Source organism: Prosopis cineraria, unplaced genomic scaffold (assembly GCF_029017545.1).
Source record: "Prosopis cineraria cultivar Desert tree isolate PC_DT_omini unplaced genomic scaffold, ASM2901754v1 PC7, whole genome shotgun sequence".
Lineage (NCBI taxonomy): Eukaryota > Viridiplantae > Streptophyta > Magnoliopsida > Fabales > Fabaceae > Prosopis > Prosopis cineraria.
Window position 1 is genome coordinate 39,139,201 of NW_026555338.1, and position 64,647 is coordinate 39,203,847.

General features: G+C 33.4%; 3 protein-coding genes across 6 annotated transcripts; 1 reads left to right on the forward strand and 2 right to left on the reverse strand.

The window, feature by feature from the left end:
* Window positions 1-736: 736 nt before the first annotated feature.
* LOC129315989 (la-related protein 6B-like) lies at window positions 737-26,075 on the reverse strand. 3 transcript variants are annotated; one of them, XM_054960201.1, is made up of 10 exons: window positions 25,075-26,052; window positions 24,455-24,536; window positions 24,090-24,184; window positions 23,935-24,006; window positions 23,695-23,774; window positions 23,477-23,576; window positions 9,486-9,533; window positions 9,315-9,383; window positions 8,218-8,364; window positions 737-1,328 (listed from the first exon to the last, which is right to left on the reverse strand). In XM_054960201.1, exons 1-10 carry the CDS (start codon window positions 25,579-25,581, stop codon window positions 1,077-1,079), a joined length of 1,452 nt encoding a protein of 483 aa, XP_054816176.1. In that variant the 5' UTR covers window positions 25,582-26,052; the 3' UTR covers window positions 737-1,076. The 3 variants fall into 3 exon arrangements, with proteins under 3 accessions (XP_054816176.1, XP_054816178.1, XP_054816177.1); XM_054960203.1 differs by lacking the exon at window positions 8,218-8,364 and having other exon boundaries at window positions 25,075-26,075; XM_054960202.1 differs by lacking the exon at window positions 9,486-9,533 and having other exon boundaries at window positions 25,075-26,062.
* A 618-nt stretch (window positions 26,076-26,693) lies between these two features.
* On the forward strand, window positions 26,694-27,735 carry LOC129315990 (uncharacterized). The gene is made up of 2 exons (XM_054960204.1): window positions 26,694-26,821; window positions 27,438-27,735. Exons 1-2 carry the CDS (start codon window positions 26,746-26,748, stop codon window positions 27,698-27,700), a joined length of 339 nt encoding a protein of 112 aa, XP_054816179.1. The 5' UTR covers window positions 26,694-26,745; the 3' UTR covers window positions 27,701-27,735.
* Window positions 27,736-49,623: 21,888 nt separating this feature from the next.
* Window positions 49,624-60,860, reverse strand: LOC129314937 (acetolactate synthase small subunit 1, chloroplastic-like). 2 transcript variants are annotated; one of them, XM_054958416.1, is made up of 12 exons: window positions 60,512-60,860; window positions 59,425-59,638; window positions 58,862-58,945; window positions 58,675-58,743; window positions 57,785-57,868; window positions 57,523-57,675; window positions 56,234-56,320; window positions 54,117-54,221; window positions 53,882-54,004; window positions 52,152-52,304; window positions 50,687-50,752; window positions 49,624-50,232 (listed from the first exon to the last, which is right to left on the reverse strand). In XM_054958416.1, exons 1-12 carry the CDS (start codon window positions 60,760-60,762, stop codon window positions 50,149-50,151), a joined length of 1,473 nt encoding a protein of 490 aa, XP_054814391.1. In that variant the 5' UTR covers window positions 60,763-60,860; the 3' UTR covers window positions 49,624-50,148. The 2 variants fall into 2 exon arrangements, with proteins under 2 accessions (XP_054814391.1, XP_054814392.1); XM_054958417.1 differs by having other exon boundaries at window positions 60,542-60,859.
* Window positions 60,861-64,647: the final 3,787 nt, after the last annotated feature.

A 64,647-nucleotide genomic window follows, 5' to 3' on the forward strand; every position in this document is an offset into this window, starting at 1 on the left:
TTAAAATATAAATAAACAAAAAAGCTTAAATGGACTAGCCCTCAACTCTACAAGTCTATCTCTTTTAAACCCTTAGCCAATTAAAAATAATCTTATAAGCTCGTTTTATGTTTTGAAGATCTAAATTTTAAGTCTAACCCTAACAATTATCGAGCTCAAAAGGATCGGTTCTACAAGTTTAGCTTGTTTCTCCGACTATAAAAACTGTGGCCCCTTTTTTTTATATTATATTGTTTTATTTATTTTATTCTTATTTCTTTGTTTTATTTCATTTATATGTTTGTTTGTTTGTTTTATTTTTTAAAAATTTTGAAATTATCCCCAAGTTAAATCTAGTTAACATCACCCGGTTAATTTATTTATTTTCAAATGTTCTCCTTAATTTCTATTCATTCTTATTAACTCTTGGTCTTTGAACTTGCTTTTAATCCATTCCTCAGTTAAGTGCATTCATCTACGTGTCCCTCTTCCAATCCACCGTGTCAAATGAGTTCTCTTCTTCCTTGCTCATGTCTCGTTGCTTCGTGGGTACCAAGCATATCAACCAGCGTTATCCAAATCCGTTAAAACGGAGTAACATTGCACCGATTAAAAAACCTTGCAAGGGACATCACCCTTTTGCTTAGTTTAAGATGACAGATGCCCCTCGCGCAATACTTTATGAACAAAATATACACGTATACCCTTAACTATATAACGTCTCTCATATTGCTTTGGAGCCATGTATCGACCGTAGTTCCGAGACAAGAATTCGATCACGTCTTTCATATAAAATGACCTAAAATGACAGGACAAGAATAATAACAATTCATTATCACAAAAGTCTTGAACAAAAAAATTACCCTGGTAGCTCCATTGTTTATGCTCCCTTTAATCCCTTTCTTCTACTCTCTTATGCTATAATCCGCTCCCACACGTTTTTTTTTTTAATACACTATATATATATATATATATATATGAGCAAAATAACTGCTTTGCTCCAGAGACGGCAATGCTAACTATTCCCCACTGCAAGATTGACACTCTAATTCACAATAACATCAACCCACTACCAGCCTGAATCTAATCCCACGGCATTACACTATATCAACAGCTACTGGCTTGCCTCGACCCATTGAAAATCCTTTCGTGCCATCTGGCATACGAGGTCCAGGAGGTTGCTTGGCCACAACTTGCTCGACAGGAATCACATTATTTGAAGGTGGGGTTCCTATGTGATTGGTGCGACTAAACAACTGGTGACAATGAGATCGGCTTCGTCCCTTGCCCCGTCCCCTGCTACGACCCTTCCTCTGGCCACTCTCCCTGTCAAAATTATGCTCTTCCCCCTGCCAAATAAAAGACACTTCAGATACAGCCGAAAAAAGGTCATGTCCTACAAAAATGGATGCCTCAAGCAAAAGCATCGAACAAATCGCACAATTTTTAACCAAGTTGCTTTAAATAATCTCATTAAAACGAAATTTTAGTGCGTTTGATTGACTCATGCGATCATCTTACGATGAATTTGGGATCGCTAGCTTTCTTTTTCAACCAAAAAAAAAAAAAATGAAGTGCCCCTGCATTAACTACACTTGAAATCACAGACAAATCTCCAAATTTAATCTGCAAGAAAGTAGGGATCACTTCACATTTGCTGAACACTATCTAGAAAATTACCAGTGCTACAAAGAGATCACCAGTCTAGCATTACTGTTACCAACAGTAAAAATATAAAAATCAGTGCTTTGTCAAATTACCCAAAAGGAGCATTCATAAAATAAACATCATTTCACAATAAGGACATTCTTGTAACTATGCCGTGTTGCGAAATGCAAACATTAGTTTTTTCACTTTTAAGTTTTTGCCCAGGAATCAATTCTGACGCCCCTCTGACCAATTGAAAACAACAATCTTCCTAACTTTGAAAACCGAGAATTAACAAAAAAGCACAAGACTGCCAAAGGGTGCTGTTATGCAATTGTAATATTGAAAGAATAGTTACTGTTAGGTAGTTATAGAGTTGATTAAGGGAAATTGCTGTTGGCAATGATTAAAAAACTGGACCAAACTAGATAGTCAGACCGTCAACCGGTACGGATTTCAACTCGGCCAACATGAAAAAACCGTTTGAGGGTTTGGGCCGCTTTGGACAGGCGGTCGAACTAGGAACCGGATCCAATTTTCAAAAACCAAACCACTTAAAAAAGCACCATTTTCTCTTTTTTTAAATTTTTTTAACAAAATGATCAATTTTTTTTAACCATTTGATGTCATATTATATCAGTGGCTTATAAGTCATGATAAACTTAAAATATTTAGTTTTATTTTTAAGTTAAATAGCAATTTCACATTTATTTTTTATATTTAAATTATTATATACAAATAAAAAATTTTTAATTTAATTATTACGTTATCAGTTTGATCATTTGGTCCAACCAACTCGATTGGCCATGCTAACCATGAATTGCTAGCCTTTTCGGTTTAATATCCGATTCAGTTTTGAAAACATTGGTTGTTGGGTAGTTAGAGGGATAAGAAGTCTATAAATACTAAGAGATAGCTTGTAAATCCCTCATGCTATGTTGAATTTGGGAGAAAATAATATTTCTATTGATACAAAATGAAGATACATAATGACTATACTTACAAGGGGAATAAATACTAATAATTGCTAATAATACCCACGAAACACTAATAAAGGCTATACAATAAGAGGCAATAAAAATTAAATATTCCCACACTTCCCCTCAAGTTAGGTCATAGATGCTAATTATGTCCAACTTCCTTATGCAATTCTCAAAAGCAAGCCCAAGTAACCCTTTAGTCAAAACACTAGTTGCTAGCAACTTTGTTGGCATATACGTCAAACATAGAATTCCTTCTTCCACTTTTTCTCTGATAAAGCATCGATCTATCTCTACACATTTGGACTTGTCATGTTGCACTAGATTTAAGGCCATGCTTATGATAGCCTTATTATCAAAGCAAAGTTTCAATGGTGAGTTTGTTTCAACTTGTATTTCATTTAAGACTTATCTCAACCATAATTCCTCTATTATTCCTTGAGCCAAAGCTCTCAACTCAGATTTTGCTTTTTGACACGACGCTTTGCTTTTGACTTCTCCATGTAACTAAATTTCGCCACACAAATGAACAATAGCCAGAGGTTGCCCTTTAATCTCTATATGTTCCACCGTAACTTACATTAGTGTAAACTTCACTAGATCTATTCACATGTTTTCTGAAGAACAACCCTCTACCAAGAGTACCTTATAGATATCTCAAAATCCTATAAACTGCCTCCATATGGCTCTCTATTGGGTTGCTCGTATATTAACTAGTTACACTCATAGCAAATGCCATATCCGATCTTTATGGAAAAATATATTAGTTTTCCAACAAGTTTTTGATATCGTTCCTTGTCAGCTGCTTCTTCCTTTTCTTTGGTTTCCTCCTCTTCTTCATTGCCTTCCTCATCCAATTTTTCTTCCCCCAACGGATCTGTTCCTTTTTCCCTCTTTTTCTTAGGCTGCTTCTTCAATTTCTTGATCTCAATAGGGGTTTCAATAAGGTCTATAACCCAACATATCTGTCTCCTTCAAAAGATCCGGGATATATGTTTGCTAAGGAACATAAATTCCTCTTCGTGACTAAGCAACTTCTATCCCAAGGAAGTATTTTAGTTTCCCGAGATCTTTGACTTCATACTCCTTGCCCAAGCCAACCTTTATCTCCTCAAGATTATCTCTGGTAAGCATTATATCATCGACATAGACAATAAGGATGCAGTTCTTGCTTCCCTTAACTTTAACAAACAGTATATGATCTAACGGGGCTTGCCTATAACCTCCGAACTTTAGGACTTTTGAGAACCGATCAAACCAAGCTCTTAATCACTATTTCAAAAGATATATAGACTTTTTCAGTTTATAGACTTGAGTTTCTCTACCTTTATTAAACCCAAAAGGTTGAGTCACAAAGCCTTCTTCCTTTAACTCTCCATTTAGAAATGGATTTTTTATATAAAGCTGGTGAAACCACTCAAGATTAGCTATTACAGATAACAAAACTCTGATAGTATTCAATTTTGCCACTGGAGCAAATCTTTCTTCATAGTCCAGGCTATATGTTCGAGTAAATATTCTTGCCACCAAGCGTGCTTTTAACTTGCCAAGAGTTCCATCAGCCTTGTATTTTAGGGTGAACACCCACTTGCAACCCACTATACTCTTTCCTTTAGGTAGCTGAATAAGTTCCCAGTTCCCATCTTTTTTCTAGGGCCCTCATTTCTTCCATGACAACATTCCGCCATTCAAGGATGCTTAGAGCTTCTTGTACAGTCTTAGGTACCTTCACCTTATCAGGATTAGCAATAAAGGACGGATATTGAAGAGAAAGTGCATTGTATGAAACAAACCTCTCTATTGGATGAAAAGTACATGAATGACTTTGCTTCCTCAAAGCAATAAGAAGATCAAAATTAATAGATTCACTTACTTGTTCTATATCATCCATCTTTAGTGTTTCAAAAGTTGCCCCAAATTCCATGTCTCCATAAGTTTCTGCTTTAGGATCTACATCTAGTTCTGACTCTCTTGGTGTTTCAGGTACAAGTTGATCACTATCTTTCAATTTTTTTTCAGAGTGTAAACAAGCAATTCTCCCTTTCATGGATTTTCTGCATCCCTTCCTCTTTCAAGTTGTAACATAAGAGAAGATAGTAGTGCACGTAGAATTGGTGGAGGTGACGGCAGTGCTAGCTCAATTGGTGTAAACCATAATTCAAGGAGCACTAGTTCTCGGTTAGGTGCTTGATCCCAAGTCTAAGATTGACTTATGGTCTCCCCTTGAATTGAAGGATTGGGAGAGAATGAAGTATCTTTATGAAAGGTGACATCAAGGCTGACAAATGTGTGTTGTGAGACAAGGTCAAAGCATTTGTATCCTTTCTAAATAGCAGAATAGCCAAGGAAAATGCATTTCATAATGCGAGGTTCAAGTTTGGTGCTTTAGAGGTTATGGACACCGGTTGTGCAACCAAACACATGAAGTAGAACTTAAGTTTCAATATGGGATGTTAAGCAAACACTCTGCAGTTTGTGGAGAGGAGTTTCAAAGGATAAGACTTGACTGGGCATATGGTTGATTAAGTAGGTTGCAATCAAAATAGCATCCCCCTAATAAAATTTGGACACATTGCAAGTAAACGTAAGTGCTCTAGCAACATCAAGTATATGGCAATTTTTTCTTTCAGCACCCCCATTTTGTTGGGGTGTATGGGCACAAAAACTAGTACGGACAACACCATGCAATTAAAGGAAAGTACTCAAAGATTGGTTAAAATACTCAGTACCATTATCTATATATAAGACTTGGATGGTGGTGTTGAACTGAATTTTGATCATGTTGAAGAAATTGATGAATGTGGATGCAGTCTTAGACTTGTTTCTTAAAAGGTAGACCTAACAGACACGAGTATGATCATCAATGAAGGAAATGAACCATGTTGTTTTAGTACAGTGGGGAGTACAAAAAAGTCCCCACAAGTCACTATGAATGGCTGTGAAAGGTTTGGTAAGTGTGTATGTAGCTCTAAAAAAAGAAGTTCTATGATGTTTAGCAATTTCACACACTTCACAATGAATGTCATTAATATTCAAGTTTAGGCAAAGGGTTGGAAACAATTGTTCAAGGTAATTAAAATTAAGGTGACCCATCCTCTCATGCCACAACATAAAAGCATTCACTTTAGAGGTAGATATAGAGTTATCGACAATCATTGAGTTACCACTCAAGTGGAAATCTCAAAATAGTAAAGCCCCATACTCCTTAGCACTTCCAATTGTCGTTCTAGATGATAGGTCCTAAAATACACAACGGGATAGGAAAATTTTAACATAACAATTTTACTACATCATCAATCAACTAATCGAAAGCAAATTGCAATCAAGTTTAGACATATGGAGTATAAATTCCAACATTATAGAATCTAAAATTCGAATACTCCCTTTTCCAGCTATAGGTGCTAAAGAACCATCTGCAATCTTCACTTTAACATTCCCAACACACGAAATGTAAGTGGTAAACAATTGATGACAATTGGTCATATGATCACGTGCTCCTGACTCAAACGATCCATACAGTGGAATCTTCGGATGTTTTTTGCTGCTAAGACTTGAGCTTCACTTCTAGTTATGCATGGAGACAATATTAGGAGGACCCATATTAGTACTCCCCCAATTATAAAAATATTCTCATAACAAAGAGAAGTCAGAAACCACAGCCCCACACATAAAGATGATGTGAACAAACAATTGTAGAACCAAGCAAAGAGCTCGTAACAGAGAAACATTAGAAAAAGACTCCTTAGACTTGGCGAATGTCAAAATCATGCCAGAAATGCTACGCCATCAATAGAGGAAGGCATTGCTGTCAACTTGGATCCCTCACGCACCACCACATGTCGCCGTATACTCCCTAACAATGAACAGAGCTTTGGTGCTGTGACTCACACATGCTGCCAATGGCAACGATGTTTTGGGTTGGGCTGATCAAAGGCTGCCAGAGGTCCTATTGTGGGCGATGAGATCTAGATCACCCTCCTTGTTGAGACTCACTCATCCTCGCACTACTTCTCTGGGTCCAACGTTAACGCTCAAACCCTAATTCTTTTGTTTTTTTTTGGCACATTCTCCCACTCAAAGCTCTGATACCATGTGGAATTTGGGAGAAAATAACATTTCTATTGATACAAAACGAAAATACATACTGACTATAAATACAAAAAGGGGAATAAACACTAATAATTGCTAATAATGCCTAATAAATACTAATAAAGGCTATACAATAAGAGGCAATAAACATTAAATATCCCCACATGCTATGATATCAATAAGATTACCCACACACTAAGTGAATTTCTCTCACCTCTTTATTTCATTCTCTCAGTCTCTCTGAAACTCTCTTCTATATGTTCTTCCTCTATTTCTTCCCATTTCTCTCTCTCTCTCTCTATATATATATATATATCAGAATTATACTAATATAATAGTTGTTTATGTACCTCCTTCATAGCCTCCCAGTCCTCCCGCACGGAAGCTATCTCTTCTTTCAAGATTGATAGTGTTTCATGCAATACAACAACAACAACAACAACAAGCCTTTATCCCACTAGGTGGGATCGGCTACATGGATTGCAAGACGCCATTGTGCTCTATCATTTATCAAGCTTTTAGGAATATTATTAATTAAGAGATCGCGTTCAACAACTTCCAAGAGTGTTCTCTTAGGTCTTCCTCCACCTCTCTTAATCGGACTCAAAGTTATATGTTCCACTCTTCTCACTGGTACCTCCCTTGGTCTTCTTTGTACATGCCCAAACCATCTCAACCGATTTTCTACCATTTTTTCCTTAATAGGTGCCACCCTCACTTTTTCGCGTACGTGCTCATTTCAAATTTTATCTTTACGTGTATGTCCGCACATCCATCGTAACATTCTCATCTCTGCTACTCCAACTTTATGCTCTTGCTGTCCCGTTAGAGCTCAATATTCACTACTATATAACATTGCCGGTCTGATAGCAGTGCGATAAAACTTTCCTTTAAGTTTATTAGGCACCCTCACTGTTTCATGCAATACAACACTTCTTTCTTCTAACTGTCAAGCAATACTCTAAATTGCTCTAAATCAAAACCCATCCTCTTTAGTCTCTTGAAGGATGGCTTTGATACTAATGTTATAGAATTTAGATTGGAAGAGAGATAAAGAGGGAGGAAATAGAGAAACAAAACAAAGACATAAAGAGAACATATTCAAATATGTAATTCTCATTGGAAATCTAAGTCTGAAATTACATACTCTATTGCCCCTTATTTATAGGCATTATTATCATATGATTATTTATCCTAATCAATCCAAATCCTACTAATATAATAATAATAATAATAATAATAATAATAGATATCAAATCCCATCCAAATCATCATCGTATCTACATCTATTTAAGCAATCTTAAATCTATTTAAATCCTAATTAAATCTTAATTATTTTCTTATTTATCATAATCATATAACAGGTGCTCCTTTTTTTAGCCTGGTACTGATGTCATTCAGGATTCTCAATTATTTTACGATGAATACAGAATTTTTGTTACCATCATCTGCTTTTCAACAACTCATTTGAACCTCTTTATATATTGCACAAAATAAGATATCAATATATTCAAGAACTTACTGCAGGTTCATGCAGTTTAGAATCCGCCAAGTAAGAGTCTTCTAATAGTTTCTCATTAGCCTCTTGCTCAGGCACAGAAGTATAATCCTGCTCACATTCCACTTCAACTTCAAGCCCCTTCTTTCCACGCACTTGTGCAGGTTTTGACTTGATTGAAAAAAAAAACCAAAAACAAAAACACAAAAGAGCATATAAATAGAATAACAACAAAAATTACATTACAAGTCTATATATATATATTTTTGGTTGGCATCAAGAGAAAGGAAAAGCATGCAGCGGCCCGGGGAATCCCTAGAAAAACACTATCAAGACTCCTGCAACGCAACTGGAAGATCTGACTCTGCTGAAATTATTCATTTGAAAAACCAGCGCTATCTCATGAGGGACATTTGGTATGAAGACTAAATTTCATTACAAGAATCAAATCACTGGAATCAGTATATAAATATTCAGTCACTGACAAAGTTACAATATTTCTGGGAATCTTGAACGCTTCTTCCAAAATATCATCCACAAACTAACTATTTTCATTATATTTTTCTTTACATTCTATGCACCAAATGCTTTGTTTTATATGATAAACCAAGGTGTCAAAATCAAACACAAAATTATAAGATCCTACCATATACTGTGTTATCAAATCACGCTTTTTTTTTTTTTTTTCAAAGAATCAGATCACACATGTTGATACTAGTAGTAAGCATTGAAAGTCTAAGTTATACCTTACAAAGATTAAAATATTAAATCACTTCATTAATGTAATAAAGTCTGGATTGTAGTCAAATCCTATTGGGCTTGGTACTAAACACTACAAAATGGGGGATTCTCATTTTCTCGCATTAGATTGCAATAATACTAGGGAGATATTTCCTCCCTCATTTGCTCAGTTTCAAAATAATAGGATATGTATTTGTAGACACAAGGCCATTAAATAATAACACTGAACTATGACTTCTTAATGTCACAATGTATGAATGAATATTGCAACAAGTGGACTGCCACCAGTTTCATCTTCAACTAAAAGCCAAATTTGATTAGTGGTAAAAAAATCTGCAAACAGGAATAAAAATAGAGCAAAAAAAAAAAAAGTGACATACCATGCATCTAAGCATTAGACGAACCCGAAGGCCACTCCGCCAATTCCTCTCATCATTAAGCTCAGCAACCTGCCAATTATTATCATTCTTTTTACATATGTGGTTATATTTGGCAACTTAAGTCAAATATGCTGAAACAATTAGCCAGTCCACCAAAGTATGAGTACTTACTGCTCTCTCAGCAAGCTCGACAGATTCATATTCAACAAATGCATGCAACTGGCACAGAATAGCTGTATTAGATTCATTCAATTATCCTCTCTTCAGTAATAATCTAAAAGGGAAGGGGAGAAGGAGGGAAAACAATTATCGATTGCTATAGTTTCATCAAGTTTTGCCTTTACTTTCTGTAGTTTTCAGTCCCGATAGTTTAACAAGATTAAGTGACGTTTGTTACTCAGATTCCTATAGTTTCAGTGTTGTCAATCCCAAAAAAAAAAAAACACTACAAGGACTAGAAACAAAATCCAATAAAACTATAAGGACCAATGTGTTGTACCATATAATGATCTTGACAAAGGTAGAAGAGAGAGAGAAGAGATAGAGAATGAGGGACAAGAGTAGGATAGAGAGGAGAGAAGAATTGAGAGGCATAAGAGAAACAGAGGAAAGGAAACTGAATAGTACACAATCTTATTAAAAACAAGTCTCACACACAATAGGAATCAAGTATTTATAAGCTTAATCCTCTTCCTAATGGCTATATCCTTATAACTAATAAACCTAATTGCTGTCGTTACTATGAAATCATAACAATACCCCCTTCAAAAAGATCCTTGCCCTCAAGGATCATTTACAAAAAATTAAGGAGACTTCTGCTAAAATTGACGCAAAGCCATCCAAGATACTTCCTCTTCTGGCAATTGTTTCCATATAACCAAGATTTCAACAATGATTTTCCCCCTTCTGCGACCAATCTGCTTTCGCATAATGCTTTTAGGCTCCGCAACTGATGGTATTTTTGGCCAATCAAGTGAGGGATGACTTAGATTCACTTTAGGATCAGGACACAACTTTAATAAAGACACATGGAAAGTAGGATGTCTTTTGGATTCTGGTGGCAGCTCAAGCTTGTATACAACCGCCCCTAAAAATGCTCTAAGTTGCTTTATAGTCTTTGGTTCATGCCATTCAGCAACAGCTTGAATCTTCTTTGGGTCTATTCTGACCTTTCCATCACTGATTAGATGACCCAAATATTCAACTTCAATTGCTGCAGATGGGCACTTGCACTTCTTGACATAATACTGATATTTTCTCAAAATAGAGAAGACTTGCTTAAGGTGCTCCAAATGGTCATAAAGGTTAGCGCTATAAATCAAAATGTCATCAAAAAACACTAAAACAAACCTTCTCATATAAGGGCAAAAAATGCTGTCCATAGCTCCTTAGAAAATTGTTGGTGCATTAGTCAAACCAAATGGCATAACTAACCACTCATAATACCCACTGTGAGTCTTGAAAGTAATTTTTAGGACATCTTGAGGCACCATTCTAGTTTGATGATTATCAGCCCTCAAATCCAATTTTGTTAACCATTTTGCAACACTTAACTTGTCAAAGAGATCTTCTGCCAAGGGAATAGGATATTGATTCTTCACAATTTTTTTATTTAATTCCCTATAATCTATACACATCCTCTAATGCCATCTTTCTTCTTAACTTAAACAATAAGAGCTGAAAATGGGCTTGAACTCTCTTGAATCACTCTACTTTGCAGCAACTCTCCCGCCTACCCTTCAATAACATCTTTTTGAGCTGACAGATATCTATATGGCTTCAAATTAATGGGATTAGTGCCTTCTTGGAGGACAATGGGGTGGTCATGACCTTCCCGAAATGGTGGCAGCCTTCTTGGTGCGTCAAAAAGGTTCAAGAATGCTTGTAAAGTACCAGAAATCGCTTCTGGGACTTCTGAACAGACCTGTACAGAAAAACATTCGACCTTCTCTTGTCCTTTGGTCATAGAAAGACTTGATCTTCATGCAAATCCTTAATTTCCAAGTTCTTTGGTTGTACCATTCGTAGTGTTAGGTGGCGTAGCTTGAAGCTTGCATAATTTTCCTTCAAGCCAAAAGAACATAGTCAATGACTCATAATCCTAAAAGGCAATTTTATTTTAGGCACTAATGCTCTAAGTTGCTTTATACTTTTTTAGACATTTAAGCCATAACACTAAATCATAAGTATGAAATTCAAGAATTCTAAAGTCAACAGTAAATTAGAGACCCTGCATTCTCCATTTAAAATTTTTCTAGATACCATAAACTTTCAATTTCTTCCCCCTGCTACTTCAACCCAAGACTAGTTTGTTCCCTCTGGCTTTCACCCCAACTTCTTGGCAATATCATAGTCCAAGAAATCAGGTGTACTGCTGTTGTCAATGAGTATTTGAAGCTGTCTCTTGCCATAATGTCCTGTAACTTGCAGGGAAGATGCTCCATCAATGGCATGAAGAGAAATATTGGGTTTGTCATCCTCTTCCTCTTCTTCAATAATTTCCTCGAAAGGAGTATCTTCTTCTTGAGTGTCTTAAATTTCAATAAAATGGAGTTGTAACTTCTAGCACTGAGAGCATCTATGATCTCTAGAGAATTTTTCATGGCAACAAAAACATAAGATTTTGCTTTGATGCTCTGCCTCTTCCTCTGTAGAGAGAATGTTAATGGAAGTGCTAATATTTTATGGTATAAAAGAAGATTTCTTAGAAGATAAAGATGTAGACTTCCTTATGTGTGGGACACACTACCTATCAAGGCATTCTTATATGAAGTCCACGTGTTTTGGTGAAAGGGTTGTGTGGCAGAAGATGTAGGTGTCAAGTGTCCACTGGTCTTGCTCTAGGATTTTTTCCTGAGTTGTCTGTTAATAGTGATTTCTTGCATCCTTGCAACACTTCAAGCTTCCCTCATGGTATGAGGTTTAAACAAACACACAAGACCCTCATATTTGTCACATAACCTAGAAAGATATACATCCACAAGGTACTCTTCTGCCAATCAAAGCTTACAGGAGATGGAACTCACTCATTATAATCAGCCAATAACCCACAATGTTCTAGTCGCACCAAGTCACTCATAGGGGTCTCATGTGTTGGGCGAAGCTATCTTTAATCTCTTTGATATATTCTTCCCATTTCGATCATGCCCCATCCCAATATTTTTCATAACTAAGTGCCATTGAAATGCCTTTAAGTCAAGATGCATGCTTACAATCTTGACCTTAGAGTCTTCTGGATTTCATCGAGCTCAAAATAATGTCCACTTTTCAAAAGCCACCCTAGAGCATTTTCTCGAGTGAATTTCGGGAGCTCTATTTTTGTAAACAACATGGGCTTCTTGTATTCTCATCAGTGCCTATTCCGTCACTTGCAATCTTCGTGTTCATCATTACGATCATGATGGTGGCCATTTTGAGCGTGGTCGTCGAGCCCATTATTGAATTAAAGGAGAGAAAGAGATTAGAAAATGTAGTTAGCATGCTTTTACTGATCTATCAATTTCCATATATATAGGGAATATACAAGACAGAGTAACAAATACTTACACCAAACAACTACTAATAAATACTTACACCTAACAACTACTCTTCTTAACTCTAATAAATACAAAGAATAAATCTAATTCTTAACACTTCCCTCAAGCTAGTGTGTATAGATCATACGCACCAAGCTTGTTACAAATGTACTTTATTCAAGGTCCTCAAAGAGCTTTGATTAGTATGCCTGCTAGTTAATCATTGGAGCTAACAAACTTCATAGCAAGACATCCGGATTGAACCTTCTCTCGCACAAAATGACAATCTATCTCGATATGTTTAGTTCTCTCATGAAACACTGGATTTAAGGCTATATGCATTACAGCCTAATTGTCACAGATCAAGTCCATTCTAGTGACATTCCCATATTTTAATCCCTGAAGAAGCTGTTTTAACCAAATAAATTCACATGTAGTTAAGGCCATGGCACGATATTCAACTTCAGCACTAGACCTAGAGACAACATATTGTTTCTTACTCTTCTAGGAAATCAGATTTCCACCAATAAACACATAATACCTTGAAGTAGAGCGTTAATCAATCAGGCATCTAGCCCAGTCCGTATCACTATACCCAACAATTTGAGTATCATCTTGAGAATCATCCTTATCACTAAAACCATAGCCAATTATTTGAGAATTCCCCATGTCTTCATATAAGAGTCCTTGACTGAGGGATCCCTTGAAGTACCTAAGAATCCGAACTGTAGCTTCCTAATGGCTATCAGATGGAGATTCCTAGAACTAGCTTACCACACTTACAGGGAAAGAGATATCAGGATGAGTGAGAGTGATGTAATTGAGTTTTCCAACCAGTCTCCGATATCTTTTTGGGTTTGCAAGAGGCTCCCCTTGTCCCGATAGAAGTTTGACATTTGAATCCATAAGAGTATCAACTAGTCAACAATCCAGCATCCCTATCTCTTTCAAATATCAAGAGCATACTTCCATTGTGATATAGCAACTCCAGCTGATGATTGAGCTACCTTAATGCCCTAAAAATACTTGAGCTTACCCAAATCCTTTGTTGTATCAAATCCTTTATTAGAGATCCTATCCTGATCATTACCTATAATAACAATGCCATCCACATAAACAACCAAATATATGTATTACCCAAATGGTGAGTGATGATAGAACACAATGATCTGTAGTACTGTGAATCATTCCATACTCTTCTAGAACAATGCTGAATCTACTAAACCAAGCTCAAGGAGATTGTTTTAGTCCATAAAGGGATTTACGTAGTCTACAGACCTTCCCAGACTCCCCCCGAGTAACAAAACCAAGAGGTTGCTCCATATACACTTCTTCCTCTAAGTCACCACAGAGAAAAGCATTTTTTTATATCAAGCTAATAAAGAGTCTAATGATTGATAGCTGCAATGGCCAAGAGTAAGCGAACAAATGCAATTTTAGCAATTGGCTAAAAAGTGTCATCTTAATCGAGACCCAAGACATGGGCATAGCCCTTGGCAACTAACGGGCTTTCAACCAATCAATAGAACCATCAGGAGCAAACTTGATGGTAAACACCCATTAGCATCCAACCAATGACTTTCCAGGAGGTAGAGCGACTAGACCTAGGTATGATTAGTATGAAGAGCAGCCATCTCATCAAGCATTGCCTGTCGCCACCCAAGATGGGCAAGTGCCTCGCTGACATTCCTAGGAACGGTAACAGAATTCAAAGAAGACACAAAAGCAATATATGATAGAAATAACAGGTGATAGCTCAAAAAATTATAACTAGGATGGGGATTACGAGTAGAACGAGTACCCTTATGAAGAGCAATGGGGGCATTATCAGAAGGATGCTGGATCTAAGCAAGAGCCAGTACTAGAGTAGGGGGCAAGTCCACAAGAATATCACTAGGGTTTGCCAAGGACGAAGGATGAGAGCGACGGTGGTATGTTTGAATAATGGGTGGTTTATCGATGGTCGGTGGATCAAGGTAAGGAAGAGGAAGGACCTTAGATACAGATTGTTCAAACTTGGAGGAGAGAAAATAAGGAGAGGACTCAAAGAAAGTGACATCAGCTGTTGTAATATACGTTTTTGTAATAGGAGAAAAGCAACGATAACCTTTTTGAACTCAAGAGTACCCAAGAAAAACACATTTAATGGCTTTAGCGGCAAGTTGGTCTTTGCCAGGAATCAAATCATGGACAAAGCAAGTACACCCAAAAACACAAGGAAGAAGTAAATAAAGAGGTGTAGAAGGAAACAAAATAGAGTAGGGAATTTCATTTTGTAAAACAGAAGAAGGGATGCAATTAATCAAATAATAAGCGGTGAGAACGGCATTGCCCCAAAAACAATGTGGCATTTTAAAGTGAAGAAAAAGAGTGCGGACAATTTCAATAATATGCCAGTTTTTTCTTTCGGCCACACCATTTTATTGAGGTGTGTATGCAAATGAAGACTGATGCAAAATACCCTGAGAAGATAAATAATGGACAAACAGGACAGAGAAGTACTCCTTTGCATTATCACTTCGTAATATAGAAATGGAAGTACCAAACTGATTTTTAATTTCAATACAAAAGGATTGAAACACAAAGTACTTCTGAACAATTCTTTAATAAATATAACCAAGTGCAACAAGAATAATCATCAATAAAGGTTACAAAGTATTGAAAACCAAGATTGCTTGTCACACGACTAGGACCCCAAACATTAGAGTGAACAAGTTTAAAAGGAGCATCAGCTCATTTATTGATACAATTAGGAAACAAAGACCGAGTTTGTTTTCCAAGTTAACACGACTCACAATCAAGAGACTGTAAAGTTGAAAGAGAGGGAACCATCTTCTGAAGTTTAAAAAGACTAGAGTGGCCAAGACGACTGTGAACAAGATTTGGTGAGATCAGTGCAAGTGGCTAGTAATATAGTAGATGGAAAATAGTAAAGTCCTTGGGACTAACGCTCGACGCCAATCGTCCGACCTATAGTCTAGTCCTGCAAAATGACAGAGACATCACTAAAGATAATCAAACAAGAGAGAGCACGAGTAAGTTGCCTAATAGAAACAAGATGGTAAGGACACCCAGGAACATAAAGGACAGATTGCAAATTAATAGAAGGAGAAATGGAAGCTTGGTCAATTCCTTAAACTGCAACAGAAGAACCACTAGCCGTATTAATAGCAAGAAGAGAGACTGAATTTATACAACAACAATAACAACAAGCCTTTATCCCACTAGGTGGGGTCGGCTACGTGGATTGTAAAACGCCATTGTGCTCTATCATTTATCAAGCTTTTAGGAATATTATTAATTAAGAGATCGTCTTCAATAACTTCCGAGAGTGTTCTCTTAGACCTTCCTCTACCCTTCTTAATCGAACTCAAAGTTATATGTTCCACTCTTCTCACTGGTGCCTCCTTTGGTCTTCTTTGTACATGCCCAAACCATCTCAACCGATTTTCTATCATTTTTTTCTCAATAGGTGCTACCCTCACTTTTTCGCGTACGAGCTCATTTCGAATTTTATCTTTACGTGTATGTCCGCACATCCATCGTAACATTCTCATCTCTGCTACTCCAACTTTATGCTCTTGTCCCGTTAGAGCCCAGCATTCACTACTATATAACATTGTCGGTCTGATAGCAGTGCGATAAAACTTTCCTTTAAGTTTATTAGGCACTTTACGATCGCAAATAACTCCTTTAGCTTTTCTCCAATTAAACCACCCAGCTTGAATCCTATGTGAAATAAAGTGAGATAAAAGATTTTTATTACCAATCATATGAGAAGAAGCACCTAAGTCAATAACCTATGGTCCAAGAGAAGAATGAGCAAGACAAGAAACAGAGTTAGCAGTCTAGGCAATAGAGGCAACATGAGATGATTGGTTGTTGGCCAAGAAATGGAGATACTCTTCATAGTCAACTCCTCTCAAGGTAATGGAATTAGATGGCTGCTCAATAGGAGTGGAGGATGCATGCGAGTGTCAGAAGTCTAAACAACATTAGCAACCTGAGAAGGTCGCCCATGAAGATCGCAGCAGCGGTCTCAAGTATGTCCCAACTTGTTACAGTAAGTACATTGAGGGCATTTTCAAGGACCACTACGCCCTCCTCTACCACAAGTAAAGTTCTAAGAAATCAAAACAGAAGCAGTGGCAGTAGATTCAAAAGGAGCCACGGTATTAAGAGGGACTCAAACAAGACGAGCAAGGACATCATCTAGAGCAGGAAGTAATGACACACCAAGAATTTGGTCCCGAAGATGATTGAGACTAGGACGAAGATTGTATAAAGTAAGAACCATGAATAGTTTGTCCCACTCTTTTTCCTAGACTTCAAAAGTAGTAGGCATTAAAGAGCGAAATTCCAGTCGAAGAGACTCAATTGCGGCTAACATAAGCAATATCATCCATGTCCTCCTATTTCAAACTAACAAGAGAGGTAATCACATCGTAATAGCAACAAATATCATTGCTGTATAAAGTGGCAGTCTTACTCCAAACATCAAAGCAAGTCTCAAGAGACTGATATAAAGGAGGTAACTTGGGATCAATGGAATTCCATAGCAAGGCGCACAATTAAGCATCAATTTTAATCCATGTAGGTTGCTAAGCTTCAGGAATATTAGCCACCCGCTTGGTCAAGTGATCCAAATAGCCTCGTCCCTAAAACTAGAGACGAATTGAAGCAGCCCAAGATTTGTAATTTGAAGGCCCATGTAACTTCTCAGTGATAATAACAAGGGTATCACTGAAAATAGAGGAAATGGCCCTAGTCTTGGATTTTGAAATAGACAATATAAAAGAAACAACCCCGAGATCAGAAGGAGAGGGCTTCAGCAAGCACAACAAAGCAGATGGCAGCAAGAAACGACATCAAACGTGCCTTCACGAGCCGAGAAGACGAAGCTATACAATGAAACAAAGGAGGCATGTGAGAGCGCATGCAAAGGAGGATGGCGACAAAACTCCAAGGATTGATCAGTTGACAACCTCTAGACACAGTGGTGGCGCGCGTGTAATGAATGGAGGTCAAACGGCAATAGGTCAGTTAATAAAAACGCACAGATGAACAGTGATGCGCAGTGAACAAAAATTCTAAAAAAGGAAAAAGAGATGGGTTGGAATGAAGCACAACCCTATGAATTCAGAACCATATTGTAAGTATTTATTAGTGAAACGCATGTATGCTGTCAAGGAGAACCAACATAAATGTTTCAACTGAAACAAGCCTTGAAAGACCTAAGGCAAGGAGATAAATCAGTCATTCAGTTTTATAGTGCCCTTATGCGAATCTAGTAGCAAACAAATCTCTATGAAGTCTATCAATGGACCAGTCATGCTAATGCAACACTCTACCATCAAATTGTAGATCGAGAATGCACATATGAATTTCTCTTAGGGTTGAATGACAAATTTGAAGATATACGAAGGAGAATCATGGCACAAAAACCTTAACCTTCCCTTGAAGATGCTATCAAAACCATCAATAAACCTTAATTCTTACTCTACTCTTAGTACTAACTCAGAATCTTCTACTATGATAGCTAAGGATAAACGCTCTTCACTTTGGTGTGATCACTACAACAAGAGTGGTCACACTAAGGATAAATGCTGGAAACTTCATGGGAAACTGCCCAACATCAACAACAACAACAAGCCTTTATCCCACTAGGTGGGATCGGCTACATGGATTGCAAGACGCCATTGTGCTCTATCATTTATCAAACTTTTAGGAATATTATTAATTAAGAGATCGCGTTCAATAACTTCCGAGAGTGTTCTCTTAGGCCTTCCTCTACCTCTCTTAATCGGACTCAAAGTTATATGTTCCACTCTTCTCACTGGTGCCTCCCTTGGTCTTCTTTGTACATGTCCAAAACATCTCAACCAATTTTCTACCATTTTTTCCTCAATAAGCAAAAAGGCAAAGGTGAAGCTCGAGGACTATATATTAGTCCTACATCTGAAAAACAGCCATTAAGCCAAGAGGAAATCACAATACTCAAGAGACTTTTAGAAAAACAAGAAGTTACTCCTCAATCCAGTGAGAATTCTAACCCATCCGTTACCTTGGCACAAACAGGTATGTCTCTCATAGCTGCACTTAGCACCCACACAACATCCAAGAGCATATGGATAGTCGACTCTAGTGCCGCTCACCATATTACTGGTTTTAAGGAATTATTCAATGAGTTTAAAACTGAATCTACATATCCTCATGTCAAAGTTGCTAATGGGATGTATGCCAAGGTTGATGGGGCTGGAACTGTGATAATTTCACAAGATATTAAACTAGAAAATGCATTATATATGCCTGAAATTGAATGCAATTTGGTCTTTGTGAAACAAATTTCTGAGGAGCTTGTTGGTAGTGCTTCATTCTTTAACACTCCTTGTATTTTTCAGGATTTGACTTTGGAGAGGATGATTGGCAATGCTAAAGAATGGATGGTCTCTACTACTTGAGAGGAAAAGGAGAGAGAAATAAAGTAGCAGATGCTGTTGCCTGCTCTACTTCATCAAATAATGAGTTGATATTGTGGCATTATAGGTTAGGCCGCCCAAGTCTCAATTATATGAAATTGTTATTTTTAGATTTATTTAATAAAATAACTCCCTCCTCTTTCCACTGTGATTTTTGCTACTTTGCCAAACAAGTCAGAAACCAATATCTGCCTCATCCTTATAAACCATCCCAACCTTTTGCACTGATACACAGTGACATTTGGGGACCTTCTAGAATTTCAACTACAAATAATGCTAGATGGTTTATCACTTTGATTGATGATCATACTCACCTAACTTAGGTATTTTTGATGAAAAAAAATAAGAAGCACTTGATATTTTTCAATGCTTTCATGTTTTTGTACAAAATCAATTTAAATCTTCAATTCAAATATTGAGAAGTGATAATGGCCGTGAGTACACTAGTACAGCCTTTCAAAAATACTTGTTTGAAAAAGGGATTCATCATCAAACCTCTTGTGTTAACACTCCACAACAAAACAGTATAGTTGAAAGGAAAAACAGACACCTTTTAGAAGTTTCAAGGGCTTTAATGCTTACCAATAATGTTCCAAAAATGTTTTGGGGTGAAGCTATCTTAAATGCAGCATATTTAATAAATCAAATGCTCTCAAGAATTTTAAAATTTAAAACCCCTGTGCAAAGTTTTCAATAATTTTTTCAAAACTCTCACCTACTGCTAAACATGCCTCGGAATTTTTGGCTGCACTGTTTTTGTGTATGATGAGCATAAAGGAAAATTGGACCCAAGAGCTATCAAATGCATTTTTTTTTAGGGTATGCAGCCTCTCAACAGGGTTACAAGTGTTATTCATCTTCCACTCATAAATTTTATATCACTATGAATGCTCAGTTTTGTGAAGATCAACCATTTTTTCAAAAATTACCCATTCAGGGGGAGAGTAAGACCAATAATGAATGGTTAATTTGTTCTAAAAATAGTAATTCTGATAAATTTGCATCTGGCAGCCCCAGTATTGAATCTAGTAGGTCCCAAATGCCACCTGAACCCCTCTTGACCTTGCACCAATTACGACGACACCTCCTCTTCCTAGCATATCAAATGACCCTCAATCACCTCAAATTGTACCCTCTGAACCTAATATCACCTCATCTGAACCTAGTATAGAGGAAGATATTCTGGAAAATTCTGGTAATACAGAAAAAGAAAATCTGAACAATTCTAGTACTAATGAGACAAGGGTGGGACAACCTAGTATGCAAGAGAAAGAACCTTACATCAGGCGAAATAAGGGCACTATATTGGAGGATCAATCACAATCTAGGCGAAACAAAGGCACTAAACAGCATGTGAGTGAAGGTACCAAGAATTTGAATCGAAGGCAAGTTCTGAAGACTTATGTTGGCCAATTGCCTTAAGGAAAGGCAAACGAACATGCACTCAGCATCCTATTTGTAAGTATGCTTCTTATAAGAAACTCTCATCTTATGAAATCCTTTGTGGCTAACGTGACCAATGAGAAAATACAAGAAGCCTTTGAGGAAGCAAAAGAAGATCCTGAATGGACAGCAGCAATACAAGAGGAGTTGCAAGCATTAAGAAAGAATCAAACCTTGAGTGTTACCAATCTACCCAAAGGGAAAACTACTATGGGTTTTAAGTGGGTGTTCATCATCAAATACAATCCTGATGGGACTGTCAACAAGTACAAAGCAAGACTCGTAGCCAAAGGATACACCCAAACTCAAGGCATAGATTACCAAGGGACATTTGCTCCAGTTGCCAAGTTCAATGCCATCAAGGTTCTTTTATCACAAGCTGCAAACCTTGACTAGCCATTACTATAACTAGATGTGAAAAATGCATTCTTAAATAGTGACCTAGAGGAGGAAGTTTACATGGAATTACCACCTGGGCTAAAGGGAAGTAGAAGACCTAGATAGGTTTGTAAATTGCAAAAATCTTTGTATAGCCTAAAACAATCCCCTCGAGCTTGGTTTGGACATTTTACACGAGCAGTCAAACAATATGGTTATACCCAGTGTCAATCAGATTATACTTTGTTTGTGAAACATAACTGTGATAAAGTTGCTATCCTGATTGTGTACGTAGATGATATTGTACTGATAGGAAACGACTTAGAAGAGATTGAAAAATTGAAGGCAAATCTAGCTAAGGAATTTGAAGTTGAAGACCTTGGAAACCTAAGATACTTCTTGGGTCTAGAAGCAGCAAGATCAAAAAAGGAGATCAGCGTCTCATAAAGGAAATATACACTTGATTTATTGATGGAAACAAGTTGTTAGGGTCAAAGCCTATGGATATACCTATGGAGACCAACTACAAAAAGAACTTGAGAAGAAAGAAAGGAAAAGAAGGATCACCCGTAGACAAAAGGAGGTACCAGAGACTAGTGGGAAAACTCATCTATTTATCCCACACGAGGCCACACATCAGTTTTGCAATTGGTGTGGTCAATCAATTCTCAAATGACCCACATAAAGAGCAAATGGAAGCAGCTTTCAGGATTCTAAGATACTTAAAGAAGACTCCTGGAAAAGGACTGTTCTTTCAAAAAGGAAACAAGAAGAATGGGGAAGTCTACACTGATGCAGATTGGGGTGGCTCTATAGTTAACAGACGCTCTACTACTGGATATTGTACCTTTGTTTAGGGCAATCTTGTGACTTGGAGGAGCAAGAAGCAACTAGTGGTCTCAAGAAGCTCAACAAAATCAAAGTACAGATCTCTAGCTTTGGGCATATGTGAAGGAATGTGGATCATGAGACTCCTAAAGGAGCTACACATTGAAATAAAGGGACCTTACAAGGTATGATGTGATAACATGTCAGCAATAAACATTGCACATAATCTGGTACATCACGATAGAACCAAACATGTGGAGATCAATCGCCATTTTATAACTGAGAAAGTTGAAACAAAAGTGATTGACTTGGCATATATACCTTTGAAAGATCAAATTGCCGACATCATGACCAAGCCACTTGCGAGAAAATGTTTTGAAAAACTAAGTGACAAGTTGGGAATGATTAATATCTATTCGCCAACTTGAGGGGGAGTGTTGGAATACAACATCTTAGGCCCATTAGGTTAAGCCCAAACATGTTAGGGTTTAAGAATAATTAGGGTTGAAGAAGCACAAGTCTGCCATCTTAGACTCTTAGTTCTTTCCTGTTATATCTCATTAATTAGATAAGATTCTAATTGATCTTGTAAATATCTCTTTGATTTTACCTTGATTCTAGGGATTAACCGAAAGTGCTGTGTGGTTAAACCTAGATAAATACCCTTGTTGTGAATAGAATGACCATCTTTTTGCCCAAATTCTTCAGAACTATATCCTTATAACTAATAAAACTAATTGCTGCCATTACCATAAAATCATAACACAAAGATTATGTTTTCTCATAAAAGAATGCTATCATTTAAATGTCTAATAAGTATATGTGCATTTCTGACATTATAAATTATAAATTTCTAGTAATTCCAAGCGTCAAGTGAGTATATGGTTCACAAAAGTACTGATAGAAAGAACAATACGTCATGGAAGAGGGTGAAAAACTAATATTAGGACTAGGAAAAAGGGGACGTGTTTAAATTGATAAGGCCAAAACAGTAAAGCAGCCCTAACTTCTGACAGATGCAAAGCCAAGCTCATAGGACCAAGACAGAAAAACATCAATTAACATCTCCATGGGTGAATTCTGAATCATAAGCAAGATGATCTATATCTTAGAATGGAGCCACTTACATCACCACTCAATGGCACAAAAAAAAAAAAAGGTGTGAATCTATGAAATAGCATGAAGTCATTGCGTGGAACTCAGACAAGAAAATCAACAAAACCATTGACTATCACAGAGTTCTATTAAATTATTCACACCTGCAGAGTTCTATTTAATTGTTCAGACTATTAGCAGATCTTGAGGTTCATGTTTTAAGGCCTGCACATCAAACAACAACAACAACAACAAGCCATATCCCACTAGGTGGGGTAGGCTACATGGCTAACACATCAAAAAACAATAAAACAAACAAACAACTTTAACTCCTTCAAACATCAAGTAACCGATAGGGCATGTATTGACACCTATGTATGCCTCGTCTATGAACCAATAATATGTGTTTTCATATTATATTTACCTTGTTAGATAGAGGAATGCCATCAACTTTTGCCAGTCTTGATGCAGAAGAAGCTCCACCATTTGAGGATTGAGGTGGGCAAGTGCGAATGGTATTCACGCTGCCAATTAAGACAAATGGTAACTAGAATTCAAGGTTTTGAACCTTTCACTACAAATGTCCAATTCAAAAAAAGGGGTCCACTTAAAAGTAAACTCAAATACAAGCTACACCAGTACCTCCCCACAACAGAGAAAACCTTGACAAGATTCTGGTGGCAATGATCCTCAGGTAAGTTCTCAGCTACAACAATGCGGCACTACAAAAAAGAAGGGAAATTATTAGATGAAGAATAAAGGAGAAAAAGTGGAACTATAAGCTACCATTACTGATAACAATAATACACCACAAGTGAAACATTAGTAAGAAAAACACCCAATAAACACGTCAAAGGAAATCAGAAAAGAGTGGAAAATCACCTGCAACTCTTCTATATCAGACTCAGTCAAGGGATGCAGGCGTTTGACTTTCTTTCCATCTTCACTAACTACCTAGAGAGTTAGGATACAATCTGCATTAAAACAATATCGATAGACTTATGAAATTCATAAAGTAAGAAAGTGAAGAAACTTACAAGCTTCGATGAGTTCCTCAAAACAGTTGCAAGCTGGGAGTGACTACTTATAAGAGCCTTAATTTTCTTGAATGATGCAACAACAGATATAGGCACTACAACATTTTGGAAAAGCATTAGAGAGAATACAAAATAGCAGACCTCAGAAACACTAAATCCAACACTAAACAAGAATCAAGACATTATATTGTTGAACTTGATGACCTTCAGAGTTCAAGACCAAAATCTCATCATACCATTCCCTCCCCTGAAATGTGGAAAAAAGGTAGTGCAGGACGTAGCATGAAATAGTCATCCCCTAGGTTAGTTGGTTACATGAGGAGAAAGTCAGAAAACCAATAAAATTATAAAAGAAATCATCTTACCATAACCTTCAGGATCTTTGTTGATGAACCTCATCAAATGATCAGTTGTAGCCAAGTTTAAATCACTGAAATAATACTCTACCTACAAATGAAAATAATATATCAACATGAGAAAAAATGTACCGGAGCTATGATGCTTAAATTGAAGAAAAGCATGTTATACATAACTTTGCTTTCACAAATATATATATATATATATGCATGCTTATTGATCATTCTCAATTTCCTTTCCTGAAATAATACATATGCAGAAGCACCAATGTCCTAAAATTCCTCGCCCAATCCATCTCTTGAATTATGCTTAGACATCCAGAAAAGTGAAGTTCTTATACAAAGAATGTAATGGCAACTAGCAAGTGTCTTTTCCCTCTTCCATATTTTCATTCATACAGCAAAACTGCGCCACCCCCCCCCCCCAAAAAAAAGGGCAAGGGCACAAAACTTCCATTAAGCAGCGCTGGTTTAAAGAGACAGTTGGATAATATGTCAGGTATTAGCATTTTTATGGTTATAGGGTATGTGTAGAAAGCATAGGCTCAGGAGCAATCCCAAAGAAGATTGATTCAAGGATAACTATCCAGTATAGATGCGAAAAGTTGAAAGATAAAAACGGAAGTCACCTGATTCAAAATCTTCTGACTAGCTTCCTCAGACAGTTTATTCTTTGAGAGAGTATGATCTGGCTCAACTTGGGACTTCTGAACTGACTGCAAGCCAGAGTCTTGGTCCCCCGATCCCCCTCCACCGGTGGTAACATAGTAATGATGCTGATGAGGATGATAATGAACCGGATGCTGATGGGAAATGTGGTGGTGGTGACTCTGACCAGGGACGACGTGAGTGCCCACTGGCACATGAGGTCGAATCGGTATATGGAAGGGTGAAGTTGGAGGCGGTGGATAAACATGTACCATACCCGGGGGCGGGGGAGGAGGTGGTGGTGGTGGAACAACGAGCCTAGGTCCTTGTCGATCGGACCGTGAAGTGGGTCGAGTAGGCACAAATTCACGTGCCTGCGCGTTGAGTCGGCTAAAAGAAATGCTTCTGGAAAAAGGCGGATCTGGCTGGGATTGAACAGTGCAAGATGACGGCGCATCTCGGGTTTCTGAGACTGACTCTTGAGCCATTACAACGAGATGTTGGAACTAAATGTACGACAAAGAAGCTTCTGAGCTGGTTAGGGATCGGAGTTCTGACTAATGTGAGAAGCGTCGGGGGAATATCAGTGCGACCGAGTGGGATTCAAGTTCAACATCAGATCCGATGGAGAAGAACTCTCAGACTCTCTGCGGAATCCGTTCTCTTAAATATATGCGATGGAATCATCAATCATCAATCATCAATATATCAATATCAATATATATTTATAAATCTCGTACAAAGCCGTTGGTTAAAATCTCTTTCATTTTATTGATTAATTAATTTTGATTAAATTTTAATTCTCCACACCTATTGGTTCATCATTTCACGGGAGCACTTCATTCGTCTTAGTTTCTCCATTAATCTCTGCATCTCTTCCCAATGTAACTTCACATCTCTCAAAACTCTCCAATCTTCGTCTTCAAGAAATAATGGGTCTCTCCTGACGGCTCAATTCAAAGCAAGAAACAAAGCGAGAAAGAGACAGCAAATATATCTTTCTTCTTCTTCGCGCGGCAGAACCATAGCAAGAGCTAGCTCTCTCCTGAACATTTATTTATTTCCGTCTCAATTTTAACTTTTTCATGATAGTCTTTATTTCCTTCGCATTTTACAATAACTTTTCTATTTCTTTCTTTTTATTAGGTTATTTTCTTTATTCTTGTATTTCATATTTGTTCTCCTTGCAAGATCTTGCCATTGCTTTCTCCTTTGTTCAGTCATTCTAACGAAAAAGTGCACTTCTTCCAACATGGTATTAAACTTGAGAATAATAGAAGAGGGTGTGTAGAAATTAACATAGGTTTGTAGAAATCTAGACGAGTAGAGAAGAAGAGGGTGCAACGCTCCTTCGCAACCATCCCGAATGACAATAGATATCTCAACTCTGACCTACTGTCGCAGGTAATCTATTTTTCTTTGCCTTCCCTTTTTTTGGATCTATGTTCCCCATTTTCGAACCTGGCTATTTCCTTGTGAATGTGAAATGTTGTTGTAATTTCAATTCTTCCTCATGTTTAATTATGACTTTATGATGATTTTATGTTATCAAAAGATAATTTTGATAAATTATAATTAGGTTTGTATTTTTTAATTAAATGTGGATTCAGACCTCATAATTTTGCTACTGGATAACTAATTTTGAGGAGAGAATGCTTATTTTTCAAGAGGAGGGTGATGATGAAAAGAAGGAGGATGAAGATGAGGAAGAACACAAGCAGAAAGAAGGTATTTTATAGATTGTAAGGATCTTTATTGTGGTTCTAGGTACCACTGATCTTGTAAGATGCCTGATAACAACTTTGTAGAACGTTGAATCTCAATTATTGTCATCCTTCTTTCTTTGGTGGAATGGTAAAAATTGTAATTTTGACATTTAAATGCATGGTTTTTCTTTTGTAACATTGGCAATTGTTTCAATTTTAAACCTTTGTTCCTAATCATACTTATCTTCCTTTTTTTTTAAGAGATAGAGTATTATGACACAAAGATTTAAGAATGATAAGGTGAATTGTTGTTTATAGATAGATCTATTCAATTAATGACAAGGTGAAGTGTTTTTTCGTTTTGTTTGATTTTAGATTTAAGAATGATAGGGTGGAGTGTTGTTTTTAGATTTGATTATAGCACGAAGATTTAAGATTGGCAGGGAATCTTAACCTACTTTCGAGGATCTAAACTGCAAAACTATTTCATGTCCATCCTTGAGGATGTTTTGAAGCTAATTATTTTAAAGTCTATGTTTTGTAGCACTTAATGCACATATCTGAATTGAAAAGATGTGAAGATAGAGAGTATTTGAATTTAAGCATCAACCATAATTACCATTTGTCTCCTGTTACAGGTAATTTATTGACGGATGTTTTTGAATGGCATAGAATTCCTTACCATAATCTAATTGTAACGTTCGATGATACAAGTCTTGATAGAAATTGGCCAAGATTCCATCCAAGAAATGCTAAAATTGCTTGCAAGGATAAAGAAGCTACGAGGTTTGTTTTAGAATCTAACGCTGTGAAGCCACTTGCTAGCTCTATTCTAGATTTTTTAGACACTAGAAGGACCGAGGATGTGTATATCCCTCGCTGCTTGATCATTAAAGAATAATACACTTGGCAGCACTGTTATGTGTGAAATCTAGAGAAGCCAGAATTACATGTACTAATATGGCAACAATTTTGGCATATTTTAGTCTGCAAGTTCTCTTTCTCTTTTATTTGTTGAGTATTAAATATGTATATCTTGTAAAATTAATTTGAGCCATGAATTAGCCCAATATTAAAGGATGGAATCTTATGTTATTACTTGAGAATATATTAGTTTCTTACTTTTTTAGTGCTGACACAGGAGAATTTTTAAAGGTGTTTTGCGATTTTTGAGTCTTGGTATTCTATTTTGTTTTGTTTTGATAGAATGCCAATGGAATGGGCTTCAGTATATAAGAAAGTTTGTTGTACCTCTTAACGAGCATATTTGTTTTTACTTTACTGGATGACAGAACTTTATCTTGCATTCCACTACCACAAAATGAAATAAAAATGTATCAATTTATAAAATTTTTTCATATTGTTATTATTACTTACAATTTTTTTATATCAAACCTTAGTAATTTATAAAGATTAATTCTCTCATTTTTAAATTATTAAATATATAATTATATACAATTTCAATGAAAAAACATTTGTTATAATTTTTTTGACAATACGCTATAAACATGAAATTAAATTAAGAAATATAATTATGTTGTATATATTTCAAATATCAAAAAAGTATATAATTCACATTTTATGTATAATTTTTTTCAAAAAAAATGCAAGGATACTTATTCAAAAGTTTTCACGCCTTAATCATGTATGATAGAATCATAAAAAAATTGATCTTTTCAAACTCTATTTGTAATTTACTATAGACTCCAGAAACAAAGATAAAATATGTATAAACGAGATGTTTAAGAAGAAAGAAAATGATTGAATTAAAGAATTTTTAAAAATTTAGCAATCTTATGTGTTGATATTAATAGTATTTAAGGCATTTGTTTCAAATTTTTTAAATCCAATCCGTGCAACGCACAAAAAACTATCTAGTTATTGGTCTAGCCCCCGTGTGTGGGGATATTTTTTTAATCAGTAATAGACGACTTTATTGGACAAAAAACAATTAGGTGTATAACACTTGAACAATTTTTATTAATTCCATCTAAAATAATAAATTCAAACCCATAACCTTAGATCCAAAAATTATCATCTAATAATTTCAAATCTTACTCTAAATTTGTGTAGAAACAATAAAGAGGAGCAGGGAAAACATACATAGGGAAAATCAAGCTCAAAACACATTTAAGATGCTTTCAAGTTAATGTCATAATAGAGAATAGTCTCCTTCCGTCGCTCTCTTGATTTCTCTCTTTCTATTTTACAGCTGGAACACGAGCTGTAAATTTTAAAAATTTGGCCGCATGTTATGACACAAGCATCATCCATGCCAAAATTTTGCTCTTCTTCTTAGGCCCAATTGGCCTAAAAAACTTTCAAACCCGATCCAAATATCAAAACCAAACTTAATAGGCCCACTAATCATTATTAACCATCCTCAAATTAATAAACACCTAAATTTACTAAATTAACCTTCATAAATTTAATTAACTAAAAATTAAGATTTGAAGTGTTATAGATTGTGTCTCAAGCAAAATCATTTTTAATAAAAGAATACATGTACACACGTAAAAAAAAATTGCGTGAATCTATAAAGATTGGATCTTTAATTTTTGGGAGAATTTCATTAAAGGATCATGATGTGACATTATTATAAATGAGACCCAAATAAATATGAAATTTCATTGCAAGAATTTAAACTTGAACTAAAATTAAAATGTAAGGAAAAATAGCTTAAATAACCTTTTTGAATTAAAATCTTCACGTTAATTTCATGACATTACTTGATAAATTATTAACTCAATTAACGTATGTGTTAAATGCGTAATGTGACTTGTTAATTTTCTATAATTATTTGTTAAAATATTTACTTTACACGTTAAAATTAGTTTTTGGAAATTGAGACGAGGCTTCGAAGTTTGTACGGTAAGACTTTGATTATTTTGGTTATTGACCTTAGCAACGATTCATTTATGGTCAAATACATTGCTCAAGCCTAGGAGTGTAGAGATGCTGCGAATTCCATCAATTTAGAACATTATTTGCGGGTTGACGCTATTCCATTTTAGCTGTCTTGTTTTCGTTGTTTGATATGCTTCCTTTATTTGCAAATAGTCAACACTGTCCCATCTCACCTGCTTCAGAATTGTTTGAGTCTAAGAGGATCAGAGTGTTCTCCAACTAGGCTGAAACACTTTATAATACCTCAAATATTCTCCATAAAAATCATCCAACTGTAAACATTACGGAAGAGATCTAAGAAGACACAAAATTGAGTGCTTTTATATGGCTATGCTACCAAAGAAACTAATTGCTGACAAAAACTGCTCACCATATATTTCATGAAGTGACCATTACAGACCAATGAACTTATGTAGCAAGATCTGACTGGGGACATGTTAACTCCTAGGAGTTAACCTTTGTTTTTTTCCTCTCCCGCTGTATACTAAGGCTTTGCCTTCCTCTTTACTAAAAAAACAAGGAATTGTTTGCGTCAGACAACTTTACATTTCTGTTTCGTGACATTCTTTGGAACTTCAATGAAACTCTGGTTTTCCTCTGCTTTTTGGACCCTTATATTAGAGAAGATATGAACAGAGATGAAGAAGTGCGAACAGTCAGCTCACTTTCTGTCAAGAACAGCATCTACCTTTTGGATAGTGTTAAGAAAATAAATTAAATGAAAGAGAAGATATAAAAGTAATACATTTGAAGGATCTGAATCCTCTCCTCATCCTGTCCTCTCATTTTCTTCTTATCTCATCTTGCCCTTGGATTAAAAATTGAATAATTGAGGCTTAATATTTCAAAAAACTATTATTATAAGTATTATGATATCACATAAATAGATAAATTATATTTATGTTGTCAAAATTTGATATAAATAGTTTATATTGTAGTAAGGAAAAATAAAAAATAATTTATGAAATACTTTAATAATAGTCTACATTTATGAACTATTTACATTTTATTTAACACTTTAAATGTATTTATAAAAAGGGATAATGACAATAAAATACTACTGAAATTTGCATATATCAGTATCATGAAATGTTCTAATTATTTTGAAGTCCCTTGAGACTTATTTGGAATTAATTTTTTCATAAAATGACAAAATTGCCTTTCTCATCTCTCTATTATACTCTTCATTTCTTGACGTTTTATTGCCTGTTTGAGAAAATCCTTCACAAGTTGCAGCCTCAAAGAATCAAAGATTCAAGAATTTTATGATGTTAGAAGACACAATTGCCAAATCCATCTTCATTCAATACTTTTTTTTGGATATTATAAAATATTTATGAGTATTTAAAAAAAGTTACCCTAAATGAATAATATCAATTACTGTTTATATCAATTTATGTTGTAACATATCTATCAAACCCCATTATTACATGAAATTATTTTTTAATTATGTTTAATGTGTTTTTATTGTCCAATTTTTGATAAATTTGCTTATAAATGGCAATATTTGCCACAGGTTTTGGATGAACCTTTGAACTTTAAAGTTTTCTCTCATCTTCTATCATACTATTTTATATAGAATTAAGGGTTATTTTTATTCCTGAACATATAATCCTAAACTTAATTTAGGGTCAGTTTTATCCCTCAATTTCAAAATTTTGCTTCCTCGATGCCCCTAGCTTTAATTATCCATTAGCGGGGTCCATATGAATTATTTAATAATAAAATATAATAGTAGGACCTACTTTATTTTTTATTATATTTTTTTAGGTTAAGGGTCGAAAATGCCCTCAATTAAGCAAAAATGGTCAAAGTCGCCCTTAAAATAAAGAAAGAGTCGTTTATATCCTTCAATTGTTAAGATTTTTTATTCCATCACCCTACCATCTATTCTATCAATTTTCATCATAAGTAAGCCCACATTTGAATTTTTTTAATATTTTTAGTGGGTCCCATCATTTTTAATATGTTTTATAATTTTAAAAAAAATCCCTTTCTCCTCTCTCCCCCCCTTTTATTCCCGATCTCATTCTCATATTGAAGCAAGTGAAATAGTGACGGTAGAGCACCCGACATGCCAATTGTAGTCTTGTTATCATCATGAATGGCTAGGCTGATAAGTGCATCAGAAGCATGTTCCTATGATGTTTGGTAGAGTTCTGGCACCATTCAGTAATGGCGAATTTGAGGGCAAGGTTAGAAATTATGGTAGAAAAATTAGGCTTATAGCCATCGAAGAGTTGTGGCGTGAAGTTTAAATTTTTACAAAATTGAACAAACATTTGCTTGAAGGTGTGGCTCGAGGAGACCTACTAAAAATATAAAAAAAATGGTGTGACCCATTAAAACTATTAAAAAAATTAAATGTAGGCCCTATTAATGGTAAAATTTGATGAAATAAATGGCAAGATGATGGAATAAAGAATCTTAGCAATTGAAGAATATAAATGACTCTTTCTTGATTTTAGGGGCAATCCTAGCCCTTTTTGCTTAATTGAAGGGCATTTTAGACCCTCAATCGTATAAAAAAAATAGTGGGACCCACTAAAAATATTAAAAAAATAAATATGAATTCCACTAATGGTGAAATTTGATAGAATAGACGTTAGGGTAATGGAATCAAAAATCTTAATGGTTGAAGGACATAAATGCCTTTTTTTTTTTACTTTAGGGGCAATCTTGACCTTTTTTGTTTAGTCAAGGGATATTTTAGACCCTTAACCCTTCTATCTATGAAGGTGCTTGGATTTTTGTTGTTTTGTGTCCATGTTTATTTTGCAAGAAGAGTTTATTTAATCCTATGAAGCTACCGCACAATTAACTCGATATGACAAAATTGTTCCTAAAAATAGTGTTTTTAAGCATGACTCATGCTATGATATTACTTGCTATGGCCAACAATCTTAAGAGCTAGTGTCACCCTATATATTCATCTTTCTCCTCCACTTATTTAATAAAAGAAACATGTTCATTTTGCAAGAAAAAGTCTGTTTAATTTTATGACACTGTCGTATGATTAACCTGATGTGATGGAATAGCTCTTAAAAATAGTATTTTTTAGTATGATTCATATTATAATTCTACTTGTTATTGTCAATAATCTTAAAAGCTAGTGTCATCCTATATATTCATCTTCTCCTCCACTCCATTCAACAAAAGAAATAGGTGTCAGATTAGCCAATTAGTACCAAACACTATGCAACGACAGATTGTTGCCAAATTTGATGTTGGAGAAGGTATTTCTAGCTGGTGTGCCCTTTAAGATTTCTTTTCTCATTGACTTGCATTTTGCTAAGGTCATGTCTTCAGTAGAGTCTAGAGTCATGAATTAGATACTGCATGATGAAACTCCAAGTAATCAATTATTTTGGAAGCATCAGCTTATATTAAAGACATGACAGAATGGTCCTATTTATTACTTGTCAATTTCTCAACTTTAAAGCCTTGTGTTGTGTTCTTGAATTTTGCAAACTTGCGGTTATGGCCTCCTGTTCTAAATTCATGTTCGGCAACATTGGTGCGTGAACCTTTAATCTTGGGGTGCGTCCCTTTAAGTGAAAAAGCTATTCATTGATTTTATATTAGAAGGAAAGTTTTGTTGTAAATATATTATGATTATGGACTGTGGTAAAATATGTACCTTTATATATATAAATATATTTATGATGGATTTGGATTCGGTAGAGATGTGTGGTGAGGCAGTAGATTTCGATAATATTTACATATAAAACTAGGTCAAGGTACATGTGAGTTCAAAAACATATAATGAGACTTGCAATCAATGTTTTCAAAACCCGACCAGAAAGGTAGGTGGTTTACTATTCATATAGTTCAACTAGGTTAGATCAATGGTTAAACCGGTAACGTAATAATTAAATTAAAAAATTATATATATATATATATATAATAATCTAAATATAAGAAATAAATATAAAACTTCTACTTAACTTAAAAATAAAACTAAATATTTTAAGTTTATCTTGACTTAACAAGTTACATGATATAATATAATATCAAATGATTAAAAAAAGTCATCTATATATATATATATATATATATAAGTAGAATCACAAGCAACATCTAATGATGAGATGTGTCCCTAATTATATTATATTATATTATATTATATTTATTTTAAAATTTTTCATTTCAAAAAATAGAAAAAGCTACCTTACCCTTAAAGATCTCCCTATTATTTCAAGTTCTTAAAAATTATGATGAAAACATAGACTTAGAAACACAATCTATATATATATATATATATATATAAAGAACCACAAGTAATATCTAATGACAACATGTGTCCTTAATTATATTTTATTTTATTTATTTTTAAATTTTTAATTTTAAAAAATAGAAAAAACTACCTTACCTTCAAATATCTCTTATTATCTCAACTTACTAAAAAAACATAACCGTAAGCAGCATTTAATGAAGACACGTGTTCCTAATTTTGTTTTGCTCTATTTTTTAATTTTTTATTTTTAAAAAATAAATAAAAACTGCCTTATCTTTAAGCATAATCTCAACTTTCTAAAAAAAATAGAACAACATCTGACGATGAAAAGTGTCCTTGACTATATTTTACTTTATTTATTTTTAAATTTTAAATTTTTAAAATAGATAAAACTATCTTATCTCCAAATATCTCCCCATTATCTCAACCTCCTATTTACATATTCATAATTTTAAATAACAAATAAAATTCAAAATTCTAATTTGAAAATTAGCAAAAAAATTATCCCAATTTTTCATTAACTTATTTATTTACACTTTCAAGTTTCTAATTTAAAAATAATAAGAAACTTATGTATCATCCAATAGTGCCATTGACTCTAATTTTCTTTGTTTATTTTCCAATTTTAAAAAATAAATAAAACTACCTCACCCTCTAAATATTTATACATTATCCCAACTTCTCATTAATTTATTTATTATAATTTTAAATTTTTAATTCAAAAATAATAAGAAAATTATGTACAAAAGTAGTATTTGATGATGATGATAAATGTGTCTAATTCTATTTTGCTTTATTTATTTTTTAATTTTTTAAACAATTAAAACTATCTTATTTCACATACCTCCCCATTATCTCAACTTTCCATTAACTTACTCATAAGTTCACATTTAATTTAAAATTAATAATTGAAATTCATGTTTTTGATTGTATAAAAAATGAAATTTAAAATTCTAATTTAAAAATAAATAAGTAGAATATTTGTATCAATTTTTTTTAAAACATTTTTTTGGAAAAGAAATTGAAAACTTTAGGAGAGTGAAAAATTGAAATCTGATCCAACAGTTTTCTGGTAACCTACCCCATGTCTTCACCCCCATTATATTTTCTCTACTTTTCCCAACTTACTTTAATTCAAATTCAAAGTTAAACCTTACAACTCCTAAAATCTTTTACTCATTATAGCTTCTGTGCTCATATTTCTTCTTCCCTTTTTCTAAAGTGCTCACTCACATTTACAAAAATTCTTGCAAAATTTATAAAACTATCATCTCATTGATGTCTAATCAAAGGTTTAGGAAGAGTTGTTCTTGATCGCTTTGACAATGACAAGAAATAATTTAAATGAAAGTCCTACAATAAAAGATCTAAATCTACTTGAACCTTGACAGTTAGCTCTATTCTTCTATCTAATAATATTTTATCTCTTATTCATTATAACCAAGCCATTTTGATTAAATATATTATAATATTCTTTTCTTTTATATATTTCTATAGCTGAATCATTGTGATTATTTCATTTTCAAAACAAGTGTGAGGAAATTAGGTGATGCCCCTTTTATTTTTGCTATTGAGTGTCATTTAATCACAAGTTTTTATTATATGTGCAGGTAAAAAGAATGTAATATTTTGAATGAAATGTATTTTACATGCTTTAAATGGTGCAAGTATAATTTGACTTTAAATGACATTTGGCATCTCTCATATCGTAAGAAGTAAAGCCAATATTAAAAATAAAATAATAACTTAGTATAGAATATGTAAAATCAGTTGACTGTATTTAAATTAATAAGGATTCAAGATTTCTAAATTATTTTTTGATGATTGTGATCTTTTGTTCTTTATATTCATTTCTCTTTATAGCAAGTTCTTTTTAAACAAATAAAATATAATAACCATTCATAAAATTTAGTGAAAAACAAATTGATATGAAATTAATTTTTGGTGTAAATTAATTTGAACCATTTTCAATTTTTTTAAATCAATACAAGATTAATTATTGACCTATCAATTTCAAACTTATTTTAAAGATTACTTTAAATTTAATTGATATTAATTGTATCATAACTACACTTAAAAAAAGTACACTTAAAAATATCAAGTGCATCATAAATTTTTTCATTTTAAAGTTATTAAGAAACATTATGGTGATATTTTTAAATTTTGATTTAGAATTAGCTTGTGCTTTGTAAATGTCAATAGCTAGCACTAGAAAATTTATTTTCACCAAATAACATCTTATATAATAAATAATTATTAACTATTATTATTTATTTAAATTTTTTTATTTTTTCACAGTCCATGCATCGCACGGGCCACATACTAGTTTCCTAAAAAAATTAAATAGAAAAATAAAATTTTTTAATCTTAAAACCTAAATCCAGTTCCCAGTTCAACTATCAGTCTGAAATGGCCAACGTGGCCCAACCCCAAAAATAGTTTTTATATATTGATCGAATCAAAATCTAGATTAGTTGACGGTTAGATTGGTCTGACTGTCCAGTCCGATCTAATTTTTAAATCACTGCTTGCAATAGTAAATGTGAACACCAACATTAAATTTGCCCCAAAAGTTAGACTATCTTAAGACCAATGTTTTTAGAATCGAATCGGAAAGGTAAGTGGTTTACTGTTCGCATGGTTCAATTGGGTTGGATCAATGGTCAAACTAGTGACGTAATAATTAAATTAAAAAATTATATATATATATATATAATAATCTAAATATAGGAAATAAATATGAAATTGCTACTTAACTTAAAAAGAAAACCAAATATTTTAAGTTTATCATAACTTAACAAGCCACATAATACAATATAATATTAAATGATTAAAAAAATTGATCATTTCTTAAAAAAATTAACAAAAATAAAAAATATTTTTTTAAGAGTTCAGTTTTTGAAAACTAAATTCGATTCCTTGCTTGATTTTGATTCCCAACCTAACTGCCTATCCAAAACAATCCAATTCGGCTCAACTCTCAAAATAATTTTTATATTCTAATGGAGTCAAAATTTGGATAAGTTGACAATCAGATTTGTCCAACTATCATGTTCGGTTTGATTTTTTAATAACTGATTAAGACCTCACAAACATCTCATTTAAGATGAAAAGTCCTGAAAATCGAATACCACAATAGTAGTGGGCCCATTTAGAGGGAGAGTATCGACAAATGCAACTTGTCATCTTGTGATCATTTTGAGGGTGTTTACATGTGACTTTGCTTTTTGTCATAGGCACGCAAACAAAAGCCTATAATAGTGGTGTTGAACTGATGAGTAAAGGATATGCATAATTCTTATACTTGTACACTTCATGGGTTCAGTATAATTGCTTGCTTTGAAAATGTGAACTCGAGAAATAAAGAATTTAAAAACTCTCTCAATGTGCTACTTAAATAAAATAGAGAGAATAGTCAAAATATTTGTTTAATGTTTTTGTGGATCAAACAATTGTAATTAAATGGATGTTTCTTTTTAAAAAATGGATGTCATACAAATGAGGAACATTGATGAGATATCAATTTTAAAACATGTGGGACGCATAAGTTGGTTAAATACTATAATATTAGCTTGTTGTTTATGAAGTTGCTATCATTTTTATTCAATGTTTGAGAAATGTGTCATAGTGGCATTAATATGTCATTAAGCCATATCGAGATATGTTTAGAGTGTCCTATTTATTGTGCTAACTTTGTGGTGTGTGAAATAAAAAAAAATTGATGGCATGGTGTTTACTTTATGGACGTTATTGGAAAATAATTTTTATCCACCCACATATTAATATTTGAATTGTGGGTGTTGAGTGCGTGCGTTAATATGTTTATGGTGGATTTAAATTATTAAAAATTCTAATTTAATTAAAATGGAAGGAGATCGTATAGTGAAATTTTAATTTAATTAGAATTATTGTTGCTGAAGCATAAAAATATTTCTCATGTAATTGAAATATTTAATAATTGAAATATTTGAAAGTGTAGGGGGTGCCTAACTTGTGGAGGATTTTGCAAAAATTATTTTGCTTTGCTAAAAACAAAATGTGTTGTGCCAAAATATTAGCCTCATCTTATTAATGCTAAGATATCTTTGTGTTATGATTTGGAGAGAAAAATTAATTAAGAGAAGGCTATTGTTTGTATGAGGGTAAAGTTTGTTAATTATCAACAAGTTATATGGCTTGAAATAAGCATTGTGATGGTGGTATAAAATTTAATTATTTATCTAGTATAGATAAATGTATTTTCAAATATGTGCATAACCTATTTAATTATCTTGACATGAATATTCATTATTTTATATGTATTATGGTCTCATATGAGATAAATCAAATATTTTCCCAGTTATGGTATTGTAGATAATGAATTACCACTGTATAAAAATACATGGATGTTAATTGAATTGTATATTCATGTGAGAAAATCCATTAATAATTATTTTCCTTTAAAGGTGATGGCAGCAAATAGGATGACAGGACCATATAGTTTATTACTTTGAGATTGGAAGCTAAGTTGTTGAAAATATTCTCAACAATTATTTTGACATAAAATCCACACTTAGGGTTGATGAGTTCTTACGATGCTAATATGTCATCTAACAAAGAATGAGATATTTTTGTTGCTTAATCTATATATGCACACATTTTTTACAGTTTATTGCATTAATAAATATTAATCTCATGACATATGTTGCGTGGAGATTGAGCATATCAAGTAGTCTCATAAGAAGATAAGACAAATGAGTATGTGAGAGGTACTATAAATATTGGTATCATGAATAATGAATTTCAATTGTATTAAAATGATATAACGAAGTAATTGAATTTTATATTTTGATGGAAAAAAATGTTGGATATTATAAATATTTTTGAGTATTTCAAAAGGAATTATTATAAATTAATAATATTAATTATTATTTAAGTCTATTCATTATTTTATAACATATAATTTAAACAACATTATTATTTGAAACTGTTTTTTAATTGTGATTAAGGTGATTTTATTACCCAACATTATAAGATTTGCCTATAAAAGGCAATGCTTGCCACAGGTTTAGAGCGAGTCTTGGTACTCTCAGCCTTTCTCTCTTCTTTTATCAGATTAGTTCATTGTGTAGTTACCTGAGTATATTTTGTAAATTTTGATTGTTCTATGTCCTTACTTTTAGTTGGAAGAGTCTGTTTAATCCTGGGGAGCTGTCGCGCGATCAACCCAGTGTGGCAAATAGCTCTTAAGGATAGTGTCCTTGGGCACGACTCAGATTAGATTTCACCAGCGATTGCCAACAATCTTAAGAGTTAGTTCCTATAAGTTAAGCTTGTTTGGCTATACTAAACTTGATGGTTTTGGGACCCAGTCGAGGTATGTGATGAGGCAGCGAGATTCGATGATGTTGATGAACAAAATTGAGTGTTGAGGCACATGTGAGTAAGCATTGGTTGAAATGGCCAATGGTGGATGGGAACACCAATAATGCCAAATTCATCCTAAAATCCAAACTCGCTTAAGACCTTAAAGGCATTACATTTTAAGTGGAAAGTCCCAGCATATGAACACTGATAGAGGTGGGAAAACAAAGAGGATGGGCGTGTCTTAGCTACTTGCACTTGGTTTGCGTTGATCACGTTTGCAAGGCATGAACGTTTGTGTCGCTAAAAGCTGTCAAAGAGATGTTCTATGCTTCAACCCCACCATAGCTTGGAATGTATAGCTGGACAGAATATAATCGCTCCATTGTGATTCTTCCATCTGTGCAAATCTAAGGCCTTATTCTGTTTCAGGTATCTATATCTTTTTGCATTTGAAAGTGCTGTATATAATGCTATTTGAGTAGTTGGAAATGGTCATAAATTGGGACATGATTTATTGGGCTATAACATATGATAAGAATTGAAGCATGTCGCTAGAATTTTTCCAGTAGGTGGCCAGACTATAGATCATTGTGATGACTAAGCTGTAATTTAAGGACTAAGTTTAAGGGCCGTTACTGAATATTTGTTACCTGACCTATTCAACATTTGTAATGAGTTTAGGTCAATATGAACAAAATCATTTAGCAAAGTGAAAGTTATTTACTCAACTATGGTTAGTAAATTGTGATGATGAAAATTTGTTATATTTAAGTCAGTTGCATATCAGTTGTGTGAAAACATTGGGATTTGATGAGTAGTTTCGATGTCTTTATATACATATATACATGTGAATTCCTTTATTTTATATTTATGAGGTTATTTATTGTAAAATCGATTTGCTTGCACTCATTTTAATATAGATAAGAGAGCCACATGCAAGAGGTTTATTGTTGGTAGATTAACTGTGTTATGACACCGTTGGGGTTAGTAGTAACGTTGGCTCTCTAGTTTCTAATCACATATTCATTTATCTTAATGGGATTTAAGTCTAATAAATTTTGCCATTATCTGTTATTAAAGAGGCCTAGATTTATCCGACGGGGTTCTTATATTATAACGTTGGCATTTTGGTGGCCAAATATCATTAGAATGGGTAATGATATATATTATATTATAAATATTTTAATTTGAGAAATATTAATGATTTGATGCTTTTGTGTGATAAATCTATTTTCATTTATGATGACAATAGGCACATGAAGTGAGAAGAAAATATCACCCCATGAGTGTCATGATTGTGATTAATGTAATTGCTTTGTTTAAGGTATTAGTATATGCTCTGACATGACAAATATTTGAAATGGTAGAATTTGAGTTAGTGAGAAAACTAATGTGAGGCTATACAGTTGTACATGTTGATATGTTTATGGTAGATTTTAAATTATGAGAAATTTTAATTTTATTGGAATGGGAGGAGATTACGTGAAGCAATTCTAATTTGAGTAGAACTATTATTAATTTGGTAAGAAAATATTTTACATATGATTAAAATATTTTCAAGTGTGAGGATGTTTAGCAAAAATTATTTTGCTTTATTTTAAAATTATGTTGTGCCATATTGTTATCCTCATTGCATAAATGCAAAAATTGTGATTTATCACTTTGTGTGGTCTGCAACAAGCATTATGATAGTAGCATGAATTTAATCATTTATCTAATGAAGATAAATGTATTTTTTTAAAAAAATAGGTGCATGACCTATTTAATTACTTTGACATAAATATTCATTGTTATGAATAATGATTTATTTACAAGTGTTATAATCCCATGAGATAACTAATTTCTTAAATTATGGAATTGAAAATAGTGGATTCCCACTGTATAAAATATGTGGATGTTTATTGAATTATAAATTTGTATAAGAAAACCCACTAGCAATTATCCACTCTTAGTAGTGATGAAATCAAAATATAATAATAGAACCATAATGGAGTCCAAGCTAATTAATTTGAAACTGGATTGGAGGCTAAGTTGCTAAAGATTATCTAAGCAATTATTTTGTTGTGTAAAACCGACACTTAGCGTCGATGAATTCTTATGAGACTGATTTGTCATTTAAAAAAATGATATATTTTTGTTGCTCAATTTGTGTATGCACAAAGTTGTGAAAGTTTGTTTCATTAATAAGTGTTAATCCCATAACATACGTTGCATGGAGATTAAGTCTCATAAGAGCATGAGACAAATAAGTATTTGAGGGATACCATAAATGGTGGTATCATGTATAATAGATTTCTATTGTATTAAGACAATACAATGATGTTAATTGAATTTTATATTCAGAAGAAGAAAAATCTATCAGCAGCCAAATAAAATATTATTTGAGCCAGAGTTTATTACTCTGAAGTTGGCTAATAATGAGGTTGAGTAGTTAAGAAACTTCTCAATGAATATTCTATCATGAGTAAAATCGATACAAGCCATGTCGATGATTTGTATAATTGGCAAATGGCGATAGTCATTGCAAAGAGAATAATGGCAAATGGTGATAGTCATTGCAAAGGGAATAATGTCATAGGTAGCTATCGTTTGAGATATAATTAAGCATGCTAAAAGAGAAAGTTATCTCAATCGATTATATAAGATCAGATGTAAATCTGATGGATCCATTAACTAGTCCCTGGGGAAGAATTTTAATGTCGAGGGGAATGGGACTTAAGCCTGTTTGAAATTAATGGTGATGGTAACCCAACCTTTATGATTGGAGATCCTATGAAGAAGGTTCAATGGGTAAGAACAAGTCACTTGTTAATTTTGCTAGCACTAAATTTTTGTCCCTTCCTATGGCTTGAGAAAGTACTAGAATGTATTGATCGGAGGCTGAGCAAAAGCTCTTAATATTTTTTATAGTCCTTATAGATGGTGTATTTATTGCAGATGCACTTGATAAAAACACCTATACAAATATGGAGTGGGGTTGCTCCTATGAGATTGTGGCAAAATCTCTAGAGCATTTGTTAAAATCAGGCACGCGCATGGCGATAACGTGCAAAATCGCATTAACAACGAAAATTGTGGGGGTATAATCCGACTAATAAGACCTCTAACGCACAACCAAAATTTATTAGTTCAATAACAAAGTTACACCAACTTTTCTGTGTGTTAAGTTTTATTGGTCTAGGTTTGGTTCAAGTCGAAAGACACTAAATTCGAAGTGATTATCTTCCATGAAAATAACTCAGATGATAGTGGTTTTTTTGACACATGTGGGGGATTGTTACTATTGTGTCAAAAAGAAAAGTCCCATGTTGCTCAAATGAATGAAGGCCTTAGTTTATAGATACTAAGATGTGAGCTTAGGCTAATAAATGGGCTTAGAGGAGAAATGGGCTCTTGCATACAATTGTACACAAGTTAGATGTAATTCTAGGCAATTTTCCAAAATTTTGGAAACTATTTTTTGGAGATGCAAAATTATTTGTATAAGATAGTTTTTCAAAAAAAAATTCCTTCCTTTTGAAATATGTGGGGGATTGTTGGATATTATAAATATTTTTGAGTATTTCAAAAGGAATTATTATAAATTAATAATATTAATTATTATTTAAGTCTATTCATTGTTTTATAACATATAATTTAAACAACATTATTATTTAAAACCATTTTTTAATTGTGATTAAGGTGATTTTATTGCTCAGCATTATAAGATTTGCCTATAAAAGGCAATGCTTGTCACAGGTTTAGAGCGAGCCTTGGTACTCTCAGCCTTTCTCTCTTCTTCTATCAGATTAGTTCATTGTGTAGTTACCTGAGTATATTCTATAAATTTTGGTTGTTCTGTGTCCTTGCTTTTAATAGGAAGAGTTTGTTTAATCCTGGGGAGCTGCCGCGCGATCAACCCTGTGTGGTGGAATAGCTCTTAAGGACAGTGTCCTTGGACATGACTCAGATTAGATTTCACCAGCGATTGCCAACAAAAAATTCATTTATAGCTAAATAAAATATTATGAGAGACAGAGTTTATTACTCTAGAACTGACTAATAATGAGGATGAGTAGTTTAAAAGCTTCTTAGTGAATATTGTGTCAAGTAAAACTGACATAGAATATGTCGATGATTTGTGATTGCCAAATGGCAATAGCTATTATAAAGAGAATAATGGCATTGGAAGACATCATTTGAAATATGATTAAACATGCTAAAAGAGAGAGTTATATCTTGATCAATTATACAAGATGAAGTGTAAATATGATAGATATATTAACTAGTTCCTGGGGAAGAATCTGATTATTGAAATGTTGAGAGGAATAAGACTTAAATCTATATAAAATTAATGGTGATGACAACCCTACCTTTGTGAAAGGAGATCCCATGAAAAAAGTTGAACAGGTAAGAACAAGTCATTTTGTTAGTTCTGCTAGCACTAAATTTTTCTATCCCTTCTTATGACTTGAGAAAATGCTAGAATGCATCGATCAAAGGTTGAGTGAATGCTCTTAATAATTTTTTTCATCTTTATGGATGGTAAAATTACTTATACGAATATGGAGTGGGGCTACTCCTATGAGATCGTTTCAAAATCACTAGAGTATTTGTTAAAACCTAGGTATGCACAACCTATAACACATAAAACCATTATTAACAATGGAAATTGTGAGGGTATAATTTGACTATAGGACCTCTAATACACGCCCAATATCTGTTAGTTCAATAACAAAGTTACACTGACTTTATTAGTCTAGATTTGATTCAAATCGAAAGATACCAAATTTTAAATGATTATCTTCTATGTGAACAACTCAAATGATAGTAGTCCTTTTGATACATATGAGGGATTGTGTAGTTGTGTCAAAAAGGAAAGTCCTGTGTTGCTTAAAATGAATGGAGGCCTTAATGCATGTATATTAGAATGTGAACTTAGGCTAGTAAATGAATTTGGAGGAGAAGTAAGCTCATACAAATTGTAATTAACATTTGCCCATTTCTCTTACACATGAGTTAAATGTGGTGCTAGAAATGCTAGGCATTTTTGTAAAATTTTGGAAACTATTTTACGGAGTTACAAATTATTTGTATAAAATCATTTTTTAAAAATTTTTCTTTTCTTTTGAAATATGTGGGAGATTGTTAGATATATAAAATATATGAGTATTTCAAAAGGAATTACTATAAATTGATAATATTAATTATTATTTAAATCAATTTATGCTGTAATATTAAACCCCATTATATGAAACATTTTTAATTGTGTTTAATGTTTTTTTATTGCCTAATTTATGAAATATTTGCCTATAAAAGGCAATGCTTGCCACGAGTTTTGGATAAGCCTTTGAACTTTTGGGTTTTTCTCATCTTCTATCATACTACTTCACCTGTGATGTTGCCTAAGTTTATTTTGTGAATTTTTGCTGTTCAGTGTCCTTGTTCATTTTATAGGAAGATTTTGTTTAATTCTGAGGAGTTGCTGTGCAATCAACCCGGTGTCCTTGGGCAAAATAATGACAATGTCCTTGAGCACAACTCAAACTATGACTTTACTCGTTGCCAACAACTTTGAAAAGATCTATGATATTCTGTCGACATATTTTCTAATTATCTGTCACTTTGACCCGCAATCTTTATGATTACTTACTGTCCTCCTGTGATGGTTGGTTCTTTCATGAGGTTTCTACATTAAATTCATCTATTGATAGTAATTCCTATGTTTTCAGTATTTCTTTGCACTATCAATCTAGCATAATGAATGGATTTGATAAGGTCCTATATATGGTGCACAAAAATGTATGCTTGAGAGTACAATAATAATTTAATGGGTTATCTTCCTTTAAAGCAGCTTCAAGTTTCATGTATGATGTATTTTAATGTATGCTATTATTTTGAAAACAAGTATTATAGTATAATAAATAATTAAAATAGTTCTTGAAATGACTAAAATGATATAATGATGTGTGAACTTGGTTGTTGTGACAACTTTTGTTTATGAAATGATTATTATTATATTAGAAATGATTAAAATGGTTTAGAAAATGACTAGAACCCTATGATATTGTTTGAGCTCGGTTGTTTGACTAGTGTAGATTGCTAAATATTAATTATTGATGTATTCAATTTTAAATTAATAAGAAGTGTTGACTATGCATGATATGGAAGATGGTGAATGCATTTTGTTCAAGGAGGAGGATTTTATGAAGTAAAAAATAAGATACACATACACATATAAAGATATGAGGCTGAATCATAGAGTGAAATTGTACTGAAAGCATGAGAGAAGGGGTGTAGTAGATTTTAATGAATATTGTATCTTGTCTTTGTTGGTTAGTCTTACAAACTTAAGTAACTGATAGTAAAACCTTAGGTAATTGTCACTTTTTAAAGGTTTTTTTTGTCATTTTAATTAATTAAAGTTGTTATTTCTTTCATTAAAGTAGTGAGTCATTACTATTGATGTATTCAAATTTGTAGAAATAAATCATATTGGTAAACAAAAATTTGCATAGCAAAACTTGTCATTTGTCATCCAATTTTAAATTATTTTCCTAAATAAAGTAGTCACTGATTTTTAATAGTTCAACTTAACTAATAAAAAAATTTTTTTGAACAAAGGTAGTTGTCATCCCCCCCTTCTAATCATAGTCATTTCAAGAACCATTTTAGTCATTTCTTATACCATAATAGTCATTTTCAAACCAAAACTTGCTACTAAACTTGTCATACCCACAAGAGTTATGAAAGCACACAAATTGTTTAAAATTAAAAAGGCCAGTGTGCAACTGTCATCTTTCATCCCAGGTTTATTATGACTCCATGACGCCTTCCCATCAATGACGCCTTCCCATCAGAATGATCCATCCGGAGAGCCTAAAACACAACTCAAATTACTAGCTCTTGGGCAAGATCAAGTATGGCACCATAGAAGCCCACACTTCAATTCTCATATTGAGCAAAACACAACGGCAATGCCAAACAAAGTAACGATGGGAATGATTTTCATCCATCCTATTGTATTTCCATAAGCAATCTAATATGTAGAATTATAGTTGATTAGTAAGGTGGAGTTTAGTTACATAGCACTGTAATTAGTTACCTGACCCATTATAGAAGCAACTTCAAATTAAACATAAAAACACTTGGAGTAAGTAACCACAGGTCCAAGTTAAATTCTGCATTTTTTGGGCTTCCAACCTTTATATCATATATTTCAAACTATTATTGAACGTTTCTTTGAATCTTAGTTCATGGTTAAAAAAATTAGCCTTTTTGACTCTTGATTTATACATGTTATGTATATAAGGATTAACGCGTATATGTCCATATCAGATCATATCATTTATTGTTTCTTGCATGTAAAGATAAACATTCTTAAAACATAGAGAGATATGTAACTACAATAAATGATAAGTTTGATGTATTCCCACGACATTTATACATTGATATATATATATTCCATGTCTAGCAAGAAAAAACCTTGTCAAAATAGATAATGAAGACATCATATGCATGAAGACTCTTCTAAAGTTAGCACCAATAAAGTTTTCAACAAATGTTGCAAGTCTGTTATCTAAATTATTTTCTAAACCATGTTATTCATTTCCAATACAACAATAGTTATTTCATAAACAAAAGTTGTCACAATAACCAAGTTCACATACCATTTTAACATTTTAGTCATTTCAAGAGCCATTCTAGTCATATGTTATATTACAATAATCATTTTCAAAATAAAACTTATCACAGCATACGTTGACGTACACCATACATGCACTTGAAGTTGCCAAGGAAGATATCCCACTGAATTGTAAGATTACTCTCAGCGGGCATACATTGAAAAACACCATATATGGGATCCTTGCCTATTCCCTTCATTGTACAAGATCGTTAGTGCAAAGGAATACTAAAACAAAGGAACTATACAACAGATGAATTTAAAATAGAGACTTCAAGAAAGAACCAACCATCACAAGAGACAGATGTACTTTCCCGTGGTGAGCGGCGTCTCTTGTTCAGCGGGAAGCAATCCTTCATTACAATGGAGGGACAGAAAGAAATTATAAGGATTCCGGGTCAAAGTGAACGGCAGCCAGAAAATATATGCCAACGGAATATCGTAGATTTTCTCTAACATCACGTGATTCTTGAATCTTCCGTCCTGAGGCTGCGAAGGATCTTCTCTGATAGGCAGGGAGTAATGAAGAGCAGAATATTGAGAAGGGCAATTTTGTGATTTCATGAAAACATTCATTCCAGATAAGTCTTAAGAGTCTTCAAAATAATTAGAGCATTTCAAGGTTCTTGACTGGGATGTACATATTTTAACAATATTTAGATTAATGAGCACAATAGACTCTAAAGTATTGCCTGAAAAGCGATTTCAACCATGAACTTTCAAAATGTATAAAATAAATTTTGAAAATTTAAATTCGTAGTAAAATAAACTTTGACCGTTAAATTTTTTAATGCTATTACTATTCAACGTGGGCCCCAGTTGATGCTAATGTGTCATAATGAATTAACATCGTAGATCCTAAACTACTATATTAAAAACGTTATGAACTCTGAACTATTATATTATTAGTGTTTTAAATCTTGAATTTTAAAATTTTAAGCAAATTATTCCCACCGTTTATGTATAAAACATTGACTATTATTTAGAGTTCAACGCGGTGAATGCATTGTTGATCACAGCAAACGACCTACAATTTTGTGAAATAACATTTTTACCCTCTTTTTTGCAACATTTTTTAAACGATTGATATCTCATATTTTTATATACTTTATAACTCTAATTTAATTTTATTTTAAATATTATTTATTTATTTAATAATAAAAATTTGAAATGTCATTTGAAAAGAAGTTTAAGTATCATATGATTTTACAAATAATGAATGTGAAGGTGGATGATTTCATTAACAAATTTGAAACTCAAATTAATCGATTAATTAAAATTATCTAATATTTAAACTTCTTTGCAAAAGAAATCCCAAGTTTTCACCATTAAATACATAAATATTAGTCAAAATAATATTAAATTAAAGTTAAAGAGTATACAGCAACATAAATACTAATCATTTAAAAAATATTACAAAAAAAAAGGAAAAAAATATCATTTCACAAAATTATAGATAGTTTGCCATGACCAATTATACATTCACCATGGCAAACCATATTAAAGCTAATTTAATCTACGTAATAATCAACGTTTTATACATAAATAGTAAGGATAATTTGTTCAAAATTTCAAAATTTAAGGTCTAAAACGCTACTAACATAATAGTTCAGGATTCAAAACGGTGCTAATATAATAGTTTGAGGTCTATAGTGCTAATTCATAATGACGCATTAGCATTAACTGAAACACAATAAACAGTTACCGCATGAACAGTAACGACGTTAAAAAATTTGATGATCAGGGTTCATTTTGTTACGAATTTAAAAATTTAAAGCTTATTTTGTACATTTTAAAATTTCAAAATTGAAATTGCTTTTCTAACAATTCTTCAAGATCTATTTTGCTCCTTAATCCATAATATTTTATTGTCATTTCTTCTATTAAATATAATAATGCTAATTTTATAAAGATTAAATTCCAAGTGTCTAATTTTTTAATTAAAAATAGAAATGGGATGAAGAGAAGAAAAGGAGAAAAAGATCTTGCATGATGCTATAACAGGAAAATAGCACAAAAAGAACATAAATAAATACACACAGCTTGTTTGGTTTTGTTATATTTTTTAAAAGCTGTTTTGTAAACTAACCTATAAAAATTAATTTTCGAACACAAAATAAAATCAGAATTTGTTTCATTATAATTTAAAAACAAGTTTAGATTTTAAAAAAAGACCTAGTGGTGGTCCACAGTGATTAATGTGATGGTCTAAGATAGTAGTTTTACAATGATCAAAAGTAATGTACTTCAAAAATAAAAATAAAACCAAATACTTACAAGTTTTCATTTTTTATTTTTTGTAAAACAAAAAGTGAGAATCGCAAATGAAATAACAAGCTAGCTTTTTGCTAATTAATTTTTGATTCTTTGAAAGTGTTGGATCCCAAAAATTAGGGCAGACGAGTCCACACCCCACTAATATATAAAAATAATTATAACTTACCAACAAAATCTCATTCACAACAAAATTCAAACCCCTGTTTTAATAAAATGAATCATATTCTCATCAACTACTCCTTTCAATCTACGATATAAAATATTGATAATCACTTGACATTTTTAAAAAAAATGAAATGATTAAAAGTCAATGGACCATTTATTTGCAAAAAAAAATAACAAATGAAATAAGAATGAAGTTAGAATAAAAATCTAAAAACTACCAAATTCAATATATTTTAAACTAAGCAAATTTTTTAAAAAATGTCTTATATCATATTATACACCAGAAGGAGTAGAAGAACTCAACTCTCGTAGCATGCAACACAAGAAAGCGCACCCACCATTACGTCAAACATGACCTCCAAGTGGAAGATGTGTTCCCTTTATGTCAAGAGCTTTAGGCTTGCCTCATCTTTATCCCTAACGGCATTTGACTGAAGATGACGTGGTGACTTTGGCTACAACTTTGATTCTCTCAAATAGAAGGCACACCTTTGCAACAGCTAAAGATGTATTCTCGACTGACTGAGAATTCTCTAACAATATGGTCCCACAGGAATCTTTTACACAGTGTGCCATTATTAAAGGCCTAGAATCTTAGATATGCAAATCATTGCCATAGGCTCAACATCTAAAGCTCAGATGGGAAAAAGGAGGCGGAGAAAAATAAACAAACCATTTACGCGATAGACAACGCAAATATGCTATCCAAACATTGACCGTAAGCTTGCCTAGAAACTCCAACTAGGGACATGGATTATAATGGAAAAGAATATCCACGCAGGTACCTAGAGTCCACACCTGACTCACGAATAAGTGCTATACGCCCAGTTCGTGCCACCTTCAAACAAGAGGGAAAAAACATCATGAAAACTGGATTCAAACTCAAACATTGCTTGCTGGTGCAAAAGATACCGAGGCTAGGTGTGCTTCACAGAGAATAGGGGCGCATGGAGAGGTTAAAGTGACTAAGTTATCATGTATCTCTAGATCGATTCGCATAAACAAGACAACATAAAAAACAGAGAGCGATGTCGCCCCGTGCGGCGTGCCCCAGGGTTACCACATAAATATTTTCCTCTCTGCATTGCAGATACTTTGACTCAAATAAAGGTAGACCTCAGCACAGAATATCAGTGACTGAGTGAGCCATGTTAAATGATGTTTGAGGAATTCATCAAGGGCAGAGGGGACATCAAATATGAAGATGTGAATATGTAAATTAAAGGAGCCTAAACAAGTCATCCGCCTCCGCAATAAAATCAACCATGTAAATGGAGATTTTCAGGACAAACCTCACAGATGCCATATGGCTCTAACAATCTCTGCAGTGCAACCATCTTATCCAAGTCTCCTGTAAGCTGGGGATAATGCGAGCATATCCATTAGTTACAAAATTTAAAATACAACAGACATTCCAACCAAAAAAAGAAAAACATAAATATGAGGAAGTAAAAGAATCAGTAGTCAATAAGAACTCAGTAAAAACTAAGTTGCAAAAGAAAAGATACTGAAAAGTAAACAAAACAGAAAAAAACTACATAAAAAAAAAGGAAAAGAAAAACATGAGATTAAAAAACTAAGTAAAAGAATTGTGTCCCTTGGGGCTTGTTTGGTTACTGTTTTCAAAAACAGTTTTTTGTTTTTAAAAACAAAAAAATTAAAAAACTTGTTTGGATGAACATTTTCAATTTAATTGTTCCCAAAACTGTTCTCATTTTTTGTTTTTAAAAACAAAAAAATAGAAATATCTTAAAGTTGTTTTCATTTTATATTTCTTGTTTTCAAAATATATTACATTTGATTATTAAAAACCACAATTACCTTGACTAATAATTATCATAAACCACTACTAATAATTACCGGTAACCATTACTATTGACTGATTTTAAAATTCTAAAACTGTTTTTGAATTAACAGAACCAAGTAGATTTTCTTTTTGTTTTGTTTTGAAAAACTGTATTGCAAAACAATTTTTACAAACAAAAAACCAAGAGCAGAACCCAAACAGGCCCCAAGTTCCCTTTTCTTCTATATCCAGCATAACCTTAATGAAAAAAAGTAGTAAGTTGTCAGTTAATATAACCATGCCCGTGTCAGAAGCGCATAATAATTAACTTGACAGTAATCTAAACAAATTTGCATTAATGTGATGTTTATGGACTCCTACTCTTTCTTTCTTTGGAAAACATCTCAGTGCCCTCCCCATAAATAGAAACCAATTAAGAACATTGTGATTTAAATGAACGAAGTAAAGAGAATATAAAGTCAAGGAGGAATTTTATGCCTATATAAACCTAAAATTATATTGATGAAGATGAAAAAGGAGAAGATATTTGTCTAAGTTAGGTATTAATTGCAACAGCACACCATTCTATTTGTAACAGTTAACTAGCGCCATGAATCAATAAGAACAAGAACTTTGTTTTTTTTTTTTTTTTGGTGGGGGGGAGGCTTCACATCAAGATTCTGACTGAGCAGTCTGGAGTTCAGTATTTTCACCAGGTAAAAAACATGAGATAAACTACATTGGATCTATTATAGCTTAAATTGATGTCACCAATTTCTGATTAAAACCTATATGATAAATTGAAATAATTCTAGAAATAATAGTAAAATACATTGCTTATTACTAAGAGGGGACAAAAAGAAAAAGAAAATCATCAGTTTCTGGAGTACAACAATGGTAAAGCATCATCAGGGAAAACAGATCTCAACAATGATAATGAAACAATATGTTGAAAATTCTACGCAACTCACCTCAAGGGTTATTGTATGATCAGATACATCAACAGCTTTGGCTCTAAAAATGCTGGCAATATCAAGGACATCACGTCTGGCAGCAGCATTTACAGCAATCTTTATTAGCATCAATTCTCGTTCAGCAAATGGCAAGTGGGTGATATCACGAACCTGGAAATAAATCACTTGAACATTTATTTGAACCAATATGATCAACATCAACTATTCACAGAAAACCTTAAATTCCTACCATGGATATTATTTCCACAATCAACAAATGGATCATGGCATTGGCCCAAATTATACTGTTAGCACTGTAATTGAATCTGTTTTTTCTCTTATTTTATTGATAAATCACGATTTACATATATAGATGGAGGGGAGAGAGAATAAATCTAATCAGATCCCTAAACTCTCTTATGAAATAAAAACTAATAATAATAATAACTAATTACAGATCCTGAAAGGAAAGTGGACGTTGCAAGCTCAAGAAGGAAAATTAGGTTTGTATATTAGTGGGTCTAGGCCCAATATAGGCAGAGGCACACATCCAACAAGCACTTTACATACCCAGAGCATGAACAACCCCCCAAAAAAAAAACAAAAAAGAAAAAAAAGAAAAAAAAAACACATGTACTGATGTACAATGGCCAAAGTGCCAGGTGTTCATTCATAATAATGCCTAAGATACTAATACAGGGATTTGAAACAGAAAAGAAGCTAAGAAAGATATATGATTCAAGTATGAGATTCTAAGGCTTCTGATTGGCCCATGGCTACTTGCCATATTTGCAATTATAACAATTATAACAGGAGTAGAAAAGAAATAAAAGGACTAATGAGACCGAAAGACATGAAAGTCTATTCTTGAAGAATTAAAGAAATGAGAATGGAAGCGGAGAAGATGGAAATGCAGGGGGGAAACTAGCAAGGAGTAGGGTAGTTATGGGGGTGAGCTAGGAAAACATGGCAGTTACAACTTACAAGTTATTTGAGAGGGGGAGTTATCAGGAAACAAAAGAAGTGGAAAAACTGGAGAAAGGACTTGGGGAGACGGATAGACTCTGAAATGCTAGTCTGTGGTTCTTATTCCAGTCTCATTGCATTTGTGTCACTGATTATCTGCTCATCCATCCCTGTGGAGCATATTTCATGTGCCAAGTTGCTATTTTCTGAGGAACAGTATCGCATCGAAGTGTACTTGTTCAATGCACATGACTGCTGATGAAAGAGTGTTAATCAGTACTATTTCCCATCTCATTTCATGCTTCAAAGTGTCAACTCTCACCATAGTAGAAGGTCCTACTCTTTTGGTTTTAGAACAGGGAGATTGACAGGCCCCAACCTATTACTGCCTCTTTGTACTCTTTTAAGTTGATGAAAGAGTGTTAATCAGTACTATTTCCCATCTCATTTCATGCTTCAAAGTGTCAACTCTCACCATAGTAGAAGGTCCTACTCTTTTGGTTTTAGAACAGGGAGATTGACAGGCCCCAACCTATTACTGCCTCTTTGTACTCTTTTAAGTTGATTAAAAAAAAAAATCAGAGGAAAAGTTACCTCTGATTATTCTGCCAAAAATCTTCAAAAAGAATCTGAGTCTACTAGGACAATGGAGATCACTCATTCTCAAAGAAACTATAGGGCATTACATTCAGTGATGCTAAAAAACGTGATGCTCAAACTCACAGCCTACAGATTATACAATAAAATTTGATGCTATCACTGTCACAATTCAGAATTTGAACCTCATGGAGATCTACTAGTTTGTACAGTTGCTGCACCAACTTGGCTATTGATTCATCTGTGCCAGGAACCACAGTTGTAATTCGAGAAAGTCCCTCAACTTCTGCATGTCCCACAGCTAAACTCTGGGAATGACAAGGAAAAATCCAGCCAGAATGGAATATGTACGAACTAAAAAGGTTAGAAATATAGTTGTATAACTATAACCACAACCAAAAAGGAAAAAATGAAGCAAACCTGAATGTTATAGCCCCTTCGAGCAAAAACCCCAGTAACAATGTTAAGAACGCCAGGAGCATCATTCACAAGCAGGGACAAAGTGTGTGATCGAATTCCACTAGTCTGAAGGGCATTATCCAATCATCAAGAAAGTAACATGCTTGTAATTTAGGCAACCCATGACCATTACAAGCTAATACGTACTGATTTGGCTGAAACAATCTTTATATTTAGCCTACTACACCCTTGATATTGCATTTCTTAAAAATTAGAATAAAAGTCTTTTTAGGTTCTGAAAAAAATTGAAAGTTAGATCTTAACACCAGGCATAAAAAATGGCAGATACTTCTCTAACACCATTTATCAACTAGAAATTTCTCAAGCAAAAAACTGTAAATTAAATTTGAAGATTCAACAGCTAAAACAAACTTAATGATAATGGAATTAAAGTAAATAAAACAGATGCTTTAATGAAAAGAATAATTCAAATGGCATTTACAGGTGTGGATGTGGTTTAAACTTAGGCAACTAGGCACAGAAATATTCAGATTAGGCAGGCGTACCTAACATTGTCTAGTTTTTTGTTTGAACTCCGGAATTTGAATAATTTTGGGTCTGTTTGATTTCTGTTTTTCAAAACTGTATTTATTTTTTTAAAAAAAAAACTCCTTTGAGTGGGAATTTTGCCTCTAAGGGACTTGCTTGATTTCCTATTTTCAAAACAGTTGAAAAACAAAAAATAAAAAATAAAATCCTGTTTAAAAAATGTGTTTTTTATTATAGATTCTGAAAAACAAAAAGTTAAAAGTCGTTCTGAAAAAAAAAAACAGAACATCTTTTTTATGTTTTTTCACTTTCTGCTATGCAAAATTAGAGAGAAGGAAAACAAAAAAACATCATGTTTTCATTAATGACAACTATGTTAAGGATGCAAATAATTTTTTCACCCTTCATTTCACCACTTTAGATATGTTTCTCAAAATAATGTTTCAAACAATTTTTTCATTTTTTTGTCCCCAAAACTTGCTCTAAAAAATTACTCTTAGAATTGTTTTAAGAACGTAAAATTAGAAAAAGGATCAAACAAGACCAAATGTTTCCAAAATTGTTCTCATTTTTTGTTTTTAAAAACAAGAAAATAAAAACATCTTAAGAGTTGTTTCTGTTTCTTTTCTAAAAGCACACTACATTTAGCCACTAGAAGCTACTGTTACCAACACAATGCTACTGCATATCATCGTTATCCACCACTTGCCTCCATTGCCAGTTGCCATCAGCAGTCATCATCAATCCCTATCAGTCATCACGATTGGCCACCACTATGAACCGCCACCCATCATCACCTATCACCACTAGTGTTCGCCGCCAAGTAACCACCATTGGTGGCCATCAACTAACCATCACTAGCCACTGCTGTCACCACTGATCTCTACCAACTGCCATCACTAAATATCTCCATTCTCATCGTTGTTGACCATTACTAACCAGAACTACCATCAACCTCCTTCAAGGCTTCAACCAACACCATCATCTCTTGTTGGCCACCGTGCCCTACCTTGGTTGATAGCCACCATTAATTACAAGTGATCACCACCAAAGTCCACCCTCATCAATCATTGCCGACTACCACCGTCTGTCAATGGTAGTGGTTGACAAGCAATGGTGGTTGAAGGGGGCTAGTGGCGGCGGCTGAAGGCAAAGATGATAAGGTGGCAGGAGGTGACAATGGCCAATGATCAGTGATAGGTAATCGTTGATGGCAAAAAAAAAATGTTTTTTTGAAAAATATTACATTAAATGAATTTTTTAAACTCAAACTGTTTTTTTGACCCAAAAAACTCAACTATTTTTAAATTAAGAATATCAAACAAATTTTTCATGTTTTATTTTGAAAAAATTTTAAAATTTGACTTGTAAAATGGTTTTTAAAAGAACAAAATAAAACAAGCCCAATTATATATCAAAAGAGAAAAATATAGAACCCAAATATTTTACAATGTGTACCCAATAAACCAAACATAAACTTCATTACCTTTTTCTAAGAAAATTCAATAAGAATTGCCTATGAGAATGAATTGTGTTACATCTATAATGCATTATAAGGAGAGAAGAAAAAGTAACATAAACTATCTTACATCTTCTTCATTGAGAACACCCCAGTGAGCATCAAGGACTTGATTGACTGTAAAGCCATCTGAAGGCTCTATAGGATAAACATCTCCCTTCACAAAAGCAGGCACGTCAAGTTAAAAAAAAAAACAAAATAAAATTAGAAGGGGGGTTAACGGGCTTCCCAATAAACAGTACAGAATGAACATCAGAAGTTGCACAAGCAGATGATGATGCACTAATCCATGCAGTAGTTACAAATTGTGGAATTGAGAAGAAAAATATTTCTCACTGATGCGGAATATTGGAATACAACTAGGTATTCATATACAAGGATGGATAAAAAATAATAGTCACTAATAATGACTAAAAACTACTAATAAGGCCTAGGAATATTTACAACAGTAACAATATCTTTACAACAAATGCCTAATATTCCCACACAAATAAATGTCTAATATTTTCTCTAGTTCCACGTTGCTAAAAAATTACCTAGGCCTGTGTGGAATGGTTGAGAACCTTTACTTTGATACAAATTTTTACAAATGGAAATTCAAGGACACTCAAGAAAATTATCAAACCCAATGGCATCTTGAACACTCAAATCTCTTGATGAATGATATATCTGAAAAGTTGGGTATTGAACATAATGGCATCTTGAGATCCATGCAGCACAAGACTTGTTGGAGTTTCAAACTAAGCGATGCAAAAGACAAGCAGTTTGTGCTTGACAAGACCACTCTAGGTAAGAACTTATATAAATATTTGAGACATTTGCGATCGGTAAATCTTTCTAAAAAAGTTCCTTTTGTCAAATTACAACGTAGGGTGAGTATAGGTTTGCCTTTATAGTATAGCTTGGCGACACTTACAATAAATAATTTTCTAGTGAGGTTATTATAGTCCTAAAAAAATAATTTTACTACCATTGTCTCCAAGGAAAAAACTCCAGTTCTCTACCTCCATCTCATAGTTAAAAGAACTGTGTGATCCCAGAAGCACGACTTTGGTTTTTATAAACACCCCCCCGAAAAAAAAAAGGAAGAAGAAGAAGAAGAAGCAGAAGCTTGGCCAACCACCTTCAAACCTCAAAATGCCTCCTAAAAAAATTGATTTTATGGATGAGTAATGTTGCTTGTCACCCTCAATTAAAAAAAAAAAAGAATAGAGAGAAGAGAAAGATAATTATCATTGAGGTCAATAATAGGGATATAATATATAGTATGTCTGGATTAACAGATCATAAACAACGCATAAGTGAATAAAATTATTGCCAAAAAGAAAGAAAATTTAAGGTTAAGAACAGATCTCTCACCCCCATGCTTATTTCGTTTTTGGCAATAGGCTTTCTATTTTTCACACCCACAAGAGCATCAATAGGCATTTTTCCTTCAAGATCCGGATAAGAAGCAGCTGAATATCGCCAAAATGGAGCAGATGCACCCATTTTCTCTCTTCTCAAAGCAATCTAACAGGAAATACATTAGTTAAAAGTGGCTTAATACATATTCCACAACCTATCTATATAATATTTGGTGCAGTCAATTGAGATTAGGCACTCAATTGAAATTTCAAACCTTTCCCGTCCTGGCTATTTCTTTAATTCCAAACTTGTCAAGATTCCTTTGAACTGCGACCATCTTACCTGGATCTCCCGTAACCTGTAACAGTTGGCAATGTAACTGAACTGCAATTCTGGACAGATGGCATCACTGAGAATGGCAGAAGTTGTAGATGACAATGGCAATGGTATTACAGAAATACATGTTCGATGATATGGGAAAAATTGACTACATCAGATTAGAACAGGGGAATCTACTCCAGCTCAAATAATCTATAAAACAAGAAACAGTTTATAATAGCCATATCAATAACCAAACCAGAATTTACCATAGGTGGAATTCTTAACGCATAAGACAACAAAAGGCAACAAAAAAGAATAACAGTACGGTGCAGATAAGGCTCATCAACTCCATGACTATTGACATGGGTTCAACTTTACGTTGCTCCCCTTGGCTCATCCAGTGTGGAAGGCTGTAAGGCTTCCTATTCTTCTACCAAAAACCTCTTCTGCTTTATTTGAAATTTAATTCCTTTTCACAAGAGAAATTGTTGAATTCAGCTTCAATTTCATGGCATTTTCAAAGGTTTGGCCATATCAAAGGTTCAGCTTCAAGAAGCCTGCACTAATTGTTGGGTACTTCAACACGTCCAGACATAAGTTGAAATGAAAAATAAAGCATTCATAAAAGCAATGCCGTCCAAAGTACTCTACCAACCTCTTTTCCTGTGCAGTATTGTTATCAATGCATTAAATGCAATGAAATTGCATTAAAACCATAAAGAGCCAAGCCGAGCACAGATCCATCTATCTCAATTTGATCTTGTATGGGACAAATGTCTAGAAGATAATTAACAGGCACTGGATGATAAAAATAAACAGGTCCAAAAGTTGTTCCATAATGACCTCTATTGTCACAGAATGTTCCGAAATATCCACAATTTTAGCTCTGAAAATGTCCACCAGCCACTTTATCTGAGATTGAGAATTTCCAAGAACAAGTAATGAGTAAAAAGAAGCAAAGAAGGTACTCAACAACACATACACAACATACATTCACAGATAAAACACCTGCAAATCACTAAGAAGTTACCTCAGCACGATGTTTTGGGTCAGCATGCACTTTTATGAGCATCAGCTCACGTTCTACCTGGGATTCTTTGGAAAGATCTTCTACCTGGTCAAATGACATTAACACAAGCCAGTTAGAGAAGTCCCAAACTAGAAGCAGGGGGCAAACGTTTAAAACAGATATGTGAATAATACTGAAATTTCATTCAAGATAATTCAGTTGAGGACAAGAAGCTAAAACTAAATAAAAAGGGGTTTCAAGTTATGAACAGAGACTCCTAAAAGGACAGAAATAAACACTAATTAAAGCACTGTTATAGTCAGATCCATTAAGGCTCCAAAGGACTGAAATAAATAAAAAATGTGGATATTTTACCTTCCTGAAAAGAGAACTAGCAGTAGGGAATCAGCCTTTGGAGATTACTAAAACCAGATTTTATCCTCTTAGCATTAAGCACTCTGATTACCAGCCGTTGTGTCTCAAAAAAAAATAATTTTTTTATAGAATGCATCCCAAAATGATTTATTAGCATGTAATTATCTACAATCCTGTGAACCAAACAGAAGCTAGAGATGCCTCATAACCTTTAAAACATTCACAAGCTTGTGAAGCTGCTCTACAACTTGTTGTAGCACCCTTTCAGTTCCAGATACAACTATGGTGAAGAGCGCCTTGTCCTCATTCAGACCAACAGCAAGTGACTCAATATTATATCCCCTTCTAGCAAAGACCCCCGCAATCCGATTTATCATTCCACTCTCGTCACCAACAAAAACTGAAATTGTGTGTCTTCTAACTCTGGATTAATCATGAATGGCACCAAGTGAGCACAAAATTGGAATACATGTACAATAATACTGAGGAACTGCATTCATCCGATTGGATCATGACTTTAAGATAATATGTCACAATTTCTAGAGCAAAGTACATTGTATAATTAGCCCACAGTTCATAAGCCTAAAATGCATGTTCCAACTGGGAACTTCTAATGAAAGCAGCAACATTCAAAAACTGTATTAATGAACTTGTAAGCTCATTAAATAAATAAAGTGAAGACGAGCCCATCGTTCAGTAGGTCCTGGAAGCTCTTAATCAAATGGCTTACTTAAATTGTAGCAATTACATCAGGGAAAGACAAGGTATTCACCAAGTTAATCAGCCTAAAAATAGCCAATCACTAGTCTTGTAATTATCTCTCATATTTTTGTTTTAACTCTAAATTTCAACAGACTGTTATCCCTCTTGAAAAGTAGATAAACTAATAGAAGGTAATAAAATAGACGATAGGATTATGGTTATTCGTAGACCATCATAATATAGCAGGCTTAGGAGTTAGGATAGACATCCCACAATATCATAGTTATGAGAATTCAATATTCACAGAGCATCATAATATAGGAGGCTTAGGAGTTAGGATGGACATCCCACTCCATTAGAGTCAGGTTCATTAAGAGGAAGAAGAAATCGAACAGGAATATAACACATATGAGTAAACAAATGATTTTTTTTTTATTCTACTAACAACAATGTTGTGGTTGTCAATCAAGAAATAACACGGTCAAAAAGCCAATTTACAGTCTATAAAAAAGGTCAATTTACAACAAAGACGTATCTTTCGAAATACTACGATTGCAACAAGGAAAGAGGAATGGAGAGGAAATAACACTATACTTTTGCTCGAAGAATAATTTCCATACATACGCTGATCGAAAGGACGAAGAGGTAGGCCTGTTGGAAGAGAATGAGTCATCACTACTAACTTTGTTGTCACTACTTGTAGCCGAGACCACCAGTTTCTTGGTTCCGAAATCGTGGGATTTTCGTATCAAAGCAGAAGATTTCAAGACAAGTGGCAGGGCTTTTCCCTTAGAAAATCCAGCATGGGAATGAAAGGTTTGAACTTGAGTTAATGGAACCGCCATTGTTAGAAAAGCCAAACGACAAAGCAGCCCGTAAGCACAGTGGCGGCGGATTAGGGATACGGGTTCTCCACTCTCCCACCTTATGCTATGCTGGTAGAGAAGACAAATCCGATCGATACATATCCAATACTTTAATACCTTTATTTTTAAAAAATATAAGATATGATATATTTTCAATACGATGTATATATATTTAAAAAATAAAAAAATAAAAAAATATAATTTTAATTTTAATTTTAATTTAAAAATATTTAAAATAGAATATATAGTTCTATAAAATAATCTCAAGCAAAACATAATCATTACTTTCATTTTTATTATATTTATGTAACATCTCAAAGAAAATTTCCATAATTTATTAATCTAATAAAAGGTAATTATTTGAATTTAAGTATAATTAGATTTTAAGATAGTTAAAAATGATTACTGAGTTTGACTTCAATCTTAAAATTAGGTTCTAAAATGAATTGGGTTAATAAGGTTCAAATTATAGAGAGAAATTAGACTTTTAGCCCACTATGTATTATGTTATAGCATATTCCCCCTGGTTCTTTATTAGTCACCTTATAAAAGGGTGAAGTGGTCCACTTTATAAGTCATTAGATTGATAGTAATATTTTATTTTAAATAAAATGTTTAAACTATCCTTAAAAATTAAGAGAGAGAAAAACAAAAAATAATATTATATAATTTATTTACTTTTTAAGAGTTATGTTTGCAATTTTACTAAATTGTATTCTTTGTACTTTTGTTGTATTGTTATTGATGAGGTTGGAAGAAATGACTTATAAATAGAATCAGAGAGAGTAAAAATTTACGCTGCAGCACAATTTCTTGAACCAGTTTTTTTTAAGACACAAAAATCAGTTCTAAACAGAGAGGGAGACCAAAAATAGAGAGGGGGCGACCAAATAAATATTTTCTTTATTAGGGCATCAACTTTTTGGCATTTTGGAGGTGATTAAAGCTTAATTTCACCTGGTATGCTTTTTTTATTTCTTCTTCTTCTCTCTATACATTTTAAAAGTGAGATTTGAAATTGGGAGATGAGGATTTTCGAATTTAAAGCTATGGATCTAAATTCATTAGTTTAAATGAAACTAATAGGAGTTGTTTAAATATTTTACATATAGTTTAGAAGTTTTTATAAGGTTGTAAGCTTAGGTTGGGTCATTCATTTTAGACGAACCCTAAATCTTCAATGTGTGATTTTGAATTGTTGGATGTTATATTAGTGATTATTTAAGTTAATAGAAACTAAATGGAGTTAACAGGAGTTAATAAAACTAATGGTTATACTTAAGTGCAAGAAATTGAAATTTTGGATAATTAAAGTGTTGATTAATGAAAGTTGAAAAAGTGTTTATGATAATATTAATGATGATTGGTGTGATTAATTGTAGATCAATCATCTTTTGTACCATTCAAGCTTTAATATAGCTTGCGAGGAACCTTTATTAAGGGATAAACCTTTAACCTCTTAAAGGTTTGAATAATGGGAGAAAATTTAGTTTGTACATTTATTTGTTAATTAGTTATAGCTATTTATAATTAAATAGAAAATAAGAGTATGTTTTTGAATATATGAAAGAATGCAAATTATGTCATAGAGTTAATATTTAATGGTTTTGTTGTGAAAAAGAATGTGATTGTGTGAAATTATTTTTTATGCTTTGTTTAAGCATGATTTGAAGAAAACATGAATTTGAGAAATGATGAAATTGTGACAAGAGTGCAGAGGAGTATGAGAATAATGAGTGTGATATATGCATGCCATGTAAAGAACTTGATGAATCATTACATATGTTATGTTTTAGCCGTGATTTCATTACATGATGCCTTAAGGGATATTTCCGACCTGTTGCTTGTAGGGTAAGTTTTGTACCACTTTAACATCTAATTATATACTAATTTCTCTTAGTTTAAAATTGTTGAGAAATTAAATCCAGAAGTTTTAAGGGTTGTTTCCTTACCTTATTGTAAGAAAAAAACTGTTTAAAGTTAAATTAATACTTTCAATTGATTTGAAAGTTAGTGATAAAACTTTAAAGCTATAGGCTTATATTAGTTGAATTAAGAAAGAGAAAATAGGTAAAGGTTTAGAAAGGAGTGTATTAAGGCTATAATAAGAGGTAAATGAGTTTAAAAGGATGAATTGAACTTAGAGAGGGTAATTGATAGAATTTAGATGTTAAGACTATAATAAGAGGTAAATTGTAAGCTTTTCCTTACTTAACTATATTTAACTCTAATCTCAAGGTAATTAAAGGACTAAACCATCAAAAGATTATCAAATTTATAAAATTACAAAAATACTCTCAAATCATTTACAATGATATCTTTAAATTCAATATTTTCAATCTCAAACAAAAATTTGAAATGCTCAAATAAGAGTTTTAAAACAATGCGAAAGTTTAAAAATCACATGAGGAGCTTCAAAATTTAAAACTGTGTTTTGTATGGAAAACAACCTATGTGCCCAACTTATGACATATGCGTTGCGGCTCACTCACCTCTATGCCATGCGTCGCGACATGAGGTACCATACGTCGTGACACATTGCACAAATTTGACATATATTAGCTGTCAAAATGACAACACAGGAAGCGAACTTCAAACGCGTCCTAAATCTCCATCTAACATTTGATTGAGGTAGTTTTGATGCCTACACCGAGCTTTCTCCTAATTCTAACTAATGACACAAGTTTTATACTCGAATTCAGTTTTTATAAAAAGTTGGACATCAAAACCTATTTTTACCACTTTTCACATAAAACACACAACTTTAGTGTCCCAATTCAACCACACATGCCAAAAGCCTACATTGACTCTCTAATCATACTCAATGGACTCTAACGGACCCATGCAAAATACCATACACAACTGAAAACACATATATTTCAAATTCACGATTCAACCTTAATTTTCACAAAACACAAGGGGGAGAAAATTCATGCACAAAACCATCATTTTCATTTCAAATTATTCAAAATAAACATCTTCCTACTTGTACAAGTATTTTGGCCCTATCCATGGTTTACAACTAAAATCTCACTAACTCATGGCACAAAATACACAAGTTGTACTCTATAGTAATGCAAGTGGTACAGAAATGGTAACATGTGATCTAGTATACAATTATACAACATTAATATACAAAAATAGAGTAGAGAGGCATGAGAGTAGGATTTTTACCACAACCCTATGCCTTAAAATGTTTTCACCGAATTGGGTCTGATGAGCTAGGCCTTGAAAATATTGAGAATTAAAGGGTGAGTACAACCACTCAGTAACTAAGTTTTACCTAATCTATATAGTTGCATATCAATTGTAAACAGATGCAAATAGGCAAACATATACAAATATAGCATATATGGTAAGAATGGCCACAACTCACTACACTTACAACCATGTGGTTAGGCCTTAAACACAAAGACTTATTAAATTCTAATGCACATATTGGGGTCACAATAATATCAACCATACACCCCTAAAACATACTGAATCACAATACTAACAACCATATGGTCGGATTTATATGCATGATCAAATGCTAACCTTATACCCTCCTGTTACCTCTGACACGAAATCAGTGGCTGTCATGTAGTTACGTCCTTCATAGACTAACTTAGCCTTCTACTTGTGAGGAGCTACTAGGCCAGGGTTAACTCACTTACTTATGTAATCCAGTTTCTTCAATACTAACAACCATGAGGTGTCATACCCTTAATCTAGCCTCTTCATGAATCGGTGAAGACTAGTTAGGTTCGAGTCCTTTATATAGCAAGTAGGATAGTCCCAAATCAACCATGAGATAAGGGTTACCTCTCGATTCTAATGATTGGTGCCAAGAGGAGTTTTCAATTTTAACAGTCATTACCAATA

Bases quoted from the DNA above. Each gene is read 5' to 3' on its own strand.
- LOC129315989 (XM_054960201.1), bottom strand. From the start codon at position 25,581: ATGGCTCAAGAGTCAGTCTCAGAAACCCGAGATGCGCCGTCATCTTGC. The intron at 24,007-24,089 runs GTAAGTTTCTTC...CTAACTCTCTAG, and splicing joins TGAGGAACTCATCGAAGCTT to GTAGTTAGTGAAGATGGAAA. The intron at 1,329-8,217 runs GTAAGTTCTTGA...TTTATTTGGCAG, and splicing joins CTAAACTGCATGAACCTGCA to GGGGAAGAGCATAATTTTGA.
- LOC129315990 (XM_054960204.1), top strand. From the start codon at position 26,746: ATGCTTATTTTTCAAGAGGAGGGTGATGATGAAAAGAAGGAGGATGAA. The intron at 26,822-27,437 runs GTATTTTATAGA...CTCCTGTTACAG, and splicing joins AGAACACAAGCAGAAAGAAG to GTAATTTATTGACGGATGTT.
- LOC129314937 (XM_054958416.1), bottom strand. From the start codon at position 60,762: ATGGCGGTTCCATTAACTCAAGTTCAAACCTTTCATTCCCATGCTGGA. The intron at 56,321-57,522 runs GTGAGAGATCTG...GCTTTTGTGAAG, and splicing joins AAAACGAAATAAGCATGGGG to GGAGATGTTTATCCTATAGA. The intron at 50,233-50,686 runs GTTTGTCCTGAA...TCTTGTTTGAAG, and splicing joins AGCCATATGGCATCTGTGAG to GTGGCACGAACTGGGCGTAT.